The sequence below is a fragment of the Hippocampus guttulatus genome, chromosome 14 (genome assembly GCF_054856545.1).
Source record: "Hippocampus guttulatus isolate MCC_2025c chromosome 14, RoL_Hgut_1.0, whole genome shotgun sequence".
Lineage (NCBI taxonomy): Eukaryota > Metazoa > Chordata > Actinopteri > Syngnathiformes > Syngnathidae > Hippocampus > Hippocampus guttulatus.
The window spans coordinates 9,477,469-9,548,368 of NC_141274.1; the positions used below are offsets into that span (position 1 = coordinate 9,477,469).

The window sequence follows — 70,900 nt, forward strand, 5'->3', positions numbered from 1 at the left end:
CCAAAATTGGGGTAGTAACGTCCATTTAACTCCAATATCGCATGTTGCGTCCTGTCCAATGACTCTAATAACATTATTTGTCATAACTACTTCCAAGAAACACAGTTAAGGGGGGGGGGGGGGCAAAAGAGGCAGCTGACTCTTTGAACCGGGTTCGAAGGTGTCAAGACATCCCACTGGACTATCGGAGTCATCTCACTAATTGCTGTCATCCCGAAGGCGTCCGAGGTGTCAAGAGGTCAGAAGTCAAGGACATCAATCTGGGTCCACCTGTCTCTGCAAGCCTTTGGGGATTTGTTTTCCCCCTCGGGACTGTATTATTTCATCTTAGCCTTTCTTTCGTATGACATCAGTATTTTGAAGATTAGAAAATAAAAGTATCTCAAAAAGGAAGTTGAAAAAGAAGAGTCCCACCCCCCCCCCCCCCTGCCATCCCAAACTGCAAAAAATGTGCAAGTGGACCACTGTGCCAACAGGATAAAGCATCTGGTGAAGAACTCTCGCTCAAAGTTGGGTTGTCCAAAAAAGCTTTAGCGGTATAAAAATCGACCCCCCCCCCCCACCCCTCACTGTTTTATAAAAGAAAAAAAAATTCAAGGTGACATCGGTTAAGCTTAACATGGACAATGACCACTACGGTAATTACTACGGTAATTATAAAGTTTTGTCTTCTTTTTTTTTTTTTGTATGTGCTTGCTACTTTTTGATGTGACACTTCTTTGCACCCCCCCCCCCTCAACAATTTGCAATTTCTTTTTTTTAACTGGATTTTATGTCACACCTCGATGGAAAAGGTTGAATACGTCTGCCACATGCCACTGTTCATGTCACAAGCGCTCTCATCTGGCCATCCTGCAGTACTAATATGTTGTAATTGACTGTTGGTTTGTTGTTTGTTTGTTTGTTTGTTTTTCTCTTGATGTGGGCACAGGGAGCGATACTATCTCCAAACCACAGGCGCCATTTCTGAATCCAACACAAGAAACTGCTAATCTGCCCTGTTGCAAAATGTGTGGTCTGTTCATGAAAGATGGGCGCCTGCGTGTGCCGCTGTCTGGCTGCGTGAGAGACACGGAACGTGAAACGCCTCCCGTGGACTGACGGTCGTCTTCGGTGCTCGTTTCGCATCCTGTACAGTAACGGTCCACCAATGACAAAACCAGTCTGAGGCAGCATGTAAAATCATTTTCTTGTTGGTTCGCTGTATTATTCTTGATCGCAAATGTCAGCGGGAATGCATCCAAATCGAAATACATACTTCTAATATGAACGCTCAAGTCCGACACGAGTTTGTTGTCCCGAAATATTACGCTGGAAAGAGCAAATGAGAAAAAACAACAACAAATAAAATGAGGTACGAATGATACGACATTCAACTCTGGTCAGTTGGGGTTTTTTTCTGTCCTGAAAGGCTTATGGACTCCGTCGTCGCAGTTGATGACGTTTAGCTATCATCTTCAAGTGGTTTTTAAGTCTAATCAAGCTTATTTTACTTGAAATAATGCCCCGCGGTTGAGCGAGCAGAGGTCAACGATCAGGCTGCTCGGTGCTTGCGTCTTATCAGCACTCTTTCAAGCTCTCCTTCCAACCTCCAGGATGTTCGTGCTCTTTAGCGCTATTTGCACACAACCGTTTTAACTGAAAACGGACAGAAACAGGGAAAAAAAAAGAAAGACGGTTGGTTGTTTTGCTGTTTGCTTTGGCGAGCCTAAAAAAAATGCAAATATTTGATATTTTGGAGAAAAAACTAACAAAACAAAAATGACCTGTTATGAGAATGCCTCTATTACCCATGGGGGGGGGGGGGGTTCCTCTGTGTTGTGTTCATATATTATTACGCCGGAGTCAATTTGGGTCTCACAATGATTTTACCTGTGCACATTAAACGACACGAGAAAGGCGTTTTACTAAATGGTCTCGCTGGCTCTCCTGGGGATCATAAGCATTATAAATAGGTTGCGCTCGAATCAACATTAGCAACGTTAGCTTAATCCGTCTCACCTCGACCACATCCGGAGCTCGAATGTTTTGCATCATAGCGCTTACTAAATGAAAGGGCAATTTTCGAGAGGCATGACAGAAGGCTGGCCTGGTGATCCAGTCAAGCAGGTATCAAAGGAGTTTCATTTTCTGTCTCTTGTTTTTTTTTTTTTTTTAATTACAGGTATCGTAAATTACCATGAGCCGATATATATATATATATATATATTTTTTTTAACATGATACTACTTTTAAATTCTAATTTTGAAAAAAATGTATGTGTGAGCAAATTGCAGAAGTAAGTAGAGGAATATGTAATACAAATGTGAGTACTTCAGAAGTAGGATTTCTTTTTCAAGTGAGTCAAATTCTTGATACAGCTCGAATCCTTATCGTTGTTTTTTTTCAGCGTGATGATAGAAACGTGAAAATCAGGCTGAAGCGGCAGAGTTGGGGAAGCAGCCATTCCGTGGACTTTGAGGATGGAATTCCTTTCTTCATGTTGAGGAGTCGGAAACGGACAACACGCCGGCGTTTGCATGAATCAGTCCGTTGATGTATTCAAATGCGCCTTTGAAGGTGAAAAGGTCGGGAACTACATGTACGTGAGTTTCTCTTTTGAATCTCGTTCACGTAATGGTGCCGTGCATTATCTCTTTTCTCAAGTTTGTTTTTGTTGCTCTGCTTGTTGAAACAGACCATTAAAGGTTTGGAGTCAGACTTGGTCAAACAACGGTTATCTGAAGTGGATCCCATTAGGCCTCTAAATGTGGCAGAAGGGCAGGGGGGGGGGGGGGGTGCGGGGGGGCTCGGAGAGTTTTTACATAGCAAAGCCAGTAAGCACATATCATGATAAATTGGGGGTGAGAAAACATGTCAAGCCCATTTGAAAGGCCCAAAAGATGAATGTATGCTGGCCGCGTTGTGTGCAAAACGTCGACGGACCACCTCGGCGTTTCAGAGAGCTTTGCACAGTGGACAAGAATTAACCTGTCAGCACTGGAATCTCCGGAAAATGGGCCCATGAACCACCAATCACCACAAGCGGCCAGAATGGCAGCTTTCTAGCAAAATGCAAAGTGCTTGATAAATGTGCTCGGTGAGGCAGCTGAGAGGAGCAGGACCCGTGTTTGTCTTGATGACGCGGGAGATAACGTGACGACACGATGCTAGCTAGCCGATAAATTGGAATGCACTGCCATGAGCAAAGATTTTTTTGATTTTTGTATTACTTAAAAATACGAAGGGCATTTTTGCAACAAAAGGCAAAGTTAAGGCTAGCGGCGACATGAACATTGAATGGTGTCGAACTCCTTGAGCAATTTGCGATGTTCCGTCCACGCCGGCCCCAAAACAAATCAATTTTTGTTCCGCGGTGGCATTCAAACCAGAATTGCAAAACGAATGTTTTGAAGACGGATCAACCAATTCCACAAAGCTCATCGGGAGAAAAACAACAAAATACGGATGTCAATTGGATCAAATGCTGGCAACGGTATCCAGTCAGACCTCATTTCAACGTACGCCGTTTGCAACGTTTTCACCGCTGTAACGTTTTGACTTCACATAGTCTGTGTTTACGTACCCTTTCTAAAATGTTTTTTTTTTCCCAACTGATTTGTACAGTTTGCAGTTTTCATTCATAGTTACACATTTTTTTTCATGATTTATTCCCTTTTTTTTTCTGTCGGATCTGGCGGGCGAGATGTGCAAAGTATCATTCACGCTGTGTGAAGAACAGCCTTCGATATGTTTTGTAAAGGGAGACCACACTGCATTCATTCGCAAGAGGGCTTGGGGTCTCTTGCAGCCATTTTCCGTCAGGAGAATATTAGAAATACCTCCGATTATGAATTCGATACAATTCGAGGGTTTTAACTACAACAATACATAGTGGCAATAAATGCATATGATTTTTTTGTTCAGTAGTATTATAATATGTCAACTTATGCACAGTAAGATCCCCCCCCCCCCCCGCAAAAAAAAAAAGTCTGAAAGACTTTGTTGCAGTCACTCAACTACCTCTCTTCCCTTTCTCGTGTCTTGTGGGGTGGCTGAGGTGGGTCAAAGGGAGTCATTGGCTTGGCCTGCCCGGGTGAAAGCACACCTCTTGTCTGAGGACACAAAACCGTCTCCCAGTGTGTGTCTGCAGTGTGGCAAGGTCAAAAGGACACGCCGCGTTCGGACACACACACACACACACACACACACACACACACACACATACACACACACAGAGTCAGACGCGGAGCCCTCTTCACTCATGCACGGGCCCCAACAATCAGCCCTGATACCTGGGAAAAGTAATTATTTGCACTCCTGTCTGTCTTCCAGCTTTCAGAGCACTTAGTTGCCATGTCTGAGAAGAAACCGAAACTAGCACGTTACTCGGTAGGTACAGCCCAGCCCTCTGCCGAAGCTAAGCAATCAGGTCTTACCATGTAAAAAAAATGGGGAAAAAAAAAGAAATGCTGGATGTGCAGTTATCTCGGCGACATGGAATGCATTTTCCTTGCCCGTGGCAGCTAGACCCCACCGCAAAGGGATTCATTCCGACCTACAAACTGAGAGCAGCTAACATGAAGTTGTACATAACTAGTGATCGTAGCTCCAATATGTTTAGAAAACATCGTTACGGTGTTTCACCTTGTTACCTAAAAAAATCAAATGAATTACTGTGTATCATTTGTCCACCGGATGGTAAGCGCCGTATTTTCACAACTATGAACTATGAACGCCCTGAAGCAGTTGCCAGCCAATCGCAGGGGCACACATAGCCGAACATCCATTCACGCTCACAATCACACCCGGAGAAAAGCCAAGTAGGCATGGGGAGAACTTTGGAGATTCATCAACACGCATGAGGGAGGGGAAATTCATCGTATGACAAAAAGGTTCGGAGGCACACAAGCCAATCATTGTTGGGAACCATTGCCGTGTTTTCGTGCTCAGTCTCCTCTTCACTCTCAAATGCTAAAATCGACCTGCTGCGTTGATAAAATGGCACTTGAGAAGGAGCTCTTTCGACGCCCGCGTTAATCATCCCTCTCGTTCTATTTTTTTTTTTTAACCGATCCTTTTCAAGCGCTCTTTGGCAATGCAAATGAACTCCTTTTAGTGATTGTTTGACAAGCAAGCAGAAATCTAACTGTTAGATTTCAAATGTACATGCGTGGCCCCTGTGGGAATGCCACTCTGACATGAGCAACAGTCACACGTAACACACACACACACACACAAAAAAAAAGCCAAGTGTTGGGCTCTAACATGCAATCGATCACTTGTTGGCCTCTCGCTCACCCACACAGTGAAGCGGCTGCCTTTAGCTTCTTTATGGCCCGTGAAGGGACGGAAGAATAGTGGTATTTTTAGAGAGCACTTCATCATTGGACGCATGTAACCTTTCTTCAAATTGAACAGGTTGGCTGCATTTGTGCCACAATTAGTGGTTTCTTTTTTTTTTTCTTCTTGTGTGTCTAACAAAAGCGCAACAATGGGTCTGATTTTGACCCCCTCGGCGTGTGTCTAGAATGTCACGCTTGGTTGGCGGCAAGGCAGCTAAGCCAAGGAAAGACATTAGCTGAGATAGGTGAGACGAAAAAAAGTAGACTACAGATTGCTCCCCAACACAGCACACGCGCGTTGTGGTTCCGGAGCAACTCAATCCCATTTCCGCATGCTTCCTCCTCTTCCCTCTTTAAGAAAAAAATATACCACCTTCCATTATCCGAGTTGTTATATTTGCGCCCTCTTCTTTCCTTTTCGGAAAGTAAAGAAAGATGAATTCTTGGTATCTTGGTAACGTGATATGTTTTGCTGCCAATTGAAGATGAATCCGCTCTCTCAGAATACATACACACTGTCATTCTTAATTAATTAGTTGTTGTTCAAGATTTCACCACATTTAGCATTTTTTTTTGCATCTTTTTCCCCCGTGATGAGCACAGGGATGAAAAACACACAGAGCCCAGGTAACAGGTGGAACTGGTAAGAAAAGACCAAAAAAAGAAAAAAAACACCCCTGAGGGTATGAGTCAGCTGGTAAAAGGCAGTGGACACGTCCTCGGGGTCTGTTGGAGGCTCATGGGGGAGTAAAAAAAAAAAAGAGATGAGGAAAAAAAGGGGAAAAAAAGAAGCAAGACCGGTTTCGTCCCTACTTTGGATAAAAGTGCAAGATCGGGTTGAAGAACAGCTGCGAGACTTGAGTTTGGGTTTTTATCAACAAAGGCGTGGATCTTCTTTTTGGGTTCCAAGCACATGCGGAAAGATGACAAATATGTTGCTGAACTTGGAGTGAAGCTGGAATTTGTTCTGGATGACTTCATCCAATCATGTTGGTTTGCAATCTCAATTGCGCTGTGCGGCAAACAGAAGGGAGCAGCGCTGCAGTATGAGTGCCTATTTCGGAGCAGATATTGGGATTGATTTGAGCATAAATTGAAGCTAAGGACCAGCTTCCTCAAAGCATTCGAAAGCAAAGATATACTGTAGCAAAATCCCTTCCTGGTAATTTTAGCATTAAACTAACAATTACTGTAAGATCTGGGCTAATTAAAGCTGCCACAAAACCTCAGGTGAAGCGGGCACGAGCTTCGCCTGGGGGGACCAAGACTATGACGGCGGTCCAATAGCGATTCAAGATGATCTCCTGTATTATTTTACAGCGGGGACGTAAACCAAGATGAAGTTGGCAGCTGATATTGGGCTACTTACAAATAAATAAATAAAATACATTGGCAACACAAAAATCAGTCACGTCGTTGGCAAGGGGCTGGCAACCGGTTCAGGGTGTACCCCCCACCCCCCACCCCCACCTACTGCCCGCGACCCTTGTGAGGAGAAGCGGATCAGAAAATGCATGAATGGATGACGCTATGGAAGCCATGCAAATACGTATGCACTAAAACGGAAAGAAAACACTGTTTTCTATTTTTTATTTTAATTTCCTGCTGAAATAAACCTCTACTTTTCACTTGTCAAAAATATGTGCTGGAAAATGTTTCCAAAAGGAGCACAAAGGCTAGTCACAGAATCGCTGACACTACCAGTGGAACAACATTGGAGGTGTCCCAGCTGGCCCACCAAAATCCGGCAGAAATACGGTGGTAGAACGTCGCGGTATAGAAGCCGCAAGGTCACCGTACGTCTGAGAGATGCGATTCTCTTTATCGACTCGTTTCGCACTGGCATCGAAATGGAGATTTTATGATAGATTGCAACTCGTTGTTGCAAATATTTCCTCTTGATTTCGTGTTCTGTGTCGCATTCTGGGTCCTGCCGCTTTTCCATCTGCGCATCTGTTCGCAGGCGGAATCATCTCGAAGAGTCAAGGTATGAACTCTTTCCCAGCGCGTCGGCGGGTGTACCGCAACAAATGCAATCTGGATCATTGACTCCTTTCGTTCCAGCGCCTTGCTAAGCGCCGCTTAGCATGTGGCCCACCTGATCTCATTAGGCTAGCTGGCGATATCTTCATTAGTGCCGAACACTTTTAAACCATTTAGCCAGCCAGAGCCGTCTGCTTAATGGCACCAGATAAACCTTTTAGCACCATCGTTGACTAAACACCAAGGTGGGGGCGATAATCTTTTGTTTGATATATCAAGTGGTGTGATTAGCATACGGGATCATGTCAGGCGACAAACGTGTGACAACTCCTCATATCGAACGTCATCTCCAGACTTGATTGATCCTGAGAGGATGTTTTGCGTGCGGTGTAACATTAGTGCGGGAAATTATATCAGCCCCCCCCCCCTCCCTCCCGTTTAAGTAAATCCATGTAATCCATCTCTGCCCAGCTGGGGTATCAGACTCTTTTATTGATGATCTGCAAAGGCTCGGTCTTATTTCGTCTCCTCCCCACCTTCGGATAACTTTCCAGAAGGTCACAACCGTTCCTGTTTTGTTTGTGCTCCGCAAGCGAGGGTATTGATCTGCAATAAAAACTGGCTTGGCACAACATTGTTTCAGCTGAAGCGTCATCGCCGTCAGCGCACGTGTGCATTTCACGGCGCATTCCAAACAAAAGCTGCTCTTTGCACAACAATACACACTTTTTCACACACACAATGATATGGACGATTCAATTAATGTGCCCTCCCCACGCCACAAATGTGAGAATGGCCGGTGATTCCGCCATGTCCTGAACACGTTAGCACACACTGCAGCTCCTTGTAGGAGTTTAAAAGTATAACTTCTAGAATTCGTCGAAACAGGAATGCTGAGATGAAAACAACAAAGACCATGTGGGTTGTTGCTTTTATTTGCTTTAGAATTGAGGTGGTTGGAGAATGAACAATACTTTTTCTCAATTTTTCACATCCTTGTTAAGTGGGAAAGGGAAGAGATGACGCCCCCCAAAAAAAGAAAACACGCTAAAAGTCACATACAAACCCTTCAACAATCCCACTTTTATTTATTCTTTGTAAACTGCAGCAATTTAGTGTGTCTCGAAGATGGAATGCATGCCTGGGCTCTGTCTGACTGTAATCTTCAGTAATTGTGTTTAGAAAACACTCAAGCTGGATGGCTTCTTCCTTTTCGAAGCGTCACAAAGGGAGAAACCTGAGCCTGAGGTGGTTCTTCATCTCAGTCTCTCTCTCCGTTTTGACCAGTTGCATTCTACCAAAGTGACATGAATTTGATCACACCGTAGAATGAGACGTGATGGAAGATGTTTTCCTCTGGATGTCACGTGTATTTGTCCGCTCAAGAAAAAAAAAGAGGGGGTTGTATTTTATGAAAGCAGGAGCAGCTTTACACGTCTATTTAATGAGCTCAACGGAAAGGAAGTGGATACTTTGCCGTCTTAAGTTTGAAGACTTCATTTGGCTGGAGGCAGAGATGCAGTTTGATTTGCATAAAAGCCCAGTCAGATAGAAGCACTTCAATGTTAGGGAAAAACCTCCAGTGGCTTGTACGACACCTTCGAGCAGATGATCCACAATTTTTTTTTTTTAACAATTTAGTTTTGCGCTTTGCATTTTTATTTTTTAAAATCTGATCTTTTAATAATCAACCTAAAGTATTTATGTCGCCTATGTACGTTGAAGTGCAATAATGAAGATACAATACAATACATGCTGATTTATATAGCGCTTTCACAACAGCGGCAGCTGTAACAAAGCGCTTCACAAAACAGTTAACATAAAGTAAAATAATAAACACAACACATAGATGAACGTTTTTTTAATGTAGATCTTGCGTCGTACAAACTTTATACCAATAAATAAAAACCAATAAACTATTATTTCAAATGTGTTTTTCTGAGTGGTGCTGTTCTTTTTTCCCATATACTGTTTTAGTCTTATTTTAAAAGGGGATATTTTGAATGGTCCAAAAAATGTGCCACGATCAGATCAGGGCTTTCCGTGACCCCTTTTTCACGGTTTTGAGTGGGGGCCTCCTAGCCAGACACCTGCAGGCCATTATGATAACATTATCATAGCAATGACCAGGGGGGTGGGGGGCTCGCGGGGCAGTTGGGGTGGGGTAGGGATCATTCAAGAAACATGTCGTCCTTTGTTTGACAGCCAGATTAACGGGCCGTTTCGATGGGCCCCTTCACACGTCGCGCATTTACGGATCAATTCGGGACAAATTGATGAAGCCAGCGTGAGAGCGTGTCCCAAACGAATCCCCAGGGAAGATATTTTATGATCACACTCGGAGTCTGTGGGCGTTGGAAATGTCTAATCCTATTCATTTCGAGCATTTGGAAGATATGGAATCGTTTAACGTGACAGTTTAAGGATGTGTTTTAATGCGTGAGATGAGACCAAAAAAAAAAAAAAAACAGTTTTACGTCGATGGGTTTCCACTAAAACCACAAGAAGTGTCTTGTGTCTTAAATACGGATTATATTAGGAAGAACGACGTGAAAGGTTTGGATCGTTAACCCGCAAGCACGGCACCTGATGCTGTCATATGTGTGCGCCGCAGGAAGGGAAGGAAGGGGGGGGGGCGTGGCTACGCCCCCAAGTATGTGCCGAGGTACTTAAGAGAGGCCCGGAGCGCTTATTCCCCATCCTTGCACAAGCGGCACTCCATGGACAGAATCGCCACTCGCTAATTGGTTCTTCTTCATTCTTGTTTCATCTGAATTTAAGCCCCGCATGGCCTGCATGGCTTTGACCGACAGAGCGATGCCAACCACCACCGCGTCGTTTCCGTGTCTCCAGTCGACGGGTCATTTTACCAATGTGAGTATTGCAAACCTTTGCCAACTTGTAAGCTTACACTAGTACCCGAATGAAGCATTTGATTCCTCGCAAAATGTCATCTCGTTGGACTCCTCAGCGGTGTCAAGATGAACGTGGAAGCGGCAATGCGACGGACATCCAAGTGGAGTTCAGCATCTTCAAGTCACCTGTTGCGTCCTCCAAAGACGACGACGAGCTGGGCAAATTTTTGGACCTCGATTTCATATTGTCCAACTCCCTCGGTTCGGACGTCGAGGGCAACGGCGCCGAGGGCAGCGGTGGCACGTCTCCTCCTCAGCCTTGCGCCTACGCGCTTCCCGAGTCCCCGGAGAGCTGCGGCGGGAACTCGGCGTCGGAGTGCGCCGACCGGCCTTCCGCGCAGCTGCCCCACAACTACCACGGCGCGGTCCGCTTCGCGGAACCGAACCCCTTGCGTAGCCTGATGGCGGAACTTCTCGCCCCTGAAGTCAACCGGCCGCGGGAGAGTTCGTCGGAATGCGCCGACAACGTGGCTCGAGATGGTCGCGAGTACACCGAGCTGGGCGCGCTCGATGCCGTGACGCACCACTATCAGCCTTCGTCGCTTGGATACAAAATCAAAACCGAGTCCAATGGCCAATCGTGTATGTTGGCCGGTGGGGACTTTATGGGGCGCGCTGCTTTCATGCACCAGCAGAATCAGACCCCGGGTCCCGGGTTCGCCCCGCACGCCGTGCAGCAGGGAGCACCGCGGGGGCGCACAGACTGTCATTTAGTGCAGCTCAGCCTCACTCATCATCACCTCCAGAACAGCTACGCGACCAGCCCTTACCATTACGCACAACACACGTCCACGCGCTTCCAAGAACAGTACAGCATGCACGCAGAGCCCGCGCACATCCACCACCACCACCACCAGCACCAGCATCAGAGCCAGGCGGTTTCTTCGCACGGGGTCTTGCTCACGCCGCCGTCCTCGCCGTCTCTGCTGGACTTCTACGGGCAGGACGAAGCGGGCGGCCTCAAGCCGAAGAGAGGGCGCAGATCGTGGGCCCGAAAGCGCGCTGCCACGCACAACTGCGAATTCCCCGGGTGTGGGAAAACGTACACGAAGAGCTCGCATCTCAAAGCCCACATGAGGACTCATACAGGTGAGCGCCGCGTTTTTCCACGTCTCGGGGGGTTTTTTGGGGTCCCAGAAATGCGCGGTCGCGCCAACGCAGTGTGTTGCTCTCGCCCCTCAGGTGAAAAACCTTACCACTGCAACTGGGAAGGCTGCGGGTGGAAGTTCGCGAGGTCGGACGAGCTGACGCGCCACTTTCGCAAGCACACCGGACACCGGCCGTTCCAGTGCCATCTGTGCGAGAGGGCCTTCTCCCGCTCCGACCACTTGGCCCTCCACATGAAAAGGCACATGTAGGTTGAGACGGGGATGGCCTCGTCACCTTCTACATAGCTTTGCATTTACTCAGTTAAATTATGACCACGTTAGCGTGTTTTCTAAGTTATTGTCTATCGCCGAGTGCCTTAAAAAGAGACTTCGAAAAGAGGAACTTCCACATCGGGCAGGACCCAGAAGGCTACACCTCCGCGTAGGCTATTTTTTTGTATTTGTAAAAATGTTTCACAGTCGAATTTTGATATGACTTCACTTTGACATGTTGCTGTCCATTTTATACAGCGTGCGTATATTGTAGCTCAAGTCCCATTGTCAAGGTGTGATTAAGGTTCCAAAGCGTCGGTGAAATGCAAATCAGTTAAGGTCGTAGGGATATATTTTGTTGAAATAAATTATTTTTAAATGAAGAAATCAATTCTCGACGAGAAACCGATCCATCTCAATCTCCAAGACTAAATTGTGTATATGCTTCAGGGCTCCAAAATAAAACTACTTTCAGAAATATCCGTGTGCACTTTTCATTCTCATGCGACGGTGTGTTAGTTTCCTGATGCTAGCAACACCCGCAAGGTCGAAAGTAATTTTCGGTCAGATTTGTTACTTATTCAGACTACGTACTAGATGAGGGTAGGAGAAATGAATGAGCGGGGAGTCCAGCAAGCGAACGCGTTCACAGTTTGAAATATACTGCTCTCTGGCGGCCAAAGCTATAACGGCATGGATGCTGCTTCCACCAGTGGTCAGTTAGTTGAACCTCGGGGGTAGTACGAATACTTTCAACCTGTACTCTTGCAGACAGACAGACGCTTGGGTGAAAATAGAATTGGAACGAAGTACAGATTCAAGTCATCCAGTAAAACGAAATCAATTAACCATAATAATCATAAAGAAAAAAAAAAAGAAGAGACTGAAAGTAAAGGTTAAAATGAACATTGTCAAATGTGTACCAAAAAATAACTTGGCACAAAGGGGACAGAGGGATCACTAAAATAATTAGGATTACAGTACACCATGACCTGGCTGTACTCAGCACGGTGTTTGTTTTTGTTAGTTTGTTGATTTTTTATGATTTAACAGCAGAAGACCATGTGGTGTTTTTTTTGTTTTTTTTAGACCGGCACAAGGCATTTGCCGCAAATCAATCTTAGAGCAGACAACATCAAACTATTCTCTAAATAAAGCTGGTTCGCATCATCACCGCTCATTTGGTTGTGTCACTGACTCCAAAATATCAATCAAAATCCACAATTGACCTCCCCGCTCTCTATTTTATTTTTATTTATTTTTTTGTGAACATAGCAAGGAGTAGAAAGCATAAATGTGTGTTCAAATGTAGGGAGTAAAAGAAAAACACTAGTAGAATAGAGGTACTCGAGGATATTGCCGAAACGAAGGACATAAAGAGTCTCTCCTCCACCATCAATTGCCTTTTTTTGCGATAAAAATAAATATGAGTGAAATAAGTCGATTCAAAAATCTTTTCCACCATTAACGTGATCTCAAACCTATTCAACTGAATCGGGAAAAATTATGAGTGAGATGTGTTTGCATAAGTGTGCACACCCTCATAAGAACAGAGACGTGGCTGTCAAAATTAACCAAGCACATTAAAACTCGAGAGTCTGCACACGACTTCCACCCTTTAAAATGCCTCTGATACATCTACAACAAACAAGTCGAGCAAGAAACAAGGGAGCTAGCAATGTAGAAAGAGCAGTTTACTTCAAAGTGTAGAAAGGGGGGTGGGGGTCTTTGAAGATTGCAAAGAGGTTGGGGGCCATGTCAGGTCATGTCATGCTCAGTAATCCACAGATAGCAAGATGCATTTTCTTGGCGTTAACAAAACACCAAACAGCCACGGTGACAGACAAGCGTGCCAAGGCAGACCTCGGAGCGAAGGTCACTAGTTATTTCCAGAGACAAATTGATAAGATTGAAAATGTAATATTATCCTGATTTAAAAAAAAAAAAACATCCATTGAGCAAACCGGCCCATCCTGGCCGAATGATCCCCAAGAGCTGACCGTCCAGGGTGCCCAGAGTGAATGAAACTAGCGACGGTATGGTAACAGTTGAAGCTCATTTCAACGTACCCCGTTGACTTTATCACGATGACGGTCACATTCCAAAGTCCCGATTTCATGTCATTCATTTTCCAGTTGCCGATTTTGCTCACAACGAACACCTTTATACCGACCAGATTTTTCCCAATAAATAGTGGGTCATGCGCTCACACAGCTTCACAGGTGTTCATTTTCGAGATGAATCTTCATTTGTTGCCATTACAGACTCACCAATGTAACAATGTTTCGTTGTTTGAAAAGATTAATGCCACGGCTGAGTGTTTCGACTACGTAGGCGCCACGGCCCGAATGAGGAAAAGCTCGATAGAAAATCGCAGGTAGATATGAGTGACAGCAGCTTCAACTGAATGTCCTTGACTTTTGACATTATCTGGTGAGTAAATAAAAGGCGCATTAAGGGGCGGCTTCCCAGCGACTCCTCCTTCTGTAAAGGTCAAACGTCGAGGAGGCCGGACGTGGTGCTAGGATCGGGTTTCTATTGACTAGCTCCTCCTCCGCAGGGAGGGGCTTCTGTCTAAACAAGTCAGAAGTCAAAAAGATCAGGGGGGAGGGGCTTTCCGCTGCTTTGTTGTCAAGACTTCTGGGGGGCGGGGCCAAAATCAGTCTTTCTTTAACGGCTTGGCTTAGCAGCTGACTCGTAGGCACGTCCACGCTGACCAATGAGGTGAAAAGGGTTTGAGACCGAGAGACGTTTATTCCTGTGGAAAAAGACGACAGTTATTAGAAATGTGATGTTGGGCAAAAAACTGGTATGAAAGAAGAAGACAGCACCACGAAAAAATGATTGCGACTCAAATGACTCGACGCCTTTCCTAGCTGTTCGACAGAGATTCCTTTCACCATCGAGGTGCGACTACCCCGACGTGCGAGTATTGGAACACGAGTTGTCAGTTGGGGCAACGAGAATCTAAATAAGCGGTTTCCGCATCGCAGGTTGCGAGTCAAAAAACACGTTTGGCACGTCCAAAAAAAACTAAATCATTTTCTGATCAGCGGTGATAGAACCTTTCAATTGGCGCCGTGACGTCGTGGTCTTATGCTTTTTTTCTTCGACTGCGATCGAGATTCGATCAGGTTACCTTGTGTCGCTCTGCTGTTGATCTGTTTTTTCGTTTGCTCCGCTTTCTGTAATGTCTCCTGAACAGCTTTCTGGGTGTTAAACTCTGCCCCCTGGGAGCAAATTTAAAAAGAAAAAGCGGTCAATAAAGATGACCATGATGTCCCCCCTCTCCCCCAGATCAAAGGCAGTCAAACACCTGCAATGCTAAGAGCTCCGCCTTTAGAGCCAAGGTGCTGTTGAGCTCCACCTCCTCCGGAATGTCTGCCTGATCATAGGGTACACGAGCGGCTCCCTCCGTCCTCTTCTTCAGGATTCCAGCTATCAGAGATGAGAGGAGAGGTGGTCTTGTTTGTTTGTTTGTTTGTTTATTGAACATAAAACATATATACAGTAATAATTTGACAGAAAATCGACTTGACTAAGAAGCTCAGAAAAGTGCTGCACTTGCACAAGTCTACTCACACCAGGGCAGTGGTTCTTCAACTTTTTTACATGACCTTGGATTTCCAAGTACCCCGGTCATGACCAATCGTAAAATAGCCCCGCAGAGTAGGCCCAATTGTTTGTGAAAAACGTGATGGAGGTTTTACACGTAAAAAAAAAAAAAAAAAAAGCATTCACTATTATCGTAAGCAGTGGTTCATGACGCATGGTTTGAACAGGACCTTTTTGCTAACATATACATGACGATTTAATTTTAATGAATTGAAAATTGGTTAAATCAGAGGCGCACTGAAAAAAATAGCTAAAAACAAAACAGTTAAAAAAAACACACAAATGCATTGCAAGTTAAAGTGACTTAACAAACGTACTACACGGCGTTATTAAAAAAAATAACCATAGCATGATACTTAGCACACTATAAAATTTATATTCAATGTTTGTTCACGTACCACAAGTGGCACTGCACGAGGCCATTGAAACTGTGCCGGACAGGGCGCGTTAGTCAGGCTCGGACAGCACAGATTTCCCATCGATTCATCTTGCAAATCTTTGCTTTCCGCTCAACAAAATGGCCGACCGGCTCCTCCTCACGAGGTCCAACAAAAACTTTGCAGGTTCTGCCGCTCTCCGCTTCAGCGAGACTTGGCTCAGCGAGCGCTACACCGACATGGCTTCCGTCTTCACCGAGCTATCGGGCAAGTCAAAAGGCGGTGGTGGAATATGCTTCTGTATCTCAGAGGAATGGTGCACTGATGTCACAGAGCACAGCACACTCTGCGGACTGAATCTGGAGCGACAACCACGCAAAAACATGCGAAACGACGTAACGAAATGACGTAACGCGAGTATTGGAAATCCTAACACGAGGATGCGAGCGGTGGTCATTTTCGGTGGCGTCTTTGTGGCAGCTGCTTCCGGATGCCGAGTGAGCAAGACAAGCGGCGTTCACTCACAGACATCCGGCTGCCTGACCGACATTGTTTGTTTACTCCTCTGCGAATCTGCACTCCGTTGCCAATTTGGCGGCCAGGAGTCATCCGCCAGCCACTACATTTGACTTTTACCGTCTCTCATAGCTAGACACGTGATGAGAGCACATTTGATCTTAGGTTCTAAAAAATAAATAAATAAATAAATAAATCCCATAGAGAAAATATATCATGAGTTCCTTTCAAGTTTTTGCCACAGTATCAATTCTGTACAAGCATTGAGGTGCTTTACGCAGGCATAGTATTGAAGTTCAAACGCTGGTAGCGTGACAACACGACAGCCTGCCATATCATATTGGATGACACTTCTATATTATTGGGAAGATTATGTGGTTAAGACACAGCTTCCTGTGATTGTAAACCGCGTCGGCAGATGGTTTTCATGTGTATATGAAGCATTGAGGGACGACCCCTTTGTCAAACCTCCGGGCTTGAGTGGTTCAACGTTCCACGAGGCTTCACCTCACCATCTTCAGTAATAAAACATGTTGTTCACTGCACATGTGCCCCAATATTACCAAACAATCAGCAGACATTTACGACTGTGTGATTTCAAGTCTGTCAACTGAAACAATCACATTCCAGCACCAACGTCATTGCCAAACAGTGCCAGACAAGGAGTCAAAACAAAGCACGCAAACAAGTATTCGGGGTCATGGAGTCAAGTCGGGTTTACCACAGAAGAATGCGTACTCTTGAAAATGGGACAAAACTAAAACACGGGGCTCACCCACTTGTTAAATTCTGGTTCCCACGGAGATCATCTCTCCATCTCATCTGATTGCTGGTTGGCTGTTGCGGTGGTGCATCACTGATGGGTTGAATTTGTGGCTCGGGTATTACCCTCACGACTGCTGGCTCTTCAAAACACACCTGTCAAAGGGCAACATAAGTCACAAGGAGTGTTTTTAAACGCGACACATGCATTGAAGCTCAATCACGCTAATGTGGCTACAGCAGCTCACCTTCAGGTTTCTCTTTCTTCGCGTCTGTTTGTTCTGTGGTCGCTTTGAGTGCATAGGCGTAGGGCTGGCCATGACTGACAGGTCAAGTTCGGGACAGAGTGTCAGCCCAGGTGAGGAGGAGAGTGGCAGGGGGGCCGCTGATGGGGAGGGGGGTGGCGAGAGGAAGGAGACCCAGCCTTTCATCTTCACTGCGCAATGCACGGGAATACTCCTTTGTGTGGAACAAATCACAAGAATATTGAGAAGTCCATTAAAGCATCTTCACGAGATTATCAAAATGCACGTGGGTTAGGTGACAGACACTCAACTCAATTTCTGGAACACTAACATTAATCGCAGCTGTAACAAAGTCCCGTTCGTTTCATAGAAATATCAAGTCCGTAAACCGAAGATCTTCCTGTATATGTCTAAATATTGCAGTCTACAACACCACAACTACTACTACTTTTCAAAAACTGTTAATAATAGGAGTGCTCATGATTACATGTGTCGAGAACATTAATAACACCGCCAACGGTAGGTAAAAGAAACACTCGGTTCGGTTTAATAAGGTCACGAGGCGAACTACCGCGACGTCAAAACTAACTAAATACGTCAGCTGTTAATGAAGCTTAATTAGTGATTCTACCTGAGTTCGAGTCGTATTGCCAACAAACAGCAGCGGTTTGGTTCCGTCAAACGAAATGTGAAGTTTCTTGTGTGGATTTCACCGTAGTTATGAATAACTGTCAGGATGACACCTATCAAAGCTGAAAGGGTTACGAAAAGGCGCATTTAACATGCCCGATAATAACATGCGCTTTTTGTTATTGTTTCTAACAAGGAATGAAGCGCTTCTTTTCTCTTTTAAACTCCCTCCATATTGGTGCTATTAAAATCATTTCCTTTTCCGGTTTTGTGACGTACCAAACGTCACAGTGACACCTGGTGGTAAAAAAAAAATCCACAAGCTTCACAGCGAATTACTTTTCTACCGTACCCCATAAACACTCACAAACGCAGATACACAAGTCAAATTTGGCGCACACATCTGTACATGACAAAAAAACCCAGCAAAAAAGAGGCTCATCATCTTCACCACCCATAAGATCATACATAGAGTGTAAGAGCCATGCAAACATTGCTGCAACTTGTTTGCTGCAACATTGCTGCAACTTGCTCAACTCTATCAAATTATACTTACTAATTTTTACTCTTGTCCACCTGATCTTGTATACCAGTGTTGGCGTCTTAAATATATTTCCCCAAAGCGTTTCATGTAAAAGTGTGAAGGTTGCAGGATGATTGCTGTAAACCCAAATCAGTTGACTCGACATGTACTTAGAATGTGTATTAAGTTGAGTTGATCCTGTGACGTGCAGCCACTTGAGAAAATAAATCTGAGTAAATTCCACACATCATTTTTCAGTGTACATCGCAATAAATTAGAATATCATTGTCAGTTTAATTAAATTCAGGGGTACAATTCCAAAAATGAAACTCATTGAGGCATATCACCACATATTGAAAAACGATGTTTCAGTATTTAATTTTAAAATTTTAAATGACTACATCCACCCATTAAGCTTTTGATAAATTCAAATATAACATCGGGGAAAAATTGGAATATTTCATAAGAAACAATGAAAACGATTTTGAAAAGAAATAAGGTAGGAATTGGCTTTCTGTAAAGCATTCCCCCATGCTTTTAATGAAAACCAAAGTGGAAGTGATAGATCCAAACTATGGATAATATATTATTTTAATTTGTTTCGTGAAGCCTTGAGATAAATGAATTTTTCAAAGTTTTTTTTCTTTTTTAACAAGAGGCACAGGTATGCACTGTTTGTATCGCATGGCTGCATTCTGTCATTTCACCACTAGATGTCGACCGAGGTTCAGCTGAACACGTCATTTTTTTTACAGCTATTTCACTCCTTTTCACACATTGAGATTCATTCTCCTGTCGACCAATTTAACTTATTTTATGGAGATTTGTTTTTCCTCATCGCCATTCATGATTTAATGTATGACAGCGGCAGTACATTTGAAAATTCCAAAAGACAAGGAAGACGCGAGGACAACTCACACAACGAATCTTAGAAATGCACAACCACAGCTGTTGAAAGCTGAACTTTAGCTTGTGGAAAGAAAACCCAAAACAACTACAGTACATTCATATAATTTGCATTGAAAAAAAAAAGGATGTCCTTTATTAAGGTATTTATTTGCATTCCCCAAGTTTCCCAGTCTGGTCTGTTGTTGGTCTTGGTGGCACCTTGCTTTCAGCATCCATCCATCCATTTTCTGATCCGCTTCTCCTCACAAGGGTCGCTTGAAATTGTCCCGCAGTGTGACTCCGAGCGCAAATGGTTGTTGGTCTATGCGTGCCTTGCGATCGGCGGCGACCCGTTCAGGGTGTCCCCCTCCTCGTGCCCGTAGACGGCTAGGATAGGCTCCGACACGCCCGCGACCCTCGTGAGGAGAAGATCATGACAAAATGGATGGATGGGTGAAATATCTTGCCTTACAGTACAGTATATTCAATTGAACATAGAGTAGGTTGAAAGGACCGGCAAACACTGATTTAACTTTTGCACAACTTCTTTGAAATTAGGTTTGGACTTGCCCCCATCGTCTTTTCTACATAATTCAATCCACTTCCAACTTGGTATTTTTGACCAATTCTTTGATATGTCCACAGACCAGATGTTCGAGGAGTCCAACGTGATTTTGGACATGACATGTGCATGCCCCCCTCCCTCCTCACTGCAACATCCGAGCGCCGCTAAATGGTCAGAGCCGTCGCCTCACTCCTCAGTCCTCTCACCCCACCTTCTGACCATCCGCGCGCCAGCAGCGTCACGCACGCAAACATTCTCTAACCCGGTCGCTCCTTAAAAAAAACACTAAGGTAAAACCCCAGATCTGCATGCCAAAACCTCACAGAGTCATGTCATTGTGTGTTGTGCATCCGCCCCACCCTTCGCGCAATCCATAACACAGCGACGTTTCCGTGCACGGACGGCCGCCCCGGGCGACCGCACCTGTCCGCGACATTGCTTGACGCATTCATCGATCCGCAAGATGCGCTGCCTCCCGTGTCTTCGGAACGAAGGCGCAAACTCGCTGCCGCCGACACCCGCGCCACAAAAGCGATTTTGCACACAAGACGCATTTCATCGCCCGTTCAACAAAAGGATGAGCCATCCTGCGGGCACCGGAACACGTGTCGCGCCACCCAACCCAAATCGGCTATTCGAGGCCACAATACGTCTTGGATGTAGTTTTGTTTGCACCTCAAATGCACATACATTGCAGTTGATTTCAGTATTGGCGAGTCTTTTCACACATGAATCGGTAGCCGACTGCAAATGAGAGAGAAGCGTCCCCGGACGGCGTGCGCGCCAGCGGCTGCCGTGCGCGGACTACGCGTGCGCTCCACACTCAGCCGCCCCCTTGGCCGGATATCAGAGTTGTAAAAGGAGGGGCTTGGAATTTGTTGACCCGGCGGTGGTCGAAGAGAGCAAGGGAGCCAAGATGACGCAACTTGTAAGAAATATTGACGGAAACACGTAAAATATGTCACATAAGTGGAGGACTCGTCATAACAGTAAGAACATACTTTTGGACTTTCACCCTCTGCCTTAGAATGTAATGTAATGTAGTGTAGTGTGTGTGTGTGTGTGTGTGTGTTTCAAATATATCTATGTATGTATGTCATAATTCAATGAATTCATGTATGTATGTATGTACACTATTTCATAAATTAATTAATCCATTTATGTATGGATTTATAAAGTTGCAGCCTCATTTTTAGGTCCCATAATGGCCATTGGTTAGAATAGAAGATACACACGACTCTGTGTATGTGTGTGTGTGTATCAAGTGTCAACAGGTGTCATGCAAGAATCTCTCGCTGAGAAACTCACATGGTGAAACAAAATTGTTATACTGTTTTAACACATGCTAATTGAATCTTTTACCACCATGTGGCTCAATGAAAAAACAAAATGGCAGAGATATTCCATTATTTGCCAGCAAGTGTCCCTCATCATAGCAAAAACACCAGCACTGGTTTTTCAACTCATTGGCAAAAAAACAAAAAACGGTTTTAGTCATCAATCTTACAGTCATGGATTGTAATTAGGCTCTATCACAGTCATAATCACACACGGTTAATTACAAAGGCATTGTGCAGAAGGAATGAAGGGATTCTCAACGTGTGACCAGCACATCTGTGTGATGCGGAAAGCGGATGAGCTATGCGATGTGACCTCACTGACGTGAGAGGTGCTCACCTACCTCGGAGCTGTACTCGAACAGTCAAAAACAAAACAAAACAAAAAAAATATCACTTCTACCTGGGTAGCGTTTCCTATCGCAGGATGTGGACAGATTTGCATTGTGACAGTTGTTTCATCGGTAGCTTGGCGTGCTACAAATCTTAGCCATCCATCCATTTTTCACAACCGCTTATCTTCACAAGCGTCGCCCCGTGTGCTGGAGCCGAACCCGGCGGTCTTGATTTTGTACTCAAAAGAGATCCAAAAAAGGATCAGATGATGTTTAGAGGCAAGTTGACGGCTCTTGCCAAAGGCATGGAGCCATGCCTAAGCATTGAATTTAGGTGAAAAATGTATTTTGATGACATTATGTTGTTGTGTGGAGTATCAGTCAAGCGAATGGAGTTTCCAATGTTCCAAAACTGCTGAATTGGGTGCTATGTCAACAGAGGGTGCACATGCATGAATGGTAGTAGATAAGCACAACCCTAAGCAGATGCACTCCCGCCCCCATTATATCATGATGCACTCAGAAGGTTGCCTGCTTGTTCGGTTCATAAAGGATCCGGGCAGCAGCGCACATGGCAAAAGGCCATTGGCTCGCAAAATATGCAACAAGAAATTGTAACAATGTTGCTAAAAGGTTAAAATGGTTGAGAAAACTACTCAGAGGAAAAATAAAAGCGTCCAAAGTGCAGAAGGGCTCCGTTTTGTAACGCGACTCCATTTGTGGGACAACTGCAGAACATTCGTGACTAAGGTATTTGCATTTGTTGCCCCGTGCCTACATGGGCGACAGGTTCCGCCTTCAGCCGCTGAGGGCCGTCACTCATTTTGGAGATCGCAGCAATGTTGCTGATGATGAGAAGAATTACAACATCCAAAGTACATCCATCTATTCATCCATGCCAACACTAATTGCATATCCAAAAGCGTAGGTCCAAAAAAAAATTTCTCGGAAAATGTTGTATGTAACCCGAATTGTACGTAAATAGGAGCATTCATAACTAGAGAACCCACTGTATTTGGAGAAGGAATACTCCAAAATGGAAAGTGAGCTAAAGACAACATTTGAAGGACCAGACTCTGTCGCAAAGACTGCAGATGTTTGGTCTTTCTCCAATACAAGCTTCCTGGGGTTGACAGGTGACACGGGGGTGAACACTTTTGGCGTCAGAAAGCTGCATCAGCCTGAAAAAGGATCAAGGGGAGGCACACGTATTCATCTCATCTACTTTCTGTGTTACATTGCATTGGATTGGATACGTTCCATGATATACAGTCTTTGACCTGACTGCATATGCCCCCCCCACACCTGCACAATTGGCCTCCTAAGAATTTCCCCCAAGAGATTTCCTCTCCTCGAAAACCCTCATCGAGCCTGCGCCACCGAGCATATCGTCCACAGATTCGTACACTTCAAGCGCAGCCTTTTTCTTTTTTTTTTTCCTGACACAGCATAACATTTGCCGTAAGCCAAACACAAAAGTTAACCATTTAATGTTGTATTTGGACGGCAGTAGGATATCAAAAAACAAACAACCCCCCCCAAAAACATTCTGTTAATATTTGTTAACGAGCACCTCTCGGCGGTAACAAACATATCAGGTCTGCGGGGAAGTTCAGTGTAATCTCTCACTGCCACTCCTCCCGGAATTGCCCAATAGACTTGCCTCCACACTGCGCGCACATGCTTTGTGTACCGGTACATACATAATAGTGGAGTGGACCCGGTGCATGGAGCCCAGTTCACTCTTGACTTGTTCTGTGTCACTACACTCCAGTCAGATGCTCAAGTTGGGATTCCTTCTTCGAATTTTTGGTAAGACTAAATCAAATTTTTTTTCTTGCTTGGTTTTGTCCCTGGACATCTTTTATCACTGTGCAGTGTGCCAAGTAAGTTGGCTTTTCTCATGGCACGAATGGGTTCCCGTCAGCTCTGGCGTATGTACTGTATGTCGCTATACTTGGGCCCTTTCGTACCCTTTTGCCGGGACACTTTTGGTACATTCCTAAAGGTTTTGATCCTTTAGTCTGCTGGGGAGTCAGAAATGGTTGACACGGCACCATCGTCACAATCGACTGATTCATATCTGCTGATAAGATAATTCCGAAGAATGACCGTATTCTCCAAATCCTATTCCCTGGGAAATTGAGTAGCCATTTCTGCAGATTTGCAACCACATGAAAGTAGCGGTACAGACTCACATTTCCATCCTGATTTTTAACTGCGATTTAACTGTTGATTTGGCCATTTGGAATGCACTCTCCGGTATAAGTCAGTTGAAGTTGCTATTTGCTGTCATATGATTTCATTCATGTGAATACTTTGGTCATTGGAGCGCTTTGACATGTTGTTAGTTCCTAATAAACTTGACAAAAGATAGCGCCCTAACCATGTTGTATTGAATCGTAATCCCACTGAATGGAACCAAATGTGATTGTTGCACTTGAAAGAGTAGTCTTGAATTGTACCGTACCCCATTCAGATCGTGATCAAGTGGCAGAGGAGATTCATGTAACTTCGGAACATTTGGTTTCTTTAAAAAGTGAATTTGACTTTTCCAGGTATATCAAGGATAACTTCAAAGGGCCACACTCACTGACCACGCTCCTCGTCATTGTCATCTTAAATACTTGTAGCGGGTTAGCGGTCAGGGGATGTTGCTTTCCATTCCAATTCCTTTTATGTACAGCAGCAGCCTGTGTTGTTGCCCCCCCCCCCATCCCCCCACCAACAGTTAATCTCATTGCACAAAAGGCCACTTTGTTACAGCAGCTGCTTTGCTACAAAATGCAAATCTATGACCACAGTTGTTTTTTAAAAATACTTTGTCGCCGTTCTTTCTTAGTAAACAGCGTTCACACCATTTGATCAAGTGTGCGTTTTTTTTCTTCCCATTTTCTGGTCACTTAATTGAACTAAGCATGAGGTCCAAGAAAATGAGCGCGGGTCATGCGTTTGGAAAGTGTCGCCTCGGTCTTTTCAACCACCTCACCATCTGCCCCCCCCCCCTCCCCAAACCCTCACGGCTCAACTCACCCTGTCCCTCTCTGCCTGTCACATGCTCTATTCACAGCATAGAAAAGTTTCTGGATTAGGGCAGAATTAACACAAAGCGACAACGCCACTCCAGCGACATTCCCAAACAACACTTGAAGAGGCAGAGGAGGGACGGCGACTGAGAGAGTGACGCGACACGGTGAACGCACTCGAGCAAAGGCCACCGGAGAAAAAGCTTCCAACTTTTGATTGGGAGAGGCAGACGAGTTCACCCGAGAGACGGCGGGAGCATCAGAGAGGCAGGGATCTTTGGCCACAAGGTCCTGAAGGATGGAAGAGAAGCAGGTTGCCGGGATCCTGGTAAGTTCAGTGATCATATACACTTTAAAAAAAAAAAAAGCACTCAACAAATCCCCTCCTCATTAGCAGTATTTGAAAAGTTCACATCACCAGAAATGACTCATACATTCCGTTTGAATAAATGAGAGTTTGGGCTATTTTATTGATTTTTTGCTTCTGATCAGTGATATGGTCAAGAAGGAAATGTGCTAATGAGAGAGGCCCGTGCTCTTCGGCGAAACTCTAAATAGAGATTTGGTTCCATTGGCACTCTCGTCACCACTTGCTTTATCATTCTTTCCCCGTTTCATCCAAGTCCTCCGGTCCATCTTAACAACAACAAAAAAAAGATGACAGACGTACACCTCAGCACTCTTTTGACATTCACGCTTGTCTGAAGCCGAGCTTCTCTCCATAATGCCATTTTGTCTATTCCTCTCCACTGTTTCCAGCTCAACAAGCTCAAATACGTGCACTTTTTTAGCTTCACACGAGAATATTATCGGTCTTTCCTGCTTGCTTCTCTCTCTCTCTCCCTCGGTTCTAAATACAAGGAGGTAGTTGGAGACCCGAAGATAAGGTTTCTGCTTTCAGAGCCTTCTGAGAGTGCGAGTGGACGATTGAACCGCAATCTCCGGAATAGTTATAAACTGCTGAAAAGCAAATAACTTTGTCGAAATTGAGGTGGGAGTAAGTTTCATTTCAAAATCTTTGCGCTTATGGATGACTTTTGGAGAGCAAAACAAAAACAAGACAATAAAAAATAGGTGATAACTAATTACATCAGTTCATAACTACTAATGATCAAAGGAAATCAGCAAAGCTCAACCCGACAGAACTTAAAACCAGACACCAAAACACGGACTAAGCAAGGACGGAAGTGGGTTTTTAACTTGATTAAGTATGTGGTGTCGGGAGGCAAAATAACAAGGCCAGAGTGGAGCCAAACACTGTCTTAACGGCACAACCTTTTTCATCTCACCAGTATTTTTATAGCAACACTGCTACCTAGTGTACAGTCAGAGAACATAACAAAGTACCTACGGACACCCATGTCACTTACAATCAATCCAGCCGGTAAAGAAAGATGCCTGTGTTGTATGTCTCTCGGTGCCCAAGATGCTTATGCCATTTTTAGGCATGGATTTCTAAAAGTTAACATTATTATTATTACTATTATTATTATTATTGTTGTATCAGAGTTTCTGTTGTGAAATACTGATGTTGAGTTGCGTCACACTAAGACATGAAAAGAGAATAGGGTAAAGTGCCCACCTCTGTAACATAGTACGACAAATAATGAAAGAAGATAAAAAAATAAGAATAATAACTTTTAATTGTTATAAAAATGCATTTGTCCAAAGAAGGCGCCTCTGTATAACCGCCTTGGTCCGAATAGACTCCTCGTCAACTCTTGAGTTTAGGCGGGGGAAGAAATACAGTATGGTGTGTTCCTTGCTTCTAGTTCACAATCTCCCTGACATGTTGAGATGAAGATACAAGGTGCATAAAAACAAGTGTGTTTTTAAGAACTAAGTGTGTGCTTGGGGGGTGGGGAGGGGGTTGAATATGTTAATCATTGTATTCCTCCTAAGTCAGTGCCTTATCAAAGCTCATTGTGCATGACTGGTTTGTGTTCACGTCATCCAAATGTACATTTTCTCAGCAGAGCAAGGCTTGGAAGGTAAAATAAAAATAAAAAAACATGTCAGGCTTATCTGTGGAGGTGAACATCACACGGATGATGGCTGTATAACAACCTCTGAAGTGATTGTTGGCGACCAATGAATTTTATAAATCAAGAATGTGCTCTATACTGTAGGAGTAGTCGAGCGCAAAAGCAGCGATGCGCTGATGTCTGAATATACAGCAGATAAAATCAAGTTCACAAGACAGGTGAGGGTGTGAGATAAGCACAACACAGGCTGAATTTTGCAGTCGCAGACTGTAAATGTTATTGTAGTCAAAATTAACTTGACTCTAATGAATATAAAGGATGTACAGGAATCTCAGGGTGCTAAGTGATGCCCACACACAAATCTTTTGTGTTTTGGACACTGTGTGTGTGTGTGTGTGTGTGTGTGTGTGTGTGTGTGTGTGTGTGTGTGTGTGTGTGTGTGTGTGTGTGTGTGAGTGCCCGTCCTCCTGTCACCAAGTGGCACTGCATTGATTGTCTTCTTTTCCATTCTTCTTTTCTCTCTGCTTCTCTTTTCTCATTTCTATCAACATTATACATTTGATTCATTTTTAAATGTACTTTGATTTGTTGGTAGTTCAAAAGTTCTGTTCTCAGTAGTACTTGATTACACCCTGGCTGAATCAATTTACGCTGTTACAAACAGTTGGTGGATGGACCCATCAGTGTAAATCTTCTTAACACACAAAGCACTCGCTTCCGGCTTGGCTGGTAGAATTTTGCCGCCTCTCCTACTGCCCAAACTTAATTCCCGTTTTGAAGGGGGACGCACACCGTCAATCACCCCGCATTGGGGTGTCTTTGGCCGCTCTGGAAGCCGCCACTTCCACTGAACAGATGAGCAGATGGTGCACTGGCATAAGCTTTTATAGGATGTGTAGATATCGTTTTGTTTTGTTTTTTACTCCCCGGTTACTTATTTCCATGTCTTTTTTTTCCTCCTTGGATGTATTGTACTTATGAGGATGCATGAGTGGGGAGAAAAAGGGGGAGTTGACTTGAGGTTTTGAGTCAGTACAGTCGAACCAACGTACACAAAAAAGTGAAAAGGCCTTTCGTTACGCTAACTGTCGCCTCGACCTTCCCCTCTGTTGCTTAGCAACGCAACTGATCAACTCATAGGTTGTTGTACTTCCGGGGCACGGCGCACATGGTCTGAAAACATGTCTGGTAAACGGAAGCAAATCTCGCTGTCTGTCAAGGCTGAAATTGTCTCTCACTTTCGGAAGGGAGTCTCCCGGACCAAGCTCAGCCGAGACTACCAAGTCGATGATGAGCCATGAGCCAAAATGAAGCCATTCGGTCACAGGCCACATTTTGAACAAAACGACTAGTGGCTGCATGCTCTGTTTTCCCAGAGCATTCTAAAAATGCTCTAATTGCACAATTCTTGTGTACCCTCGATGTGTGTGTTTTTTTTTGCATGTGCATGCGCATGCAGGGGTGCCTGAGGCGCCACGGCTAATGTGTGCTGTAGGCTGTGAAGTGGAAGGAAAAAGAAAAGAAATAGCTCTACACCTCCCCGGGGTCACAATGCACACTGACAGATGTCATACTCGCATCAAGTTCACAACACACAAAAATTCCAACACAGATTTGTGCTTATCCTACAAGCTCACTTGGCTGTATTTAAATATCCCGCTTCAAATACAATTTTCTCTACAGCCCAGGGCAGGCTACCTAGTTATATAGAGGTTTAAATCTTTTTTTTAAATGTGTATACCAATAGTCACAAAAATAAGATCAACGGTATATTTAACAAGTTTACTGCATGGCATATATGATTAGTGTCCACTCACTATAGGTACATTTCAACAATTGCTAGCGCTCCCCTCCAATTTGTGATGACGTCACGGACATACCGAGTTAGCAGTCAGCCAGTTCAGTTCAGAGCAGTGCTCAGCAACCGTGTTGACTGCCTGTGGGTTGAGTGGGAAACAAACAGATGTGAATGAAGAGAGAAAAATGCTGTGCGGGCATTTGGGGGGTTGAAGAGTCAGACACGGATTTGTGTGTCTGATCTCACCCACCTGATTGAGCAGCCGAGAAGGGGAACCGAGCGCTGGCAGCCGTAAGCGTCGGAGGTAGCGCTGAGGGCAAAGGCAATTACAGTATACAGGACGCAGACAGAAGTAGTGGCCATTGACAGAGTGACAGTTCATAGATTGTCTGATGGGTCAAAGGCGGTCGGTTATAGAGAGTGGCCAGAGTTTGCAATTGCGCACGTTGGGAACAGGACACACATAGCTTAGGTATGTAGGCACATCGGTTATAGGATAGACCAGGGGTGACCAAGTCTGGTCCTCCAGAGGAGCCCGTTTCAGATGTTTGCCTCTTCCAACACACCTGATTCAAATAATCAGGATCGTTCTCAGGCTTGTGCAAAGCTCGCTGATGAGGTGTACGCTGCTTGCAAAAACATTTGCCACAAGCTTCTGTATTTCATCCACAGGCACGTGAATTTGTAAAAAATGGTTACGTATTGTTGTAAAACAATACATGTGCACTGTATGTAATGTATTTTTATGCCTTGGAGGTGGCCGGCGGGGAGAGTGGCTCTCCTGCTTAAACGCGGCAATGGATTTTACATCTGTGTGAAAACTTTTTGTGCTAGAATTTGCTATGCCGCCAAATCATGCTACTGCGATTCATATGTTTTTCACCGGAAAAACAGTGGCCAAGATGCAGCCATTTGTGGAATCTCGTGGAAAAATCCGCAAGAATGTGCAGTGGAGACTCGCTCAGTTCAGTTGGCCCCACCCCATTCCCGCCCCAGTTGATTGATGCCTGTTGTATGGAGCTTCAACAAAGGCCAGGCCAGTCGAAATCGAGGTCAAGGTCCACAATTGTCGAACACATCCACAGTTAGTCACAAAAGGAACCCAACAACACTGGAACATAATCTTTAAGGAGGAAAAAAAGTTGTTCATTCTGCTTTGGACATTTTATTCAGATCGGGCTGTCATGGAGAAACAAAATCCTCTGTGATTTTCTTCAGCCCGCCCTCGTTTTATGTTTTAGTTGAATGGTGAACAGACTGAATGACATATTCTTGTGATCGAGAGCTCCTGAACTAATTTACTATAATGTTTGTTTGTTTGTTTATGATCATGACATGGAGAAAGAAACCATTTTTGCCATAGTTGAAGACTGCCAGAGACGGCTTTTTGCCCTCCCCATCCTTTGTCGCATTACGAGCGCGTCAGTGACTTCAGCCACGTGTGTCCAACTTCAGTCACATGTACCTTGCTTTCATTCCCTGCAACGGTCCCATATGTTTGTCAAAATGTGTGTGTTGTGTGCTTTTTCCAGCCTGATTTGTTCCCCTGCTTTCCCTCCGATGAGCCCCGCTCTCCCCGGGGGTCCAAGGCCGAAGCCTCACGCTATTTATACAGACCCAACAGCTGGGGCCCTCCCAGCCAAAGCGGTGGGGGTCGGGGAATGGGTAGAGAAATTATCATGGAAACTTCAGGTTAAACCAAGCGTTGGAAATGTCTGCTCGCTCACTTTTTTTTTTTTCCCCCTCGATCTCGTCTTTCCCTTGATGCTTCTTTTACGTGGGCAACCAGGGCAGCCATGTCACTTGGACAAGTACCCAGTGACACTCACATGAATCCGACATCAAAGTTGTCATTTTCCCGCGACGTTCGCTGATTTTTAAATTCTCAGAGCACTGACGTTCATTTGTTACACTTCCTCTGTGAAGCGCAGGGGACTTGGTCAAGCTCAACAAGAAATGTAGATTTTCATCCAGCCATCAGCGCACGTCAACATAGTGCGTCCTTTTTGGTCCGGTCAACAAAACCAACCCGCGGTTGCAAAACGGAGCTCTTTGAATTGCACCCTACCTCCTTCTCAGTGGCTCTGACAGCGCGTGTCTTGCTTTGACCCTCAACCCTGCAAATGGGTGTCCTTACTGCCCTAGCCATCTTTAGCGCTAGCCCGCCTTCACTTGTGTCATTCTGTCTTCTCTCGACTGCTCTGCAAAAAGAAAGGAGATCGGTCGCACGGGTACTTCTTTCATTTGAGGGCCTTTGTCGTAGTGAGACGTCCCATCGCAGGCTTGCTAGGCTCATGAGAGGTGAAGTGATATTAGCCTAATTACTTTAAAGGACATAAATCCTGATTGAGGAAGATGTAATCAGTGTAACTCCAAATTGGCCTCATTTGAGTTTGAGTTTTTAGTGGAAAAGCCCCCCGCCCCCATAGATATTACATGACACCAAGTCATGCGGTGCCATTTCTTTCTTTCTGGATGGATGGATGGATGATTGTTTTTGCTAAACACATCGTCATTCATTCGATTCACGCGTTGTTTTCATTTGAGCCCGAAAGCCAACTTGCAACTTTCACTCGGAAAAAAAGTCACCTGTAGCCTCATCATCTCTCTCTGCCCGTCGACTGTGCTCAGTGAAGTATGAAAGAACATCCCGTTCATAGGAAGCGACTATTGGTTAATATGTACAGTTAATACGACAACTTTCAATCGCCAAACACTTTTGTTGACGAAAGCTCGGCTCAAACATTCACTGCACTGTGATAAAGAGTAACTTTGGCCATGTTTCTGTTTCTCGGTACATTGTTATACTTTCTGCGTGGTACGACTACAAACATGCCTGGTAAACATCGTCTGTAAAGGCTGAAATTGTCTCTGACTTTGGAAAGGAAGCTCGGCCGATGGCGGGTAACATTTGCTGACCCAATGTTTTCGCAGATGAAGTACGAACGCTACAGTTGTTGGTTTCGTGCCTTACAAATTTGTAATGGACATATTTACACTGTATTACATGTTCATGTTTTTACATCGATAAATGTTCATACTATATTATACTTCGCAGTTGGGGGCCATTTTATTGGAAAAGGTGACAACGAACTATCGTTATACTGTACAGATTCGTTATGTCCCTGCAGGTACGTTGTAACGAGATTCGACTGTAAATTGTTGTCATTCCAACACCGCACACCTGATCTGGATGTAAATATCCTCAAATTACAGCTCAGAGTCTGAATTTAAACTGGTGGGAAGCACGTATGGAAATTGTGGTCATCCTCAAAATAAAGTTGAAAGTCTATAGTTAAATCACATCTTGTTTTTTTTTTTGTTTTTTTCAAAATTGTCGTGGTGGTGGTGTTTGGAGCCAAAAAGGAGTTGTATTGTGCCGGTGTCCCAATATTTATGGACCTGTTGAGAATTCAGTCTGTTTACTTCTCATGACTAGAAAAGTCTTTGGTTTGATCATTATCAACCCTCGTTTAGTAAATCTGTTGGGGCTGCTCGCTGCACCTGACCTCGCGGTTGTCGTTAAGTTTTATTTATTTTTATTTTTTTTAAAATCTCAGCACTTTGGACAGTGCAGGTATTTGTCAATGATTCCATGATGTGATTTTGAGGCTTTAAATAGGACACGAATGAATCGTCTTGCCATGTTCTCGCATCTCTCGTGAAACGTTGTTGTTCAATGTTTCTTGAAACACCCATCAGACCATCAGATCAGTGACCCGTTGACATCACTTGAACTATGTCACTGGACACGGAATTGGAAGACATCATCCCGTTTTGCATGCTGGCTCCTACTCTTGTTGACATCACGCTTGTACATTCATTTTTCTGCCTTTTTTTTCTTGTATGCGCATTTGGTGTTCTTTTCCTCTAGATTTTTTGGGGTGTGAAGTTAGCCGTATGGTGACAAATAAGCACAATGCGTGAGACAAAGGAGACCGGGGAGGAGGGCTGTGCTCTCAGCATGATACGGCGGAGGGTGTATGTGTGTGTTTGGTGTGCATGGGGTGGGGGGGGGGGGGGGGCGAGGGGCATTGGCAATGTCAGGTTGTAGAGACAGACGAGGATTTGGAAGAGTCAAGTGCCACTGAAAGGGAGTTGTTGGTGGTCTTCAGAGTTGCAGCAGCTGCCTCTGAAAACAAGTGGAAGAAATTAGAGAAAGAGCTCGGAGGGGGGCAGGCGAGCCTGACGTCACTTTTTTGTTTCTTAACTTTAATCTGTTGAGAGAGAAGAGAAAAAGAGCGCTTGGCTGCTGCCCATACGTACTCTAGACCCAAAGTACTTTATTCTGCCAATCAGTGTACAATTTCCTCACAACACACAGACCACACCAATTCCTCCGTCCGCCCTCCTCTCCTGCTTATGTATTCTGGCAAGGTGCTGGAGTGACAACAGGCCATTCATTGTGGAGGTAGCGGAGAAGGACTGTGGATGTTTCCTGTGTCTTTTTTTTTCTTTTTTTGCGCAAGGAGGGCAGGGGCAGGAAAAAAGCGGGAGGTGGATGTGGCGCAGAGGAGAGCGGGGCGCATATTCCTGAAATGGTGAAATACAACTGAAAAAGGGGTCAAAAAAGAGAAAGTAAATCAATGAGCGGAGCGAGAGAGGGAGAGAGAGCGGGGTGAGTAAAAGCTAAGAGGGCGAGGGGAGGGGGAATTGGGATCACAGAATGAGGGAGGGGGTATGGGGAGAGAGAGCGGGCTGCCATGCCGAATGAGCGAGAGAGGCGGAGAGGAAACCGAGCGCCATCCGATGAAATGAGGTGAAAGTAATTCCGCATTAATCAAGCCAGAGCAAAAGGGAGCAAATCCTGTGTTTTCTGCCCTCTCGTTTGCCGAGGACCTGAGAGGCAAGGTGTGAATGACGGCACCTACAGGGTCCAGCTGAGTAGCACCACTGGATCACAGCATCACATCATGTCTGAATCCAACACCGTTGCTGCTTCCACTGCAGACCAGGTCAGTTCCAGATGTTTGACTTTTTTTCTTTTTGTAAGTACGACGAATCGCATCACTTTTGGCTCTCGGCAGTGGAGAAAGCCCGACGGCTCTAACTTCTACAAAGCAGAGTTCCGGTCAGAGGTGAACTGTGTGTAGATCCTAATTTGAAAGTAGTTAGAGGCAGTTTATAGGAGCAACCGAGTCGAGCGCGTTTCTTCGACTATCAAAGAAACGATTGTTTTGCCCGGAGCTGCCTGGACAACGGCACAGGCTCCTGAAAGAATTGAATTCATCAAGACGAGCTATTGTCGCCGCCGCCTTATTTTTCGGTGATCATTCAGGGGGTCTGTGACGACTCAATACCCCCCCGCGCCACGTGAGGAGGGGGACGCAGCTCTTTAAAAACCCGACCACGTGTGGCGGCCCTGAAAAGTTTTTATAAGTAATTGCAGTGGGAAGTTCGGGCTCGCACTGTGAGGGATGGGACTGGTAAGGAAGTGGGCCGTACCGCCGTGTGTGTGAATGAGAGTGACAGAGTAGAAAAGTAGAAAGGTCCAGAAAAGGACCATATTTATGCTCCCCAGTGCCCACCCCACCCACAAGCCGCTATAATCAAACACGTCGGCCCAGGCGGCCCCTTTTCTCCCAACTGACAATTAAATTGTCTGCTCAGCTCGAGATACAGTAAACATCTTATTTATGAAACGCCGCTTCAAACCAAAAAGCGTGTTGCGGCGCTCTGAGCCAAGGCCTCGTCTCCCATTTCCGTTAGCTGCAGTCGCGACTTGAGTCAGCTTGCCGGAGATCGGTGGGCAAATACTCACGCTTGCACACACACACTGAGGCATAAACGCACACTCCAGAGTTTTCAGGCAAGCATGCTCAACTCGCCCGCTCCGGCCTCACACACATTGTGAAGCTTTTTTTTCTCTGGTCAGGAGCGGCAGTATGGAAGCTGTCAACATTAAGATACTTGGCCCACTTTCTCGGATAAGAAAAGCCTTCATGCATCACTTTGATTGATTAGAAAGTACGAATGTCAGAATTTGAATCTGCTTTCCCAACGGTCCTGTGCGATCATCCAGTTTCCCAAATGATGCTATATTTCCAAATACGTTTAAATGCAGCCAACGTTTCCTCAATTGGAAATGGCATATTTTGGGGAAAAATCATCAAACTACTCTGACTTCTGGATCTTATGGCACATACTTTCCCTGACAACCCCCCCCCCCCCAAAAAAAACAACTACATTTTGAACGCTCTTTGCGGCTGTAGTTACGGTCACACACACACGAGCAAAAAATGGGACGAAGCCCACCTGTCAGCCGTCATATCAATCGTGATTGTTTTAATTGTGGTCAAGCACTTGAAATGCGTGCATAGCCCTCTCACTGATTTGAAGAGACCACAGTCCATTAAAGCAATTTCCCCCCCAAAAATCAGTGTGCAATTTATCTAGCTACCCTGCTGACTATAAACACGTTTCAAATTCTTCCTTCCTCACAGCGATAAGCTGAATTTAAGGTGTTTGGACAATTGCCGGACTTCCTCTGATTTCTTGACGTGCTCGACTAGTAATTGAAATAATAAGGATTTCAGACGGACTGGAATTTAATTGAAGTGAGCGCTTGCGATCAGTTCTGACATCCTCTCCCTGGAATAAAATATTCGATGAGATCATTAGCACTCTCAAACATCCGCAGAGCTAATTGCGCAGTTATTGCTTTTGACTTTGAGTTGTCTAAAGAATATCTATATATATAGATAGATATATCTATAAATATATCAATACATATACAGCGCCTTAGATTACATATAACTTGCCTTCTATGATGATTGATATTTTTAGTGACTCAGTAGATCGGAGCCAATTTGAGAAAGGAAAAAAATAGAAGAGCTTTAGCAGATTCACAGAAATTATCGGTGTGTACATAAGCAGATTTTCTGCATCACGCAGTGCCGCGCCAAGAACATAATGAGGCCTGTTTTGTTGAAAAGCAATTTTTTTTTTCCAAGGGATTCATCCAACACCTACCGTGTGCCGTACGTCCTGTATGTCTACCGTCTGAACAAGCCTGTAGTTTGTCAAAGTTTCAGTGATCATTTAAGAGTTACCAGATTATTTTAAAATAATCCCCTTTTAATTTGATGCGATTTTAATGTGGTTTCCATACCAAATTAAAAACAACAAAAACTTTAAAATACTTTTGGCTTTGAAAAGAAACAGCATACACATGTGTACCCTCTGCTTGCTCTCCCGGATTGTGTCAGAAAGTGTACCATTTAGAGTTCAAATTATATGCACGGGCCTTCCACCTGTTGTGTGTTCATTACCTTGGGCCTTCCCCTGACACCCATCAAAATCGTTTTACCGACTTGTGCTTTCATTGCTTACACGGAAACACTAATAATAGTGTCACCAGTGTCAGGATCATTTTCGCTAGAAAATGTTATAAATCAGGATATATTGTATTGTATTGTAGCTCGAGACAATAACCCGTTTCATAATCAAGAGCCAAGAGAAGCAAAATAGAATTTCACACTGTCAATGCCTTCATTGATATTTCCCCGGCAGTTTGACGGGCCTCCCTGTGTGGAGTTTCAATGTTCTCTCCGTGCCTGCGCGGGTTTTCTCCGGGTACTCCGGTTTCCTCCCACATTTCAAAAAACACGAATGGCAGGTTGACGGAGTTGGTTGTCTTCATGGTGCCTCTAAAAGTCGGCACGCGGTTTTTAGCTCGAGTTAAAGGGTTCACATCTTGAAGAATGTTTTGTTGGTGGTCTTATCTCCGTTGAAGTGGGTCATCTCTCCATTGGCAGATAACACCTTGTCATAAGCACTTAGCCTACTGTATCTCTTTCAAATTTGATCAGATACAGTATGTAGTTCAGTGTTAATCTGGATCTTATTGAAGAAGACGGGTTCACGGCAAGGGTGAGCTTCCAAAAGGACAGATTACTCTGCGCATGGCCATCTTCTGCAGATGCCAGCGAGTCCATTTCTGCTTCGACAATGTCAAGCACTGTGTGTGCCTCATTGATTACTGAACACTGTTGATATATATACGAGTTGGGAACTCATATGTGGGGGTGACATGTTGGCTTGAATCACACATCCTGCTATCTGTAGGAGTTGCTCTGCAAGTTCGTTGCTGTGCAAGGTTGTGGTTTTCCTGTGCTTCAGATGTGTGGATGCAAAACAGGATGACCCGTAGACAGATGTCAAGATGGGGGCACTCTCCCCTTTCTCTTTCGTTTCTTTACGGTCGATAGCATACAATCAATGACAATGATGTATTGTATAACATAACCATATTGGTAATATGTTCAGAGTACCTTATACACTTTACCCCCTCCCAAGAAGAAAAAAAAATCTTATAAGGGAGACCGCACCACTTTGCTTGAGCGATCGCTCCATCACAGAACTGTTAATGGTGTTTCCCCATCAACTGGCGTTGAAAATGAATCTCATCGTTGTACAAAGACTTTCGTTGTCAAGACAATTCCACTGCGCTTTCTCCCTCTTCAGACAAAATATTTCATCATAAACACAGTTCCAGTTCACAACATAAACACATCAGACTCCAAGGACCCCAAAAAACATTTGTATTTCTAATCTTAAAAAAGGTCAACCTGCAATTAAATGGAAAGAAAGTCATTTGAAAATGTGTATCGCTTGCTTCTATCCAAAGGCCTCATTGCAACGGTTCTCGTGAACGCTTTGAACATCTGTTCCAAGGCCAGCGTTGTATTGAGCCGAATAATTTTTCCCGGAGGTGTTGATTTAGTTGTAATCTGTGGCTGACAATGTGTTGTATTTCTTTTGGTTGCAAACTAAATGATACTGAATCAACAGTGTTTTTTTTTCTGCTTGCATCCATCCATCCACCCACCAAGCCACCCACTTCTCATCCAGAGTTTAGCTTCCCACAAATACAAATAGAATTTTAATGTCAAAGTAAATGAACGCAAGGCTGTCGTACGATCTTTCAAATCTCATGTGAGAAATTACACAAGAAATGTGCAATACCTAATGGACTGCCAACAACCACAAACTCAATGTCACTTGAGTTACTGCTTGTTGGCCAATGTGTGCACGGTGCTACTCCTATCAGCGATCAAACAAACCAAGTTATGCTTCAACGCCACTCCTTTTGTTGTCTCGCTGCAGATGACCAACTCATTTTTGATTTCTAAATTTTGCCTGCCTTAAAAAGAGTCTCATAATGAAAGGATGCGCAAGAAAGAAAGGTGGCACAACACTCATAATCCGGAACCATGTGGCATTTAGCTTTTAAACTTGAGTAAACTAATGACTTGGGAAAGACAGCCATACAACAATACATTTCAGCTCCATTGCTCATATCATGTGAAGAGGAAACGTGTGTGTGTGTGCCAGTGATTACAGTGGAAAGGTTGGGGTCGGGGGGGTGCAGGTGAACAGCTTGTGAGGGCCAACAACTCCGCGGGCCAGTCCTCGCGCATCACTTGACAGCCATACCCCATGAAGGCCTACGCATAAGTGAACTTGTTAAGCAAATGAGTGAACAAGCAAGTAGAGGGGGGAGGAAGGAGGGGGTTGGGTGTTGTAGAACGGAGTGGGTGCGGCTGTAACGGTCTGACTGTCTGCAAACATCACTGCCTGTCAAGTCCCCAGTGCTTCTACTGGCACTTTCTACTGATCAGTCAAAAAGCTCCCAGGATCCATCTCCATCTCCAGCTCAGCTCATGTCTCGTTGGCTCATTCTCATGTTGACAGACGCCTCCATTCGAAAACAGGATCAAATTTAGAGACGATCATCAACACCTTAATGTATGGCGCTTTCTATTTTTACATTGAGAATGCATGTCGCACACACGGATTGCTAAATGGTCCATTCGTATGACGTTTGTCGCCTTCCCTCAAGACCCATTTTCAGTTTGTAAAGCACCAAAATATAATCGCATTGTCGGCGCAGAAACAATGGTGGGGGTCCATTAACATGGCAAAAAAAGACGGAGAAAGTTGAGGAATGCTCATCAAAGACCTATTTGGACGGGGGAGACGTCTAAAACAGGCTGCTGGAGGCTCTTGGAGTTGGACTCGAAAGAGTGGCATTCGTGATAAAGGCAGCTTGAGCGAGAACGACAAATTGTAAAAGAAACCCCAAAACAACTCAAAGAAATAAAGATTCATTTGTTTTAGTCATACCTTGGTCATGTCCAACCTCAACCCCCATTCCGTTTGCTTCTTAGCCACACCTCCTCTTTCACTACCACGCTTCTCTCCTCACAAAGAAACAGACAAATAGACATAACTAGCCCCACAACACCTCTTCCCCCTTGGTGAGGTGTTTCAGGACTTGAGCATGCCGTCTTCCATCCTAATTGGATCAGGAACTTGGTGATGTTGTGCGGTCAGACATTATTGGGATCATTCCAAGCTCGTGCTCCTCTTGCAACTTGCTCAAAATGGAACATTCGGTCAAGGTAAGCTACTTGAATTAATAAGGCTGATCTTCAAAAAAGAAAACTACTGGAAATGAAACACTGGGAAAATAACTGCTATCTACAACTGTCAGCTCGACAGCGAGAAAGTGTTTGTGTTCGGACAGTGAACTTAACTTGCTTCAGGAACTGTCTGACTGTTCAGAACTTCGGTGTCCGGATTGCCGCACTTCAGAAGAGGTTTAATGAGAGCTGTCTGAAAAGCGTTTGGAAAACCTCCTGCCTGAAGAGTACAGCTTGGCTAGGGGAATATTCAAGAGCAGATTTAAAAAGCTTCTTGAATCTTACATTTCTGTATGGACTGTGGACATCATTTCCAACCTTTCTATGGCCGATAGCTCACCCACTGACAGCGCTTATTCAGCCGTGCTGATCAATTCAATGTCTGTCCAACGGAATCTTTTAGTTTGTGGTCCCGATGCTAGCAGGTTGAGAAGCCACAGTCTCCGAACGCTGTCTTGAAGGCTCATTACTCTCACTTCACAGCTCACCCACAAAGAGAGCTTTGAACAGTCTGTTTTTGACGGGGATCCATCCGGTGGGCCTTTTGTCACAGAATGCTCGAGTGAATTCAGTCATTGCAGACAGACATGTTTACTCAATTCTGTATGGCTTGAGTGAAGATTACGTACGCCACTTGGAATAACTGAGGCTTGGTCACTGAATGGCAAATGGTATGAGGAGGTTCCAGATGAAACGTGATTGAAATGATGTGTCACAATATCAGTGGTAATGAGTCACAAATATTCATTTGGTGTGAATGGAGAACTGTCCCAAAGAAGCCCCCCCCCCCCACACACACACACACACACACACAAAGAATGAAATCACTTTGCGGTTTTACTTTGTACTTCATCACATGCAATAGTGCATCATAAAGAACAAAATCTTTTGGGGTACAAACACTTTAGTAAAGTCTCTGATATACAAAGAAATATCAGTGGTGCTGTCAGTGTTTACAAATGTTCGAAATGTAATTTTTGGAAGGCATCCTAGTAAGCATCCTTGGAGTATCTTGTTGGACTAGTACGCGAAAAATGAATTTGAAGTTGTTTAGCTTTCAGCTAGTATTTCACTGCTTTTTGACCGATGTTCATTTTGGCCATTGCATTGTTTCCTTGATGTTCATTTTGGCCATTGCATTGTTTCCTTTTTTTGTCTTTTAAGGTATTATCAAATAAGTGACCTGTTTTATCAGCCGCTGCCTGCTGCAATGTTCCTGACAAAATCTGAAAAGTTTGATAAATTGTTCAGGAAGGGATTTTCAAATCGCTTGGCAGCTTTGAGACCGGGGATCGCCATGTGCAAACTTACTTAATTCTTTCCTTTGTTGTATTGGGGACAGATGTCTCCATGTGACCTGAAAAGAGCTTTTTTTGTCTTGTCAACGGGCTTGCCAATGAAATGCATTCATGTTATCAAGCCAAACATTGCGTAATATGTTTGGCTGGAGAGAGGCGCATGTTCAAAAATGATGCGTGGGGCTCAGGTGGGATTTTTCAACCGTCCTCGTGTCTTGTCACGTTGCTGGCCTCGGCTTTGATTCCAATGTTGGAACTTTGTTGACAGGCATAGCTGGTGAACATCACATCGACTTTATATTTAGTCTATATATATCAGAAATGTTAGTTTCAACCCATCTTAAATATGTCCAGTTTACTTTCCTTGTGATTGCAGCCAGAATCTCAACAGTTTTGATTTCACCCGAATCATTTTGTATCTTTGGTTCATATTATGCAAATACAAAGATGGGATTCCATTTTCATTATCTGTTAGGATTTTGAAAAACAAACACACAAAAAAAACAATAAAAGGAATGTTTGCAATACAGTCTTTCCAAAATAGCATCTTTGGAGCAATTTTCAGAATGCCCATCATATAGTGGATTTCTGGGGGAGCATTGCTGCGTTTCTGATGTCATCATTACTCTTTCAGTGTTGATTTTGGGGTGTCCCCGAAGCAAGGGCAACAGAGAGACAGATGTACATGTGTTGCAAAAAAAGTAAATATGGACTCCGAAGCGACCTTGAAAATAGAGGAAAGTCGCTAGAACTCGTGGGTGAAAAAGGCAAGGCCATGTGTGGTCTTACATAAAACCCAGATGGTCCAAAAAAAAAAAAAAAAACTGATGTGACAGAGAAATGGGAGTCAGTGACTGTTGGCTGCCACAGCTAACAGGAGCCAACACCATAGGCCAAAACACCTGGGCGGAGACATTGGGGTCATTTCAGTCAGAGGATGTGTCATGAGAAACTCAAAAGTTTGATGTTTGCCCATCGGGGCCCAGCCGATAAGCAAAGTGGATCTTATCTCTTCATTTTGGCTTTTAGCCTGGAGGAAAATAAATCATTTTGTTTTAACGGTGACGGATTTCACGTTCCACTGTTAACGTTTCAGCATACCTTCAAATCACATGATTTATTTTCTTGATCTGACGCTGCATGAACATTTTACGCATCTGTGCGTGCGTGTGTATCTCATCTAAAGGCACACACCTGGTTGCCGATAGAAGTCAGACGTAGAATATGTGTGACTTGCAACAACAAACGCACAGCTGTAATCTGCCTCTGGCATTTTGTCTCTTTCCAAAGTCAACTACAGACGCTGCGAGAGCGCATTCACACCGCTGTGACATTTCAAATTCTTACCAGCACTTGCTTGCTCAGCCCCCTGAGTGTCCCACCTGCTCGAAGACCCCAGGATGCTCAAAACAGGCTCTTTGGTTTATTTTTCTGACAACCAAGTACAGCCAGTCTCAAAGACCGCCGAGAAAACGCCAGCTGTTTACTTGGTCAAGTTGTTGCCCTTTTGCCGTCCGGCTGCTTGTCTCTTTTCGTCATCATGCCTCTCCGTCAAACTACAGCTCCACTCGACAATAATGTGGAGTTAGCTGTTGTGGCCGTCTTTTTTTCTTCTTGTTTCTTTCTCTTTCTTGTATTTATTGATTACAAGATCAGACCGAAGAAACGGGTCGAGCTACACATCAGGCTTCGGCCGAAACATATGATTAGCTCTTTTTTTTGGTAATATCTAGCATTTTATTTACCAAGACACTGGCAATGTCCATTCGTGCAGGCCACGTGGGTTCGAATTGCACAGGGAGATGATACAGGAATACAGACACCGTTTTTGGCTGCATTTGGAGCAGAAGCGGTTTGTTGGGAGTTTGCTACAATCAGCGTCAAAGGGTTATGGAGTGCGCAAGTCAAAGTCCGCATTTAAATCCAATTGAGATGGTGCAGTTCTTGCTCAAAAACCCTCCAGTATAACTGCAACACAATTCTGCCGAGAAGTGTGGGCCAAAATTCTTCCACCAGGATACAAAAGACTCATGACCAGCAAGTGCTCGATTACGGTTATTGCTGGCAAGGGTGGGACAACTAGTTCACACTTTCAGGGTGTCATTACTTCAATACATATATAATTTTCCTCCTTAATCAATAAAATCATCATTTTAACGTTTTGGATGTACTTGTCTTTGTGAGACATATGTGGAGCAAATAAGCCAAAGACATAAAAAATTAGGAAGGGTGCAAAAACTTTTTCACTGCACTGTAGCGGAGGTTACAGAGCCGGTCGGGAGTGAGAGAGCGACCAGCTGATGGCAGCAGATGGAATGATGGAGGGAGGGAGAAACGGGCAGAAGAAGCTTGAAATCGGCACGACAAGACCAAATGCTTACGGGCTCTCTTAAGGCGGTGGTTTCACTTTGGATCCTGTCTGCTCCAGTGCATTCAAAGTTATGCTAAACTGGCAAAGGAAAGTCGTTTTCGTATGAGATCGATGGCCTTAGGCAAGGTAGGGAGAGTGAAGACATGCCATAGATGTTTGTTGATTACACTAGTCGGATGTTAGCCAATGGGAAAGGTGCTTTTAAGGAAACAAGAATATGTTCTTATTATTAAGCAGCCAGTACAGATTGATAAGCATCTTGAGCCATTCACAAAGCACTGATGCACACAAACATGTTCAACCTAACCTACAATAGCAAATATAACCAGCGATAGCCGACAGCACCGTATGCCCTACTGCCGTGCCCAGCGCAAGTGTTTTTTTTTTCGTGGCGTTTGTATCTTAACAAGCAAGCTATTTTAGGATTCCCTAAGAACGCACAAGAATTAAATAATGATGAAGGTTATGACATCTCTGCTTGAATACATATGCTGTATATTCTTGCAGGTCAACTTGATGCTCCCCTGGCTGCACATTTCCACGTAAAAGGAATTCATTTGACATGCACAAATATATCTAGAGCTTGTACTTGTTGCAGCAGCAATGTGTGAAACACATCAACCGGTTGCCATATGAGCTGACCTTCACTGTGTCTTTTGTTGCAGAATGGAGCCGTTCCAGGTGAGCCGGTGAAGAAGGATGAAAACTCGCGGAGAGGCAACTGGGGGAACCAAATTGAGTTTGTCCTCACGAGCGTCGGCTATGCCGTGGGTCTCGGCAATGTTTGGAGGTTTCCCTACCTCTGCTACAGAAACGGAGGAGGTAGGCATTTCATCGCAGAGAACCACGTTGCGCGCAAATGTGCATGCTAAACATTTCACTGAACTCGCGGAATGATCAACTGACAAAAAGAGAGCAATGCATGACGACAAAGAACAAATACTTTTGTTTTGTTCTTTGCTCACTCGTGTGTATTGTACAATTTACCTCAGTCTAATTGGATGAAATTGAATTAGGAACCCGTCATTTGGATGTAAATGATGCATTTAAGGGTCCATTTAGCAATCATTTCCGTCATGACGCCGGTATCAAATGTAATTTTTTTTAGCTCACTGGAGCATGAGTCCTGATAGCTTCCACAAAACAAACAAGAATATGCGGGGTGGGTGAAAAAAAAAAAAAAAAGTATGCACACCGGGATTCGGATATTGACGGCACACTGTCCATCTGGCTTTTTGGTTCACGTCTCAGTTGTATTTCATGTGGCGACGTGAGCCATGTACCAAGATGAAGACAGGTCAAAGGTGTGTCGAGACATCCGGTCATGCCTTTTTTGATAGGATCGGGTAGGGCACAGCTGATGCATCGTGTGCGCTGCCTCCAACAGTTCAGATACATTTATTGAGTCAGCATGACAGTGCAGAGAAATATATATTCATCAGGGGACGGTTGTCAGACGGCGTATTTTCAGACAATTGTCTTTTTGAGCGGTACCGTTTCAAGGTGGCCGTGCTCTCACATCACCACCGATCTTGTGTGTTGCTCTGCCTTTTTTGGCAAAAGGAGAGAAAAACGCTCTGCCCGCATTAGAAACATTTGAGTAGGCTTGTTTTGTTCGAATCGCTCACCGTAATGCTTCGTTGCAAGCCGCATGAGACATATGAGGTGAGCGCATACAGATGAACTTCCCCTTAATAAATTGGCTTAGTTAGCTCAGAGATTTATTCATGGAATCCCTCATAGCCCTCGGGCACAGGTGTCGAACTGAGGTGCTCGAGGGCCACGATTGTGCATTGTTGAGATGTTTCCCGCCTCCAAGACCCGATTGTAATGTTCAGCACATCGGCAAATCTGGCAAGAGACTGATAACAATCCTGATCACATTTTGATCATCAGGGGCGTTGAAAACGTTTGGATACCCTTGCCGTCGAGGCATGTCATAGCTACCTATTTAATATATTTGGACTCGAGCAAGGTCAGAAAAGTTGTCTTGACGCAAACAAATGCATGTCGGCTCCTCCTCTAAGTTTGGTTCCGTCACGACATCAATCTTCATTCCCTCACAAGCTTGCGTTGATGTGACTCGTGACTGTCCTACCTTCTTCTCCAGGTGCCTTCATGCTACCGTACTTTATCATGTTGGTGTTCTGTGGCATTCCCCTCTTCTTCCTTGAGTTGTCCTTCGGGCAGTTTGCCAGCCAGGGGTGTCTGGGAGTCTGGAAGATTAGCCCAATGTTCAAAGGTTTGTGGGTTTGAATGTCTTATTGCTCTAAATCTCATCATACAGTTGATTAATTGGATCAATATGCCAAAACAGATAAGTCTAATTGCAATATAATGGATCAAGACCATGCTGCCCATGAATTAAAAAAAATAAATCAATAAAATCACACACACACACACACACGCACATTTTCTTTCACAACCATCCATTTTCTGAACCCCTTATTCTCATTATAATATTGTTTAATAAAAGTAGTTTTTTAAATGGCAGTGTATCTGGCTTTTGGGTGAAAATGGTACAAAGTCCCAGAGGAGTAAAATGTGTGTTTTTGAATCGTAAACAAACTGCCACAGTTTTGTCAAAACTCTGTCAAAATTGTGATTCATGGAAGGTAAACATGATGGGTCAACCCTTGACCTGTGGCACAGTTCAAGGTTATGCTGACCCAACCCTGACAGCTTAATCATTTTAGTTGCACGTGAAAGCACAAACATAATTCAAACCGTTTTGTTTTGTTTGCTCAACAAGAAAGTCGTTTTTCCATTTTTCTTTGATCCAAGTCAAAGTTCAAGCCAGAAGCTCAACCATTCATTTTTGTCATCGTAATTATGGCCCATACAGCACGATTCCTGTTGAATGTTGTTATTCTGACCGCATTTCGCAACAACGTATCCTCTCCTTTGTCCTGCAGGTGTGGGCTATGGCATGATGGTCGTGTCCACCTATATCGGCATCTACTACAATGTGGTTATTTGCATCGCCTTCTACTACTTTTTCACATCCATGACCAACTTATTGCCATGGACGTACTGCAACAACCCCTGGAATACACCGGATTGCAGCGGCGTGGTGCCCCAAAGCAACGGCAGCATAGCTAACGTCACTCGCACGATGGTGGACGGGGTCAGTGACATCGTCAACCGCACCAAGAGAACCAGCCCCAGTGAGGAATACTGGAAGTAAGTCGCAGGAAAAAAAAAAAAAAACTTGGAACAACATCTTGAATCACGGGCAGCACGGATGATGAGTGCTTGACTGATATGCACCGCTGTAAGGAATTCTAGGTTTGAATCACGCCTTGACTGAATAAATAAATAATATGCGCCGCTGTGAGAAAAATCGTAGATTTTTTATTTTTGTTATTTTTTAACTCTTTACGTTCATGGGGTAGCCACATTTTTGACATCCCCTTAACATAAAAATGTTTCAAAGGACAAGGGAAATACAGTACTATTACATAATATTAGTTTCTGGTACAGAATGTTCTTGGAGGCCATAAGAGGATAGATAAGTTGTGCAATATCCTTATTTGAACAAGGGTTCATTGTGCTCAAGGTCCATCATGCACCTGTTTGATGAGGTTGGCTTACATGTGCGTCAGTTCAGCGGACTTGTTGCGTGGCAGGTTGATTGGAAGCTCTAAATTGTCCCTAGGCGTGAGTGTGGGCGTGGATGGTTGTTCGTCTCTGTGTGCCCTGCGATTGGCTGGCAACTGATTCAGGGTGTCCCCCGCCTACTGCCCGAAGACGGCTGGGATGGGCTCCAGCACCCCCCGCGACCCTAGTGAGGATCAAGCGGTTCGGAAAATGGATGGATGTTTCCAATATTTGGACTAGATTCCTGGAAATGCAACAGCTTTTCACCAATTTCCGATAGCCCGATGAGTGAGATGAAAGACATTCCGCATTTATCTGAAGTCAGGCTTTACAGTACTGAAGAACTTAAAAGAGAACAAATGTTTCTGAAGTTTTGTGACCACTCATGAATACAATATAGTGTTTTAGAAGAGAGGAAAAGAAAGAAAAAAAATGTTTCGGGCCCATTTACGTGAGAAAAATGTCTCAAAGTTGCAGAATTTGGCCGTTATTGTAACCAGCAGAGGGGGGTAAGAAAATACTCTTTTTGCTTGCCGACTCAGATGTGCGCGGTACCGCAACGGTATGCGAAAGACAGCTCTGCATCGTATGCATCGTTCATTCGGTGTGTTTTTCAGTGCATTCGCTTTGTCACAATGACTGAATGAATTGTGATGCTGTTAGATCAGGCCTCTTTGGCGCATATGATCGGACAGGTGACTTGTGACCTCGCTCGGACCTTCCTCTTGCTTTTACTTAGCTTCCCTTCTCTATGACACTCTTGGCAGACCTAGAAGTTGATTTGAGGGATGACCGTGAGGTCACACATTGTAACAGGGGCAAGGCAGAGTCAACACTCGAGGCGGCCTCGTTCAAACCGATAGTTGAACTGGGAGCTTGTTTGGAAATAAGATGAAATTCCAGGAAGTCTTGAACAAATGATTTCCAAACCTAAACATGAATCCAGTTGTAACATATACAAGCATACAAGTGCTAAGATGACGACTCTTCGGGATGTTATGAATGTGTAAACAACTGCGTCTGTTCTAAAATCGGTCCTTTGGGTGAGTGCTGTTAATATCTAATCCGTGTTTCATGAATGAATGAATGACTCGCTTCAATATGTGGCAGGTGGGCTCTCAGTTGGGGCCATGCATGTGCGGGTTGACCACATCGTTCTGAAAACGGGACTGGCGATCTTACTGAAGTGTCATTTAAACACAGAGTTTGAACCAAATGGGAAAACGGCCTTTGATTATCTACCCCCCCCCCCCCCAAGAAAAATTCAGCAGACACACAACTTGTAAATCAAATTTCTTCCTTTGTTATAAAAATGTTAAATTGTTAGCTGCTGCTGCAAAAATGGACGAAGGGGGTCTAAGATCAGACAGCGGTTTGGAACAAAGAAACCCAATCAAAAAAGATTTTGGACATGCTTGTAAAAAGGCCCACTGGCGGGTTCCTTTCAGACACTATGTGTTGGACATCTCTGATGGCATCGGGAACTTTGGAGAAGTGCGCCTTCCCATCCTTGGCTGCCTGGCTGTGTCCTGGGTCGTCGTCTTCCTCTGCCTCATCAGGGGCGTCAAATCCTCTGGAAAGGTCAGTCGAACACTTGCGGGTATGGATAACTTGTCGTGGGGTCCGAGTTGGACCTGATGAAAACGGGCCAAGCCAAGAGATTTCCTCTCATCTCACCATGCCGTGTTTGCAAAGTCATTAAGTGCGCATGTGGGTCATTTTGCAGGTGGTCTACTTCACAGCCACGTTCCCATATGTTGTGTTGACTATCCTGTTCATCCGCGGGATCACCCTGGATGGCGCCATCAACGGCATCATGTATTACTTGACTCCTCAGTGGCAGAAGGTCCTCGATGCAAAGGTATTTATTCCAAAACAGTTTGGGCTCGGAGATGTATAATAACCATTTATTCGTAAATGTTTTTAAAATGATCAAGCATGATTGCTACATTCGCTTGCTGTCATCAATTTGTCGTTGTCTTTCTAGGTGTGGGGAGATGCCGCATCGCAGATTTTCTACTCCCTGGGATGTGCGTGGGGCGGTCTGATTACCATGGCTTCATACAACAAGTTCCACAACAATTGTTTCAGGTGCTTTGAACTGTGAGATGTGCATAAGGGGAACGACTTTTCTGTGGGTTTTTAAAGCTGTGGTTGATTTGTGAGCCATCTATAACTTGTGCCTTAGCATCTGGTTAATTTCCATCCAACCTGTGCGTCTTTGTACAGAGACAGCATCATCATCAGCATAACCAACTGTGCGACCAGCGTCTACGCTGGCTTTGTCATTTTCTCTATCCTGGGCTTCATGGCTCACCACCTGAACGTGCCCGTGTCAGAGGTCGCCGACCATGGCCCGGGACTGGCCTTTGTGGCTTACCCAGAAGCCCTCACTCTGCTGCCCATTTCTCCACTGTGGTCGCTTCTCTTCTTCTTCATGTTAATCCTTCTGGGACTGGGAACTCAGGTCAGGCTTGAAAGCAAGTTTCAGCGTCGTTACTTTTTCTATAGGCCGCATCATGCGTTTGTATAAAGGCAGGACTCTGCTTCTTCAATGTCAGTGAACGGGGTGAATTTCCTCATTATCAGTCTAAGAAATTAATAGACGCATTTTTTTTTTGAGGATTCCTTCTTTTTTCACTCACTTTTTTTTCTTTAGTTCTGTTTATTGGAGACGCTGGTGACAGCCATTGTCGATGAGATTGGCACCGACTGGATCATCAGGAACAAGACTGTAGTTACACTGTGTGTGGCCATCGTTGGATTCCTCCTGGGAGTTCCACTCACAACACAGGTCAAGCCAAAGCACAGCAAACACACTCTGCCTATTTTTATTTTCGTCGTGAACAAGGTAACTGGGCCGTTGAAGTTAATGAATGTGAATACGCACTTAACCAGTGGTTAAAAATAGCAACCGGGACCTGGAGTATTTCCAGTGAGATACATTGACAATCTACAGGCATGCATTTCTTGTACTGTAATGGTGGGGTGTTTTGACCCTTTTTTGTTGTTGTTGTTGTTTATGTCTGCAGGCAGGAATCTACTGGTTGCTACTGATGGATAACTATGCTGCTAGTTTCTCTCTGGTCATCATCTCCTGCATCATGTGTGTCTGCGTCATGTATGTTTATGGTAAGGAGCCGTGTTCAAAAAACCTTTCATTGTTCAAGCGGGATGGGGATGAACCCCGTTTTAAAAAACTGGCTTTTGACTTTGGACTTATTCTGGATTGGTGGCCTAGTTTTCTTATCATTGTCAATGGCTGGATACTTTCCGGCAGCTTTCTCTCAGTAATTATGGAAAGAAGTCATTCCTGTGAGCTGAACATCAACATTAAGTCTCTCGACTTGCTGGTTGGATGAAAAAAAGAGCATACAGTTAGAAGTATTAATCGTAGAATTGCTGGTTCGACTTTTAATTTCCCCCTTAGGCTTGTTTCGGTATCTTTGAAGAAGATGCGAAACCTCCCGTCACATCATTGTGAGACAAAAATATATTTTTCTTTCTTCGTCTAATGTAGGATTTACAATGTACAATGAATGTCGTTTTTTGGTTGTCCTTGGCCCTATGCTCCACCTTATGTGTACTTTTAAACACTGAATGTATTTTTTTTAACACCTTATCCAGGAACGGTAACAGGTCACAAATTGTTGCATTCACGGAAAAACTCTCACTTGAATTTTGAACTGTGGCAATAGCATCTAAATGAGCACTCTGATAATTCTGCGATGCATCTGACCTGTCGTATCGCTTCTGCAGGCGATCTGGGGTTGCTAATGACCAACCGCATGTCACTCTTCCCATTTCCTGCACACTGCAGACATTATTTCGTAGCTACCATTTAAAGGTTCAATTCCTAAACAGGGTTGCATTTGTTTTGCTATTTGCATGTCGTTCAAATGGAATTTTCTGAAATCACTTTTTCCCTTTTTTTTTTTTTTTTTAAATTCAGGTCACCGAAACTACTTTAAAGATGTTGAGATGATGTTAGGTTTCCCTCCCCCGCTCTTCTTCAAAATCTGCTGGAGGTTCATCTCGCCTGTCATTATCTCTGTAAGTTTCCCCTCACAACAAGCTACTGTCTGCATACCACGAGCGCATTTTAGGAATCTGACCTACATTTCGAGCTAATCTGTTGAGCTTTGTTTGCAATTTCAATTTAAAGTGCAAATCTTTCTGACTGGGAAACGCGTGCGTGCAGCTGCTATCAGTCGAATTTCCCAAACACACGTACGGTATTTGCCCACTATGCTTCTGGGTCAACCAATGCATTCATTGCGATGGATTACCGGTCAGATTGGAGGCCTTTTCCGCTCTCCATCACAGACTAAGAACTGCTCAACACAAACAAGGCCTCCACCGCAGCTGACAATTTATGCTCCTAACTACGATCGGCTTGTGAATTCAACAAATGTTATGTTTTTCTGCTTTTACAATTTGACCTATTAGCGAAGTCATGCTTAAAAGTACATTATCGGGCAAATACACAACGGATCTTCGCTTTGAGCTTTAGGTGGCAAGTGTGGGCTTTTTTCTATATGCGAGATTCATCTTCCTCGCAGTTTGGCATTTTGGGGTTCTGTCAACTGAACTACTTGAGTAAATACAAGTAAAGTGGTTACCACCTTTGAAGCAATGTGTTCCGGGTATGTAGGAGCATATCACCGCCCTTGTGTGTGCTGCCATTAATATGCCCTTGATGGCAGCACACACCTGGGACACATTGCTTCAATGGCGGCAAGGGGTAGGAGCACAGTCTTGACTGGGTGAGGGAGCCTTATTTCCAAGGTTTCCCGACCCGCTCAGCTGTTTTTAAGACGTGTCGCAAAGAAGCAGTGACAGCTCTGACAAAGGCTGACGTGACAGCCAAAACTGCCCACTTGGGTAAGAGTTTTTCTCTTCACCCAAAGACCATTGTGTGGAATAAAAGAAACCTTCAACCTAAAATAAACTACGCTTATCTATTTAACAATGCATGGCATTACAAACAGAGGAAGTCTGCCTGTAAACTAGCCCTCATACTGCTGCTCTTGAAGAATAAATCTTTTTCCGCTTTCAAACAAGTCAGCCAGCATATCTTCACAATGTCCAGTTAACCTTCAATGACAAATGTGAAGGCCCCGTGGGCAGTTTACCTTGATAGGGCAGCACACAGAGGCTGAGATCTGATCGGGCAACACAACAAAACAATCTGACATAAGATACGCAATGAAATGCCACGCAGCCAAGAGAACGACTACCAAATGAGGTTGAAAATCAAGTGTGACCATTTCATTCAAGTAGGGTAGCGCTTGTGATATTGTGGAGGCCAGCAGAAGGCCTTACAAGGCACACAAGTGACAATGAAATTTGTCCAGTGATTGTGCATTTGCTGCATTTCATGCAGCACTCCCATATTCACTCGCTTCTCTTTTCTCCTCACAGTGCATCCTGATCTTCACAGTGATTCAGTACAAGCCTATCACCTATAATGACTACGTGTATCCCGGTTGGTCTCTGGCCATTGGCTTCTCAATGGCGCTGTCCTCAGTGGTCTGCATACCCATCTATGCCTTCTACAAGATCTCTAGGTCCCCGGGGGCCACCTTCAGAGAGGTAAAACCCGTTCCAAAGTTCAGACCAACCTGTCAGGTGCACGGGAGTGTGCAAATGAAAATGCTCTCGGTGCGCCTGAACACCCAACATGGTGCAGCGCGGTACCAAACTCGACTTACACCCCGGCAAGAAAATGAAGAAAATGATTTTTATGCATGCGTGCCTGTCTGCGCTTGCTCTTTAAAGTGCAACACCCTGTCCTCTTCCCTTTTCCGCTCAGCGATTGAAGCACGCATGCCAGGCACATCCAAAGTGGGGCCCGGCCCTGCGGGAACACCGCACGGGCCGCTACGCCCCCACCGCCAGTGAAGACATTGCGGAGGCCCGTCCCTTCAAGGAGAAGGACGAGCTGAAGGAGGAGCTGCGAGAGGAGGACAACGAGAGGAAGGATGACATCAGCCTCACCATCCAGGGAAGCAACGGCTCCACCAACACACACAACAACCCCAACCCGAGTGCATAGATAGCATCGCCCGCGACTGACGCCCTTTCCCCCTCACCCCCCCCCTCCTTCCTTCTCCACTCTCCGCAACACACTTTCCCACAGTCCTCTGTGGGGAAGATCCCTTTTTGCTGGAGACCTTTACATATTGTAAAGGCGCATTATATCAAATTCTAACCTCTCCTCGCTACCTGCGTTTTATCTTTAGGGAAAACGAAGGCACAAAAAAGAAAAATGAAAAACAATTGGGTCACTCTCCAAAAGTGTTAGTCTGTGTGTTTGCGTGTGTGTGTGGATTGTAAATGTGTTGCACATAATTTAATATGACTGTTTGTTTGGGGGTTTTTTTCCTTACATTTGTTTGTAAAAAAAGAAAAAAAAACATGTACCTGTATATGCCATATTCATGCAGTTGAAAGCATGGTAGATTGTAAGACTGGTTGTGTTGGGCTCGCAGCAGCACAGAAACACATGCCTGTCATCTTATTATGGACCTGCTGATTCCGATTTCTACAGCTAGAAAGTCAATCATTGCAACCACTAATTTACACTGGAGCATTTATGACACGCATTTTACAATGCAGTGACGTCACACTAAGTTGATTTGAACGACGAGAGTCGTTGCTGTTTGTCTCCTTAGCGTGCTTCTTTTAATGACGATGAGACACAGAGTACAAACAAACAAAATCTTCCGAGATGGTATTTGACCGAAAAGCTGCTGCTTGAATTGATTACAACACACAAGTATTGCACTTTTTTTTTTTTTGGAAGAAATACCTGGGCTATTCTCAGGTTCCAAGTAAACTTTCTGCTTTGCCTGGGGAGACCTTGTATCAATGAAATTGTCGGAAAACAAACAATTGGCTATAATATCAGACAACGTACACATACACGCGCACCCATTGGATGTGTCTGAGAACAGTATTAGACGTTTTAAAAAGTGGTGTCTGTTGGTCTTCCAGCAATCCTTTTTGTGTGAAATGCAATTTTTGGATGTGCATGAGGGAGAATCTTGAGCGGAGGTAGCCAGCGAGGGCATCACTGGCTGATAGCTCGTCTTATTGTGTGTGGTTGTAGCAGTCCACCCTATGCGGTGTGTTCTGTGTTCGGTTCTGCACAAGTTTATCATGTTCTGAGGCTGTCATGTGATCTTTCAAGCAAAAAAAAACAACAAAATTTTAAAAAATGGCAGCTTGTTTCCAGAACAGCACAGACCTTTATCATAACTGTGAAATGTAGTCATATAGTTTTGTACTAGACGTATCATTTAATCATCTCACTGTTGTCATAGTGTAGTTTTTGTACAAAAATAAAAATTTGAATCAGAATTTTAAATATTCATGCTTACCCTTTCACTTAAATGTCCTTTGGGACCTTTCGAGAGAGAATATAAGAGTATTTTCATCTTTGCTTTGTTTTGTTGACACCTGGAAGTTGACTCCTTTCTTGAGTGTATGGTAATGAACTGCCGCACACCCAAATTATTTGCCGAGCCAGAACACTGTAACGAGAGGATGTATGTCCATCGACGCTATTGTATAGAATATATTGCAGTTAAAAAAAAAATACTTGAGGAATACAGGAGTGCAACCATTTCAATTGCTTATGCATGGACATCGAGCATGTCACCTGGAGTCCCCCAGAAAGCCAAACGATTTCAGCACATTTATTGGACCCCATCAGGCCTGCTATTTCCTTCTCTTTTTCAGCATTCATTAATGGGGGGGGGGGGGGGGGGGGAATCCCCGGGAATCCCCTCAGACTTCCCACAGTGCAGTTACTCAAGATGCCACAAGATGGGCCTGTGTTGAAACGCACAGCAGTGAAAGCACAATAAGTGTCCCAGTGGCCAGAGAGACTTTTCACAAAATGTAATGTGAAAGCGTTTCTTTCTGACACGGTTTTGTAAACACATTTTCACAAACCAGACACTTACTGGTAAATAGAAATCAATAGGCTAGATTATTCCTATCAATGTCAGAGGGATGCCTTTACGTTCTTAAAGTCAACATGTAGGATGCATTTTCTTTTAATTGAATTCTTGAAAAACCGGTGCTCGGTGGAACATCTTTTGACGGAAACGTGTTACTTCCTCAAAGTGTAACGTCACCCCCAGCGTGTTTGGGTCACTCGGAGTTGAAATTATTTGGTCTTAAGAGGAGTAATAACATCATGTTGTCATGTTAGCTTGATGAAGCGCATCTCTGTTGGCCCACCACTTTTCTGACCTTTGTATAGAAATATCCAAATTATATAAATAACTGCGCGTGTGTGAGGAGGGCGAGTATGAGGTTCCTTTGGATTTGTCATTTCTCTGTGTTTAATGTAGATGTCCCGTGTGTCGTGTACTGCATGTAGTGGATTCACTTTTACTGCTGAGTCTGCACGTAGAGCAGACGTGGTGTTCATGTCAATGTACCTCTAATCTCGAGTCTTACCTGCTAATTATATGGAGCCCATCTTATAATACAATTTTGTACTAATAGAAGAGAAAGAAGGCGTCCTATTTTGTCTTAAGATTTTAGTCATTGTTTCTCCGTGTGCCGTGACGGCGACTTTGTTTCTTTTTAAAACGCATATTCTCAGACAACACAAGACATAGTCAACTGATATTATACGAGTATTGCCAAACAAAAAGCTATGGATTGAAACTTGAACTACAGAAAAATAATACGCTTTTACAGTGAGCGAGCTTGGGAATGGACAGTGTTTGCAGCAACATAATAAAGAGCAGTGGCCACTAATTGACAGACTAATCCCAGACATTTTAAAACCTGAGCAGAACAAACACCAAATAATAATGATATTGCTGTCAGAAATAATGATATGTTAATTGAGGAAGAATGATTCCACAGATTTCAGGACCCATTTTTCATTTCACAGTCTGTGGTCGATTCTGCATGGGGTATCTAAAATACGGCTCTGCACTGCATATTAGCTTTTGATATGAAAACAGAAAAAGCACACAGAGGTGCAAAATGTTGATAATATTGGACAAAGTCCAATATCCTGTTTGCCTCTTGAAATTACCACTGATTCATATGTATCTCATGTAATACTATTTTTAAAACACTTTTTTTTTTTTACAAGCAACTGGAGGAGATGTGTTTGATGATGTATGCACAACGTTCACGTTGGGGGGAGCGATTCTCGTGGTCCTCCTAAAAGAAATGGTCCAAGTGTAGTTTGCAAACTTCTGTGTTGTTACCATGCGTAAAAGAGGAAATGCACAGATGAAAAGCACAGTTCTTCTGGTATCTTCTGTCATATCTCTATCTAACCGTCTGTTCTTCTTCTTCAACCTTTAGGGCCAAAATACATTGAAATGTCTTAGTCCTGTCTGCTGTATATTGTAAAACTGTTAAATTACATTGATAAATAAAATTTATTTTAAAGATCAGGTATTTGTGTTATCATAACTACAAACATACCGAGCGAGCGGTTGTGTCGTAAGAATGGTCAAAACATGGCGAGAACAAACGTGAGTTTGAGAAATCTCACGGGATTTAGTAAAGGTAGGCTGTTCTCTGCCTGCTACCTGTGGGGGATGCTGGGTCCGAGTGTCCCAACTTTTACATCATGGTTAAAATGCTTCTCATTCAAATCAGGGATCATTTAACTGTAGTCTAGGCGGTTCTGTCTTTTGTGTCAGCGTGCGTGTAAGCGTGTGTGGTGAAAGGACGTCTCCCTGAATGGAATCGCATTTTCTGACAGAAAGCAATTTTTGCCGCCTCAAGATCATTGTAGCATTTAGTCCAAAAAGGTGACTAGAACTTCTGGGATGAAGCTTGGCTAAAAACTCTCAAAACAGAATAGAACATTAACCTACACTTTTGTATCCTCAAATACAACGGTCCCAAACTTTTGTTTACCCCACGGACCGGTTTAGTGTCAGACAATATTTTTCACGGACCGGCCTTTAGGGCGAGATAAATACAACAAAATAATATGATATGGCCTGCATGAAAACATTGGTATTTTCGTAACATAAAAATGAACACGACACGTGACATGAGGAACTTCCGACCTGATCGCAACGCTCTCTGGTCGCTATGGTAACGTTTAAACGTGCCTTCAAAATAAGATTAACGGCAAATAAAAAGTGCATGAAAAATACGACTCACCATCGCCGCATATTATGCAGAGTGGGCTTGGTGCGTTGCAATCGCCCGTTGAGATAAATCCGTGTCTTAAGTAGGACTCTTGATAATGTAGCCTTCTCTTTCTTGGAAGTCATAGGCTCCTCTTCTGTCTCCTGGATGGGCACTTTCCCGTTCCCAAAGGAACTTTCCAAAGACGTTTGTTTTTTTAAAATCATTTTGCTACCTCTTGGGATTCATTTTAGCCAGGCATGTCCAGCTTCGGGCCTGGAGGGCCACTGTCCTGCCTGTTTTCCAGCTCTCCCAGCTGCAACACACCTGATTCAAATGATCAGCTCATCAGCCAGCTCTGAAGCAGCATTAGAACCATCCTGATGATTTGAATCAGGTGCGTTGCTCCCGAGAGAGCTGGAAAACAGGCAGGAGAGCGACCCTTGAGGACCGAAGTTGGACACCCCTGATTTTTAGAGGTAACCTATCACGTGACCGAGAAGCACCGCCTTCAGCTGCATCACTGGTGACATCCTTTATGGATATAACGGAAAATCCGGGAGTTTTTCAAAATAAAACATCTTTCACATTCCGAAATGAATAAAACGGAAGTCATGTAAGTTATTTAGTCTTTCTGTGCGGCCCGGCACCAAATGACCCGAGGACCGGCATCGGTCTGCGGCCCGGGGATTGGGGACCACTGCTCTAATATACAACGAAGCAGAATCATGAATCAGCAATTTCACACTTTTTATTAATAAGTTTGGCGAAAGCAGTTGTTATTGTTATTCAGATCACCAGACACTCGCCAAGAGGAATTAGGACGCTGTGCAATCTATTTTCCTGATGTCATGCTATCATAAATCAACCCGTTTGTTGGCTGTGTAAAAGGGTTAAGTACTCCAAGCCAAGTGGGTTTTCTTCAGTCATCGCAACTATGAAATGTTGAAATGGCTGCTGCCATTGGAGCTGGAGCTGTTCTGTTGTAGGAGGACCATTCCTGTGTCATTTATTTCACCATTGTAAAAAGAAACCTTTGCTATGATTTTTGCAATGATTTTTAGCCCATTTTCAGTCGGTTCAACCCGCAGCCGGGCCTTTGTCTATCTATATTGACCACAACCCTCTCGTGTTCCTGCCGAAGATGTCCAACCACCATCAGCGGTTAACGCATTGGGAGCTGTTAATCCAAGGTCATAGTCTTATTTTCGCACAAGAAAGGCAAAGACAAGTGGCAGATGCCTTATTGAACACTGAAGGCTGCTGTTCCTGACAGAGACCTTCCTTTTTTGTCATGTACAATGTGTAAAAATCCATTATTGTAGTCTGGTATCACACCACATGGTGGCGCCTCTTTAATTAACTATTTCCATTGGTCACCTTTCTCTTCAACTCCCTGAGAACACTTTTTTGTTGTCATGGACTCGATCAGGCAGGGCTCATAAGTATTGTGGGGTGAAGCTGAGGAACTGTTAGTTTGTTGAGAATAAACAGGTGTTTGTGGAAACTCCAGAAGTCTTTGCCCCAGGGCTTGTTCCTCCTCAGCTCACACCAACACGTCACAAATGTTACTACTTAACTATTATAGATGTCGAGTGTGGGAACTTGGATGTGTGTTATGGGCTCATATTTTTCCCTATGGGCTACTGTTTATAAGTCCTGTATTTATTCTTATAAGTGGGAGATTGCTTTCATTTTGTATTCGTGTGAACTTCATTTTTCACAGTTTTTTGTCGTAGTCCATCCACCCATCCATCCATTTTCAACACCGCTTATCCTGAACGGGGCCGCAGGGAGACAGACTTCGGGTAGAAGGCACACTACACCCTGAAACGGTCGCCAATCAGTCGCCGGGCACATATATTGAAAAAAAAAAACATTCACACCCGCATTCATCCGTCACTGAGTGGGAACCGATCCCATGCCGCCCTCACACAAGTCAGACGGGTGTATCACTACACCACCAGTGAGTCTTTGATGAAGAATTTTCCAAATAAATGTCCAGTCTTTTTCTGTAAATCAACCTCGTCTCCATGACTCTGCTGTGCCACACGCAAAATAACGTCTCTTCAGTTATTTACATGACATTCGTTTCCCTGAGCTTTTCCCTACGCGTCAATAACCAGAAGTTAAGCTAATTGTTGTTTTCCAAAGGTTGACTTTCCATTTCCCTGATGTAATAAAGAAGTGCTACCAAATCACTTTAAAGAGACAAATTGACTTGAGTAAAGTCATGTTTTAATGAGCATTCCTTAAATGTGTGTTCTCCTTAGGCAAAGAAGAAGACAAATGATCCTTTTTACATTTACAAGCAATATGAGATTGTCATGGGAGCAGGCGCTTTAGGTGGTCATAGCAAAGTGGAATTCAAATTTCCTTCCGTATGGCTCTCTCGCTTCAGCTTTCATGCAGCCTTTTGGCGTAATATGCTGTCATATCCGCATTGATGGATTTGGATCAGCCGGTCCTGAGAATTTGTCTTGACTCTGGAAGGTTGGGGAAACGGACCGTTCATCACCTAAATGGAAGAGTATTGATTGTGGTGCTGGAGCACGGTGCCCGTCTGCAATAGTAATGGACTTCCTGAGAAATCACAAATGAAAAGCCATCAGGGGATATCCAAGAAGAGACAAACACCTCCGTCCCGCTTGTTTGCGCCGCGTTATTTGTCGGCGTGTCACTGTGTGCGCGTCGGTATGCCCGGGTGGATATGTGAGCGTGCCGGGTGCCAGCACTCTTTCTGTCTAAATGGAGAGCGCCAAAGCACAAGCACACTTTTGAAAGGTCCATTTAGCAGAGCTCACATCACTTTGGCTCATTATTTCCTGAGGTATTTGGTCATGCTAATCAGTTTGGTTGCATTTATCATCCTTTCGGGATGTCTATCGCTGCAATTTTGCCCATTGCCCAAATATTGTTAGCAGCAAGGGACAGCGAGTGTTTCTGTGGTGGTTTGCTCACAGATGAATGCCCTAAGACTGTTTTAGGCGTCTGTATTTGACAATCCCCTTTTTAATCAGTGGAACAAATATCTGCATGGAGCACTACAGCTGTTGTTGGCCATTTGAACAGCTTCCATGTCCTGAATTTTCACCGGTGATCTCATTATGCATGGTGTGTGCGTGCGCGCGCGTGCGTGCGTATGTGGTTTCAAAACCATTTTATCTTCATCTACTGTTGATATGTACATACGATTGCTTCTCGTTGTCATCTAAATCCATGCAGGTCACAGCACAAACATTGGTAGCAATTTCGAACCGACCATTCTTTGATTTTTTTTTTCACCCCCACATTTATCTGGAAATTGCACTCCCATCTTTCACACAATGGATAATTTACACATAAATCATAGCACCTAGTTGGCAGTTTGGTTTAGTCTTGATCACTCTGTCGCTCGGTCTCAAAGTGATTCACTCTATCAAATTGTGTCGTGTGTTTTCTCTGCTGTTTTGTAAATTATTCACACCATTATATTCGATAGCCGAGAGATTCAATAAGAAATCTTCATTCGGTGCTCAAAGTGTGTAGGTATGCAAAACGAGCCACCAACTCAAGTCAGTTGTCCAAATGTCACACCAAATGTCGCACCAAATGTGGCGAATGCCAAGGAGATGTGCCTGTAGTTGGAAAACCAAACGCGTCAGAACTTGTTAAGCACCAACGAAGCACAAGACTGACCGAACAAGGACCAAGGGTTTTTTTTTTTGTTTGTAAAAGGGGTATGTGTGGCCGCGAAGCGGTGGTTGAAGACCGCTGCTCTAGATTAAGACTCACATGGGTGTACACATGTTTACCCGAGCACCTTTGTTGTCTAAGAAAGGCCACATAGCTGCACTAATGGAACTGTGACGACTTGCGGTGCACTCAGACAGCTCGACAGTGGAGCAACTGGATGCAAGAGAACACTCTACCTGCAGATTTCTTCCTTTCTAACTGCAAAGTGATTTGATTTAGAAAACACAACTTGATAGCAAGGTTTATGGACCAATGTATGTGGGAAAAAATGCAGACAGGACTTGGCCTGCATACAAAGGGACTGTGGGATGCCGCTTTTTCTGAAGACAGTGAACAGAAAGGACTGTCTTACAGACATTCGAGTTTGACGTTAATTATTATGATGTGGGTCAAAACAAACTCCGGGGGGGATAGGAGGAGCTCATTAACATCAAGCTCAAACTCACACACCGTGCGTGTGTCGTGCTTAACTTCACAAGACACAATTATAAACAAGCTGTCACTCCTCAGGCAAGGAAACCTTTTCACAGGAAGCGACACCCCGGCCGCTAAACGATGCATCCATGTATTGCCAGGCAGCAGATACAGCAGAGGTTGATAAATCCCAGACCGCAACCAATGGAAACACGGTTATTCAGAGCAATACCAAATTCCAAACCATTTGAAGAGCACGTAACAGATGAAAGATTGTTGTAAACCGTAAGAGCATCCATGAATTGACGTTCAAGCCGTCAATACCGTTCTAGCCTGACCATTTTAGCCGAATTGGAGGTGAACATCCCACCGTTTAGTCACTGAGCACCACCATTTACAATGGGCAAAAGCAGCAGGTAAAGTTTTGACGTACGCTTATGAATATTCTCCTTCATCCAAGGTCATTTCATTCTCAGGGCCGGACCGTTCCGATTGTCTTAGTTCAGAACGGTCCAGTTGCGATCGATTCAATGCCTTATGAATGTAACGGATGAATGATTAGCATGTTCTTTCCAAAATTGTTCGTTTGATCAAACGTGTGGGCTGGTTAAAGACTACCACGTAATGATGAAATAGCTCCAAATTGCGGGATAATTTACCTCCCTGCGGGGACCGTCTCTCGATGTAACATTTATGGCCCTGTGAACGGATGAAGGACTGGAAAAAATGATTGACGGGCGCGCTGCCGTCTTAAGCGTTTGCCTATGAGACGAATATTTCTTTCAAACTCAACATTCACCGAGAAATCCATTGAAAAGACTTCATTAGGAGCCCCGTGGAGGGTTGAGCCGCATCTTGCTGAGCTCATCATAGGTTGTTTTGTGAGGAACAGTGTTCCGGGGTCGCAGCCACATCAATTCTGCGGAGCGGTTCCATTTTGCATATCCTGGGTAATCAGTATCACAGGCGTTGGAATATGCGGTCAAATGTTATTTTTTGCCCATATTCAGCCAACCGCTCCCAAGCTTTATGATCGAGCAATATGGTTGCGCACGAGTCTCAGGCTGCACCGGTTGAGATAAATTGTTCTTCAGCTTTGCGCACTCATTTCTAGCGTGCATGAAACATAATGGCGAGTCAGTCAAGCAGGGAGTTTTACATCTGCAGGCAGCAGCCAGCCAGCAACCTTTCATAAATGAAAGGCCGTGGTCTGTGGAATTCATTGAGCATGGTCCCCCCCACCCCCATAATATAACTACAATATAGAGGAGAGGGTAAAAATTAAAAATATATTTTAAAAAACTGATGGAAGACCATTGTTGGTATTATTCGTAGCGTCTAAGCCGTGCGAAGGTCTTTTTTCCAATATGATTGTACTGCACTGTACGACACAAAGTATTTGAATTATTCATGTTTTCAAAGTACACAACATATGTATTTTTCAGCTGACTTGCAAGTGCAAAACTGACAGAATAGAATCAAATTGCGTTTAGTCTTTTGGCTTGGCATAATTCTCGCCCTGCACTGCAAATCGGCTGGTGTTGAAAGTTCGGGACAGTGTGAAAAACAGTCTGTCACCACCCAGTCATAAAATAGCCGGTGTAGTCAAAGGTGCCACACCGGCACTTTGTGAAAATGGGGTGTCACCTAGGTTTGACCCCGATTTTTTTGGAGTGAGGTTCACTGGTTAGAGTCACAAAATTTTTCTTAAGCATCATTTTCCTCCTTGCAAGATGGACTCAAACTTCCCTGAGTTAGGCAAAGTTTTCACATGATGTTATTAGATGATTTTTATTTATTTTTTGGCCTCATAACTTGATTTCCATCTGAATTTTCAATTTTATATTCATCCATCTATTTTCCAATGCGCTTCTCCTCTCGAGGCTCGCAGGCTTACTGGAGTTCATCACAACTGTCTTCGGTAGCAGGCGTGGTTGTCAGCTATCGCAGGGTACACACAAACAACCATTTGCGCTCACAATCACACTCAGGGACAATTTGAAGTGCCCAATCAACCTGCCATGTATGTTTTTGGAATGTGGGAGGAAACCGGAGTACCCGGAGAAAACCCACGCAGGAAGGCCGGGGCCGGAATCGACCGTACTGCGCTGTGAGGCCGGCGTGCTGACCAGTCGACCACCGTGCCTATGGTAGTTGCCTATGGCAGGTAACATTTGCTGACTGAATGTTTTCAGAGACGAAGTAGGAATGCTACAGTTGTTTCATATCTTATAAAATCATATTTACTTAATATACACGTCGTTGTAATTGTCATTATTATACCGTATTACGTGTTGATGTTTTTACATCTGTAAATGTTCATACCAGGCTCATACATGGTAGTTGGCGGCCATTTTATTGGAAAGGGTTCACATAGGTGTCAAACTCAGGTCCTGGAGGACCGCTGTCCTGCATGTTTTCCAAGTCTCCCTGTTGCAACACACCTGATTCAAATGAAGTCTCCCTGTTGCAACACACCTGATTCAAATGAAGTCTCCCTGTTGCAACACACCTGATTCAAATGAACAGGTTCAATGTCAGGCTTCCGCAGAGCTTGATCTGATCATTTGAATCAGGTGTGTTGCAACGAGGAGACTTGGAAAACATGCAGGACAGCGGCCCTCCAGGACCTGAGTTGGACACCTAAGGATTCAAAAGAACCGCAGTTGCAATGTACAGATCCGTCATGTCCGTCGGGGTAAATTGTAATGAGGTTCGACCGTGTCATCAGAAATTTCTGACTTGGAGTTTTTCGGACCTCAAAGGAGTGTAGTCAAGTAAAGAAAAACAAAACAAAACACATTTGCTTTTGAAACTGTATTGTGGCATTTGCCAAGTAACACATGTGATTCGATGTCAATATTGGTTGTGGGACAACATTGAAAAATAATAACAATAATACGGCACGTGCTGTTGAGCATTTTAATCCCTACCCCGCATTATATATCAAATATCAACCGCAGGATGTCGACAGGCTCGTTCCGCTGCGGAGGTCGAGCATCGACTGACTGTTTTAAATCCACCGGGGGAGTGATGCTTCAGCTTGAGTGGAACATCCATCTAGGTTTTAAAATGAATGAGGAAAAGGGAATTGATAGCGCCCGCCCCTCTCGTTCACTTTGTCTTTCTCGCCGACTGGCTGAAAATCAACTCAACACACACACGCACACAAAAAACCCACAACATTAGTTGGGTTCGTTATTACTGGACGATCACATCAAACGGCGCGCGATATAAGAAAGCAAAAGAAGGAGGAGGGGAGGGGAAAAAAGAGTCCATCGACCATCACCGGCATGACGTCCGGCGTCGGCGCACCACATCAGCCGCTTTCGCCCCGCATCCACTTCTTCTAATGGACGAGCCCGCACTTGTGTGGAATAGCATCGCCAACTCGGCTGACGGAACGGTGCGGTTTGCACGGATTGAAACGGGACTTGATCTCCTGAGAATGCCCGCTGCTTTCTTTCGGCGTTTACGTGGGTAGAGCGAAGACCCTTGCACGCCGAGAATTGGTACGTTGCAATCATGTGGAAACGGGATGACTTAGTCAGTGCGATAGAAAAAACAACAACTCGCGGTGGACACCTAATATGAGGATTTACTCTGAAATGCAGTTTTTTTCATCTGCACATCAACGAGATGTAGCCTATGTATGTTTATCAGCAGCGTCATCATTATGATTATTATCATTAGTTGTCCAACGCATCTGTGTCTGTGACACGGTATCGCAGAATGAAGGATTAACAGAAGAGTGACAGTGATTACAGAAACTGGTTCACCTGCGGGGGCACTTGCTTGTCCCCTTTGGTATTACATTTGTGCAGTTTGCAAAAAAAAAAAAAAAAAACACCTGCACCTTGTCAGCCCCTGAAAGATTGACAAACTGGTTCAGTCCAATACTTGGATTCATCAACATTTTACCTTGAAGTACAGAAAAAACCTTTCGGTGTGCTCCAATTGCAGGTGGATTGGCATTCTGTCAATCTTTACTTCACAAATGCATCGATGGCTTGTGTTCAAGGCAACCCCGACTTCCAAAATGATTTGCCTCAAATCAATTTGTTGAGCGTTAATTTGATTTCACCGCGGCAGTCTTAATTCCAGAAAACAATTCAGAAACTCAGTGCTGTGCACAATGCAAAGTAGCGAAATGTAGGGGGAAACACATTGCACATCAGAGCTCGCAGAGCCAGTAAAGCTTCTAACTAGAAGGTCATGTTTTCTCATTTTCAGCATTAAGTGGAGCCATTTCTCGGCTAATGTCACAGCGGCTGTGCTATGACCCTGCTTAATTGCTATTCGAGACACGGACATGGGGCCAAACAGCAGGTCCTTGTATAGGACTCTGTTTGTCTAACTCCGAGATTGGGGGGGGGGGGGGGGGGGGGAAGCGGGGGTTGGTTGGTGTTGTCTCATATGAGCACATCTACACAGCCGACAAGTTGAACGCTTCTGCCTGCGGATCTTTACATTTTTTATGCGTTTGCGTCTGCCAGACAATGAAATCAACGTCAGACGTTTTGTATGGCAAAGCGATTCCCCCAAGATTCAAGAATGAAAAGCTCAGCCCCAATAAGAATGGCACGAGGATGGTTCAGAATACTTTTCACCATTGAGAGCGGAGAGCGCAAGATTCACCGGGCCGGTTGACGGCGTCGTTCGACATGTGTCGGGCAGCTGATCTCACTTCCACGGTAACATGAAAGTACAATCCCTTCCGACTCCCTAATCCACCCGCGCGCAGTATAGTGCATTCACGATGAACCCAAATGCTACAGAGTGCCATAAAATGGCGATTGGAGCATCGTTGCCGGTTTCATTTTGGGCCGCATTTTGCAGCCACTTCAAACTGCTGTTTGAGTAACGCTGTCGTGTCAACAAAGGGCCCATAAAAACGAGCATATTTACAGTTTAAATTCAGCCAGCTGCAACGGCACAGTCATGCTCGCGCTTGGGCAGAATCGGGACGAATTCCCAATTGTTCAGTGCAAATGCCCGCGAGCAAAATATAAATGAAAAAGGGATATTTGTGCTTCTCAAAGGAGGAGGCTTGAACTTCCCTTCATCCGTCTTCCGTCCTGTCAGATGCCATCCATCAATTACAGCGAGAAACGCTGCCGTTCAGACGAGAATGGGCGCGGATCATTGGGACAGACGGAGCCGTGTGCAACGCCACTCGTGAAAATCAACCGAGAAGAAGAAGTCGAGATGGCGGCGACCGGCAAATGAAAATAAATTGCCTTCATCCATTGTGTCAATCAACCTTCACGTTTAAATTGGAAAAAAATGCTTGTACTTGGGAGAATGTTGAGGACGTTGACCTTTAAACAGGAATGTCGGTGTCAGAAGGTGACACTGATCTGTCTTTGAAAACATAAGGGGACGCATCACGGATACACAATTCGACGGTGACAACGGCTATTTTGAGCGCGCATCAATATCAGTTTAGTTTTTTTTTTTTGAGAATGGAGATGTCTAAAGCCGTGATTCCCAACCGCGAGAGATCATCGGGGCCTCGTTTATCAAAGAGTACATAAAACAGGCTCTAAATGTGTTAACGTGACGAAATTGAGAGCGCTCGTCCATGACTCAATTCAACTCAAGTAATTTTCTTGAGCACTTTGAAGCAAGTGCTGTAGATGGAGCTAAAATCATTCATACAATACACAATAGATGACTAATGATGAACTAAAAATCAAGTCTCATGCCGAGTCAAAAGCCAAAGAATAAAAATGAGTTTGAAGACGAGTTTGAAAAATGGGGAGCCAGGGTGCTTGCCCGACGTTCAGCGGGAGGTCAATCCAAAGAGACAATGACGCACAGGCACCCGGGCTGCTAACGGTAGACGAACGAGCTTCCGGCGAAAGCCCACTTCTGTTGGTTTCCACTTCTCAGACAAGGAGCTCAATGACGCTCTGTAAGATTCCCTCCGTGCTCTTTGTCATGATTTGTCAGGCCATCACTTTTTTCAAGCCGAAGCATACTTTCATTGTCAGTGGGTCCGCACGCGCGTCATCGCTTGCGTCGGTAAATTTCACCGGTTCCCAAGTCCATCAGTCAGTCAGGCCCGCCCAAAATAAAACAAGCCACGTCGTCCAACGGATGAAAAATCCAATGTCATTAAAATGGGAAATGGAGTGTCTGGCCAAACACGCACATAATTCACGTACATTTCATCAATTTTGCTGACTCCTTTATCGTTCGCTAGCGCACATATTTACAAGGGCAATTTCCAATCAATGGCTGGGCCCAGCCTGCCGGAGTAATTGTGTGAAAAAGAAAGAAATCAATGGTGAGCAGGGCTTCCTTGGCCGCTGACCTGCAAAAACGCGTGAGCCGCGTATGTTGCTTCTGTGTCCATCTCTCCGGATCTGATTTGCGCTGGAGAATCTTGGTGGCAGGCAGCGCGCGTTATCTAATCTGTCAGTCAAACTGGAACGTAAAGGCTGCCTGGGATGTGCGCTGCATGTTCATGGGCATTCACACGCTTGGGCTTTTGTGTGTGCGGTCAAGACTGTCACTCACAGTCTGAGGTTGTTTTTGTTTGGGGGTTTTTTCCAAGTACAGTCATTCAGACCAAAGTGTCATCCCAGCTTGCCTGGGCCCTCGTGTGTTTGCGGACTAAAGGATGCTGCGAGGAAAAATGATTGAGCACCCGTCAGTCAGGACACAAGGACAAGCGATGAGAAAACAAAGAGGTCAGAAATGGGGGATGGAAACATGATGGAGAACGGGTCGAGGGAGCCTGGCGCACGGAGAGAGGGAGAGGGAAAAGAGAGGGAATCCGTAAAGAAAGAGAGAAAAAGTTTCAGCGAAAAAAACAAGTGGGAATGAAAGAGAATTTCAAATTGGTCTCCCGGTCATCACAGAGCTAAAGTTACTGCGAGGAATTTTCCAGAAGGAATGACAGCTTGTATTTCTAAGCCGCTTTTTGCCGAAGCTCACAGGAAGTGTGTCTGGCGTTTGGGTCCCGCGAGCACAATTTCCCCCTTATCATCAGAGTTACCATAACAACAGATGAGGCAGACCAGCAGCAATGGCAACGCACAGATGTGAACTTGGCCTCTTGCCCCGAGCGCCGCGGCTGTCGGCTGAGCTCCGAAACGGCCGTCATCTTTTCTACTTCTCACATTTTTGATTTGTCATTTTTTGGCTTTCGTTTTCCGTGCCTTGAATGTTTGTCAGTGGCCGCTGTAATTATTTGATGTGCGATGGTGTTTTTGAAAACAAATAGGAGACCAATTTCCAATTTGGATCTGACGCTGAAATGACTTGCGTCTTGTCGCGTCATAACTCACCAAAGCCAATTTGCGAATACAAGTGTTTCTCTTTGATTTTTTGGAAAATATCTTTGTCTTTCTTTGGGTTTATTTGGCATACAAACGAAAAATGCCACCGCAGGACCATCATCGTTAAAAGAGGGGATGACAAACCGGACCCAAAAAAGCCGAATCGCAGTACAGATGGTCTATCACAAGTTGTTCCGTCGACGGCGAAAATTTTTTATTTTTGCTCTTTGGGATGCACGTAGGTGAAAAAAAAAATGCGGATGCACTTTATTGTTGTGCCGTTTTGATTTGATTGGAGAAGTAGCATCTGCCCCGACCGGTTCTTCTCGTGTTTGATTTTAACATGCAGATCGAAGTACATAACATTAAGCTCCAATCCTCCCGTTACATTTTCACGCTGTCGGTGGAGGGATACAGTTGACCTCATTTTTAAACGCAAACAACGGAGACCTCTCTGTGAAAACATCAGCAGCGCCGAGAGCGGCTTAGCTAACAAGCATCTGATTGTGCAGATTACGCCTGTACCGCCGAGGATTACTGAAATTGAAATGAACAAATTGACCTCTCACCAGTGAAATCCCAACATCAGCATGACAAAAAAAAAGATGGAGAGAATCAAAACAGAAATATACAACAAAAACAGAGGAGCAACATAAAAAGGAAAAAAAATAGAGTCAGCACTGTTGATTTAGGAAGCCAACTCACTGAAGATTTTTTTTTTTCAAATTTGTCATCTCCTTTTTATTTTCGGAGAACACTGACGAGATTCAAATTAAACCCAAAAGCTTGGCCGAGCCGACTGTCTTTTGCGTTGAGATTTAGCCATGCATCCGCATCCAATTTCCAATTTCTACATCCAATTTCTATGCCACTTGTCCTCATTAGGGGCACGGGTAACTAAAGCCTACCCCGGCTAACTTGGACGGGAGGTGGGGCAACATCCTGGACTGGTCTCAAGTCAACCACAGGGCACACTTGGACAATTTAGTCACCAAAATTTGCGGACTTCACATGTTGATCGATTTTTCAATGTAGATTCAAATGTGGTTCTCTGTGTGGCGGACAAACTTAGCACGACGTCGCTGCTGGCCTGATGTTTTGCTCCTTGCCTAATAACGTCTGTCAGGCAAGATGCATCCTTTTCGCTGTCTATTCTTAGCTTGGGGCAAACACGTCTCGTTGCTCTCTGATCGCCCTGTGACATTTTCATTGTGAATCAAAGCAATTAAAATTTCTTCCTCTCTCTCTCTCACACGCACAGAGCGAAACACTGAAAAAAAAAATGGAATGACGGTCCAAGGCCATATTTAAAATTCAATTTTTGTCCTTTGTCCAACAATTACAATCGCGTGAAGAGAGCTCTTGGCTTCTTTTATTCCAAAGTGTCTCTCTGATGACTGGACTATTGATGTAGGTCACAATGGATTACTGGAGGCGGGCTATCTTTGTAAATGCTCTCTAAATATAACATGAAATATTAACATACAGCTCATTGCTCATTCTCTTAATAGTGCAGCGCTGCCAGGCTGAAATATGAGTTACAATATTACAATGCTGCTCTGGATTATTACGCCACTCCAAACATGCTTAGTGTCAGGTTAATGAATATGAATATGGTAAGACTAGGGGCTCTGTTTTCATGCTCGGTGCGGGGGCGCGGGCTGCAAGTTTTGGTATTTTCACATCTCCGTGCAAGTGGGCACCGGGCGGTTTGCGCCGTTGTGGATGTGAACGCAACCAATTTGATCAAAGCATCTTGTCTCGTTCCAATTCGCAAAGTATCATGGTCTATGTAGTTCACAAATCTGTATTCGGGTGTGAACACAAACAACACGTAATATTGAAGCAATTACTTGCTAATGCAGGCACACATTGTGAATGCAGCCAATTTGTGGAGCAACTCAAACGTGTTACCTCCCCCTTCTTCTGGCGATTCGCCTGGGTCTTAAACGTAGGTGGCCAAAAGATGCCTAATTCAAATTAAACTGCACTAAGAAAAATGTGGAGGGAGTAGTGTGTTGAAAAAGTGTGCGAGGAATAAAATAGAACAAGTAGTGGAATGAAGTTAAGGGTGTAGAATAACATAGGGGAAGTCCTCGACCTTCATGCCACAATTTGATCATCAAAGTAAATAAACATTGAGTTTTTAATCAAAGGCAAATGCTGCCGCAGGAGGCAGCCAGAGGCAAGAGGTTTCTTTTGGTGTAAACACGGTTTCAGAGTTTACAAGACCGAACCCAATGCGCTGTTGCCGCAGGAACATGGAGAGATGGGAGAGAGGGGGCTTCTTGAATGCTTTCAAAATAGTGAACAACCAACGCGCAATTTGACCAGCTGTCTTCTTGCCACGAGGAAAGAAATAAACAGTGAACGTGGTTGTGCATGCGCTAAAAAGGCAAAAAGCCGTCTTTCGAGCCAAAGTACAACGTTGTCCATCGCGGCTCTTAATAAGGTCACCGCCGAAGCGGTTGCCCTTTCGTTACATCTGCGAAAACAGCCTTGCCAATCGCGACTTTGATCAGTCCTCTCGGGCCATTTTCTGAACATCGTTGCAAGCGACGCAACTTCCCCGACTGCGCCAATGTGATTCAATGCAAATTCATATTTGCGTTCTTCACGCGGCTCGGTCGATCAAGTGCTTCGCCCGGCCCGTTAGTCGACGTCATAATAATCTGCTCTCATTGTTCTGGCTGATGAGTTGCACTGAACTCAAAGTGGTGAAACCAATCTTTTGCATACTTTATTGATCTGCACGAGGGGGAAGGGCAGACATTTTGATCAGACTCAGATAGCGATTCTCATTAGAGTGCAGAATGAAGTCGCACCTCCTCAGCGCGCAGGCAATATTTATGCAGATGTCTTGCATCAAACTACATTTGATTGAAGCGGAAGAATTGATGAGTGACAGATTGGGCTCGCGCTTCTCCTTTTCTCAGTGTCAGTTGCTCAGCCGTTCATCCAGCATGGTCGTCTTGTGGCTGTCGCCGCGCCTCCTCCTGATCATCCTGACTGCAGTTTCCCGACCTTCGGTGGGATGTCCCTCCGGTTGCCGCTGCTACAGTCTCACGGTGGAGTGCGGCTCTTTAGGAATCAAAGAAATCCCGCAGCGCGTCCCCTCCTTCACTGAGGTCGGTCTGCAACCAAAGTCCCGTCACCGTGATTTGCCATCCGTCGACATGTCTGCGATTCCACTCCAATCCGTTGGAGTGACATGATTGTGTTGCCGTCACCCTCTTGGAGTCTCGCCTGATTGAGGGGCGATGACTGAATGTAGCGCAGCAAGTGACCCTCTGATAATCAGATGCTGAACATCAGCCCGTCTTCACATCATGGGTTCACGTACGGCAGCATGAAGGCATCTTATGAATATTGATAAAATCATGTCTCGAATACTGTAATTCCTTCCACTAACCTCAACCCTCTATGGTTGTTTTTTTCTTTACCATTTTTATT

At 44.4% G+C, this 70,900-nt stretch overlaps 4 protein-coding genes across 6 annotated transcripts in view; 3 read left to right on the forward strand and 1 right to left on the reverse strand.

Moving 5' to 3' along the window:
- The first annotated feature begins 10,022 nt into the window (after window positions 1-10,022).
- klf17 (Kruppel like factor 17) lies at window positions 10,023-12,061 on the forward strand. Its single transcript, XM_086130167.1, has 3 exons — window positions 10,023-10,181; window positions 10,279-11,311; window positions 11,405-12,061. Exons 1-3 carry the CDS (start codon window positions 10,095-10,097, stop codon window positions 11,578-11,580), a joined length of 1,296 nt encoding a protein of 431 aa, XP_085986293.1. The 5' UTR covers window positions 10,023-10,094; the 3' UTR covers window positions 11,581-12,061.
- A 1,126-nt stretch (window positions 12,062-13,187) lies between these two features.
- Window positions 13,188-17,972, reverse strand: ppp1r35 (protein phosphatase 1, regulatory subunit 35). Its single transcript, XM_086128272.1, has 6 exons — window positions 17,730-17,972; window positions 17,102-17,312; window positions 16,871-17,009; window positions 14,900-15,021; window positions 14,723-14,813; window positions 13,188-14,341 (listed from the first exon to the last, which is right to left on the reverse strand). Exons 1-6 carry the CDS (start codon window positions 17,873-17,875, stop codon window positions 14,037-14,039), a joined length of 1,014 nt encoding a protein of 337 aa, XP_085984398.1. The 5' UTR covers window positions 17,876-17,972; the 3' UTR covers window positions 13,188-14,036.
- A 5,063-nt stretch (window positions 17,973-23,035) lies between these two features.
- slc6a9 (solute carrier family 6 member 9) lies at window positions 23,036-53,246 on the forward strand. Of its 3 annotated transcripts, XM_086128894.1 has the most exons (14): window positions 23,036-23,188; window positions 24,447-24,730; window positions 42,947-43,103; window positions 44,392-44,523; window positions 45,197-45,464; window positions 47,330-47,462; window positions 47,608-47,742; window positions 47,869-47,972; window positions 48,111-48,348; window positions 48,541-48,675; window positions 48,914-49,013; window positions 49,834-49,934; window positions 51,306-51,476; window positions 51,697-53,246. In XM_086128894.1, the coding sequence occupies exons 2-14, from the start codon at window positions 24,701-24,703 to the stop codon at window positions 51,937-51,939; spliced, it is 1,947 nt and encodes a 648-aa protein (XP_085985020.1). In that variant the 5' UTR covers window positions 23,036-23,188; window positions 24,447-24,700; the 3' UTR covers window positions 51,940-53,246. The 3 variants fall into 3 exon arrangements, with proteins under 3 accessions (XP_085985020.1, XP_085985019.1, XP_085985021.1); XM_086128893.1 differs by lacking the exons at window positions 23,036-23,188; window positions 24,447-24,730 and adding an exon at window positions 32,881-33,140; XM_086128895.1 differs by lacking the exons at window positions 23,036-23,188; window positions 24,447-24,730 and adding an exon at window positions 38,435-38,591.
- A 10,015-nt stretch (window positions 53,247-63,261) lies between these two features.
- lrrc24 (leucine rich repeat containing 24) overlaps window positions 63,262-70,900 on the forward strand; it is an 11,926-nt gene continuing 4,287 nt past the window's right edge. Inside the window, exons 1-2 of the mRNA XM_086129938.1 lie at window positions 63,262-63,670; window positions 70,384-70,575. Coding sequence (XP_085986064.1) covers window positions 70,411-70,575 — 165 coding nt within the window. The 5' untranslated portion in view covers window positions 63,262-63,670; window positions 70,384-70,410. The remainder of the gene's footprint in view (window positions 63,671-70,383; window positions 70,576-70,900) is intronic.

What these genes read in the sequence shown, in the direction of transcription:
- ppp1r35 (XM_086128272.1), bottom strand. Translation starts at nt 17,875, where the DNA reads ATGCGCCTTTTCGTAACCCTTTCAGCTTTGATAGGTGTCATCCTGACA. An exon ending in GAAGAAAGAGAAACCTGAAG is followed by an intron (nt 17,010 to 17,101) that starts GTGAGCTGCTGT and finishes GCCCTTTGACAG; the next exon opens with GTGTGTTTTGAAGAGCCAGC. An exon ending in TGGGAACCAGAATTTAACAA is followed by an intron (nt 15,022 to 16,870) that starts GTGGGTGAGCCC and finishes CATCTCTGATAG; the next exon opens with CTGGAATCCTGAAGAAGAGG.
- slc6a9 (XM_086128893.1), top strand. Translation starts at nt 33,099, where the DNA reads ATGTCTGAATCCAACACCGTTGCTGCTTCCACTGCAGACCAG. An exon ending in TTCTGGGACTGGGAACTCAG is followed by an intron (nt 48,349 to 48,540) that starts GTCAGGCTTGAA and finishes TTTTTTCTTTAG; the next exon opens with TTCTGTTTATTGGAGACGCT. An exon ending in TCTCGCCTGTCATTATCTCT is followed by an intron (nt 49,935 to 51,305) that starts GTAAGTTTCCCC and finishes TTCTCCTCACAG; the next exon opens with TGCATCCTGATCTTCACAGT.
- klf17 (XM_086130167.1), top strand. Translation starts at nt 10,095, where the DNA reads ATGGCCTGCATGGCTTTGACCGACAGAGCGATGCCAACCACCACCGCG. An exon ending in CGACGGGTCATTTTACCAAT is followed by an intron (nt 10,182 to 10,278) that starts GTGAGTATTGCA and finishes TGGACTCCTCAG; the next exon opens with CGGTGTCAAGATGAACGTGG. An exon ending in CCACATGAGGACTCATACAG is followed by an intron (nt 11,312 to 11,404) that starts GTGAGCGCCGCG and finishes CTCGCCCCTCAG; the next exon opens with GTGAAAAACCTTACCACTGC.